The following is a 72089-nucleotide window of genomic DNA, read 5'->3' as shown; positions in this document are numbered from 1 at the left end:
ACTGAGTCCACAGCACCTGCGGGGGCAGGGGGCTCCCAGGTTGCCCGCTGAGGTCTGTAGAATGCCACAATGGGCCGCATCAGAGCGGTGGCACAGGATAAAAACCAGGCTAAGAAAGACCGCTGTATCCAGGCCAACCTGCAGGCTCTATTTTTAGAAAGCCTGTTTGTGCTATGAATAGAAATTGGCTTTTGTTGAAGAAGGGATGTTGAAATTGCTCTCTGGAAAGGGTTTGCATCCAGTTCCTCACCCGTGCTCTCTGTGGACCAGGGAAAATTTGGAAGTGCGAGACTTCCTGAGGTTCTGGTGTGGCCGGGAGTGTCTGGCACGAGTTCCCTGTCAGGGGCGCTCACGGTAAGGGGCTGCGGGCCCCAGATGGCCAGGTCTGGGTGGACTTTTTGTGAGGCTGAATTTTCTGCCCCTGCTTTTGGGAGTAGCATGGAAACCGGGTTTCTTTTGGAATTTTGGTATTTTTAGGTTTTTTTCAAGTGAAAATAGGACAACAGTTTTTGTGGAAAAAGCATTTTCCCTCCACGTTTTCCTTACTTATGATGTTCCCCCCACCCCACCAGCCACATGGGAAAACGGAAAGTTTAAACCAGATTGAGTGTTCTAACATCTGAAGGAAGTTTCCATTCTAGAAGCTACAAGTGATTTGTCGATCTATGAGGTTGTCCTAGAAAAATCTCATGTGTGTTATTCTCATCATGCCCCTAGTAGATACTTTTAACCCTTGTTTAAAAAGTCATGTGTGGGGGCACCTGGGTGGCTCAGTGGGTTAAAGCCTCTGCCTTCGGCTCAGGTCATGATCTCAGGGTCCTGGGATCGAGCCCCACATTGGGCTCTCTGCTCAGCGGGGAGCCTGCTTCCCTTCCTCTCTCTCTGCCTGCCTCTCTGCCTGCTTGTGTTCTCTGTTTGTCAAATAAATAAATAAAATCTTTTAAAAAATAAAAAAAAATAAAAAGTAATGAGTGTGTTATTCTCATCATGTCCCTAGTAGTTACTTCTAACCCTTGTTTAAATATTTCTCTTTTTTTTTTTTTTAAGATTTTATTTATTCATTTGACAGAGGAAGATCACAAGTAAGCAGAGAGGCAGGCAGAGAGAGAGGAAGGGAAGCAGGCTCCCCGCTGAGCAGAGAGCCCGACGCGGGACTTCATCCCAGGACCCTGAGATCATGACCTGAGCCGAAGGCAATGGCTCAACCCACTAAGCCACCCAGGATTAAAAAGTATTTTAAAAGTAGCAAAAATAGTAGACACATAACCATTCTCCAGACAAAATAAGTGTTAGTAATCCCCAGCCCAACGTCCTTTTTTCGATGGATGAATACTGGGGGTTCAGACTGCTCATTGTCTTACCCCAATATTGTCTTGGCTCCTGGGAGCCAGGGTCCTGCCTGGCAGTTCAGGGCTCCCCCTGTGGAAGGTAGGTGTGCAATTTTTAGTTTCATTCTTGGGCCAAATCTCTCCTCCCAGATGGTGAAAAATTTGAACTATGATATTAAAAAGCCTTTGTAATATAGAAGGTAGGATTTGCAATTATGACCTACCTTCTACTGGGTTTATAAAAATTTAGTTTGATTTGATTTCTTTTAAGTAAACTCTACAGCCAGGGTAGGACTCAAACTCATGACCCTGAAATCACGAGTTTGAGATCATGACCTTGAGATCATCCCTCACCATCAAAGCCAGCCGGGTGCTCCCTATGTTTTACTGGATTTAAATCCCACCCTGACTCTGGCTCTGTGTGTTACCTATTTTTTCCATGGGAAGAGGCTGTAAAGGCAAGGATGTGTATGTCCAGCTGAATGAATGCCTGAACCTAACAGGTGCCTCCCTTGTCCTGCCTCCCGGGGGGGAGGCATGCTCGGTGGTGACTGGGCTGCCAGCTCTCGGACAGAGAGAGAGACAGAGAGAACAGCGTTCTCATAGGAGACTCACCTGAGGTGTATTTGACAACTGGGGAGAACCATCTGGGTCACTGGTTTATAAAAGGGTGGATGGGGGCCCTGTTGGAATCCTATAAGAAGTATGAAAACCCACTCTGTTGGAGTCTGGTGCTCACCCAGAGTGAATTTCATGAGCACCTGAACCAGCAGACCCTGTCTTCACTGACCTGCTCTCAAACACATACCACTCACCTGCTTCCTCCTCCCAAGAAATCCCTCTGGACCATCCTGTTCAAAGCCTGCACATTTCTGTCCTAGACTGGTGATCATAGTTCAAACACACAGAGCTTACTGAATTCTCTCTCTTCTCAACTGATTTTTTACAGTACTTCTTGTATTTTCATATTCACGTCAACGTGGTATGTATCTCCCAGTTGGGGGATTGTCACTGATTCCAAACCCGTACTCATTTTTCATACAATCCTGACCTGTGTTAACCTTGCATTGACGTTATCTCTTAAACCAATCTTTAGAACTTCGGGAAAATTAATTGCGACTTGTTTGGCTCTATATAATCCATCCACAAAATCTGAAGCTTGGGGAATTTGCATATTCATTGATGTTCCAAGTCTCGGGGTTCTTGTCTAGAAATTAGCCATGGCAGAAATAACTACTTCGTAACGTTGTTGTGAGCACAGTGCCTGGGACAACAACACATGTTTGGTATGAGTGTCATGTGAGGTAATGGGTACATTTACATGGCATTGATTCTCAGTTGTTCTTCTACTGATAAGCTGTGTGAACATGGAGAGCCTTGCTAGGTTGCCCACTTTGTCTTCCCTGGAATAATATGGGGGAGAAGAATGAAGATGGTTTTCTGGAAGAAGTTCTTGCTCAGACGTCAGTGTGGATGACCCATCATATTTCTAAACAGATGGTGTAGTAGATTTCATCTCACCCTATAGATGGTGCATCAGTGAGAGTCCAAACAAGAAAATAAACCCACACAGGTTATATTTTTAATGGAAACAATTTAAGGCAGGGGATTGGATAAACACGTGTCAGGGACTAAAATGTAAGTAGTATTCCTGAAGTTAGAAGGAATAGCTTCCATAAGAAGCTACTACCCCAAGGTTGATCACAGACTTACGGAAGAGCTGAAACTACAGCACTTGCAGCAGAAAACCTAGGAGAAAATATTCACATAACAAGAGCATAAACCATAGAAAGCAAGACGATTCATAAATCTCAAAATTTTCAAAATATTTGCATTTCAGAAGACACTGTCACAAAAATGAAATATAAGTGACAGGATAAGTAAAAATATTTTCAGTAATATGCCTGACAAAACGTTGACACCCAGAATATGTAAGGACTTCTTACAACTGGTAGTGAGAAGACAGCCAACCCAACAATAAAGAGACAAAACATATGAAAATACATTTTGCCAAAGAGGATACCAGAATATCCTGAAAGCACATGAAAAAACACCCAATGTCATCAGTTACCAGTGAAATTCAAATCACAACTACAGAGTTAGCATAGTTGGAATGCTTTGGAATCACTAAATTAAAGAGATTAATAGGACCAGTAATTGACGGGATATGGTGCACCTGGAATTCTCATACACTGATATTGGAAATGTAAAATGGTACCATTTTGAAAAATTGCTGGGTAGTTTCTTAAAAGTTTAAGCATATACCTCATATACAACCCAACCCAACCAATTCACTCCTACCTATTTACCCAAGAGGAAGGAAAGCTTGTTCAAAGATTTTTATACAAACATTCACAAAAGATCACGATGGCCAGAAACTGAGAACAATGCAAATGTCATCCAGAAGTGAATGGATAAACAAATCAGTGGTATACCCATAGAGTCTGAGCAATAAAATGGAACAAACTACTGATTCATATAACAGCATAGATGAACGTCAAAATCATTACACTAGGTGAATGTAACCAGATGCTAAAAGATTCTGTGTGATTCCACCTATGGAAAATTCTATAAAAGGAAAACTAATTTGTAGCAATAAAAAGCAGAAGACCATTGGTTGCCTGGGCCTGGGTCAGAGGGAGGGATCCACTGCCAAGGGAATACAGTCTTCTGGATGTCATGGAAATGTCTAGAAACTGACTGTGGTGATGAACCATGAGAAACTATGGACTCCAGGAAACAAACTGAGGGTTTTAGAGCAGAGGCGGTTGGGGGGATGGGTGAGCCCGGTGATGCGTATTAAGGAGGGCACATAATGCATGGAGCACTGGGTGTTCTATGCAAACAATGAATCATGGAACCCTACATCAAAAACTAATGATATACTGTATGGTGAATAATTAACATTAAAAAAAAAAAAAGAAACTGTTACAGTAGTTTCATGGGAACATGCATCTACCTAGAGTCATCCAATTGTCCATTTTAAATTAATGTCTTAAAAAGAATACCTGAATTGCATCTTCTAAAAGATTGGGATCATTGGAATAACAGGAAAAGCTAAATTGAGAGGTCTGAAACTTAATGGGAGTTCATTTCTTTCTCCTGGAAGCCTTTTCCAAGGTGACCAAAGCTGACGTGATGTCTTCAGGGATCTGCACTCCCATCTTTCCACCATAAAGCTTCTACCCCAGTCACATCTTTGTTCAAGTTGCAGACTATAACTGCAGTCGATACCCATGTTCCACACCGGTGGCAGAAGGAGAAGAAGGCTAGAAGGGTTCTCTTTATGAAGAGCCTTCCCAGAAGTCCACACAATACTCTGTGTCTAACAAGCCTGACTTGAGTTGAATGGCAATGTCTACCTCCGACAGAGATGTATTCTTGATAACAATCTCAGAAAAACACAACATTCTTTTTCAAAGTAAGGGGAGATTAGCGACATGGACTAACATGGCAGCCATTGGCCATAGTTAAATTGTGTGGTGATGAGTTTGTGGACTCTCTCACAGATGGTGTTGGGAAAATGGGATGTCCACAGGTACGGGAATGAAAGGGGGCCTTACCTCTCACCAAATACAAGAATTAACTCTCCATCAGTGACCTAAATGTGAAACCCGAACCTACAGAATACCTAGCAGGAAAAGGAGGGTGAAAGCTTCCTGACATTGGATTTGGGGGAAGACAAAAATGTGCAGGCAACAAGAGGGGAAAAAAATAGATAAATCGAACTTTGACAAAATTAAAAACTTTTGCATATCAAAGGACACAATCAATAAAGTGAAAAAAAGAGTAAAGGACCCACCAGGGAGTGGGGAGGAAACATTTGCAAATCATACAGCTGGTACAGGATTACTATCCAGAATACATAAAGAACTTCTGTATTTCAAGAACAAAAAACAAACAACCTGAGTAAAAGATGGGTGAAGGGTTTGAACAGACATTTCTCCAAAGAAGATACACAAACGGCCAATAAAACGTGAGTAGAAATGCAATAACACTAATCCTTAGGGAAATACAAATTAAAACCACAATGAAATACCACTGCACACCCAATGATTATTATTAACATGGCTGTAATAAACAGACAACAAACAAACCAAAACAGAAAATGACAAGCGCTGGTGAGACATCGGTGCTCCTGACCACAGTGTGAGCGTCTATGCCTCGGAGCTCAGGTACAAGTCGTACCTGACTCCACCGCTCCGTCTCATAAGCCTCCCCGCTGCCCCACTGTCGTGGACGGGAGATAGCCATTCCTGCCCTGCTGTACCTCCATTCCTAACCCATAAACTCATGTATACGACCGGACGGTTGTTGCAAGTGACCAAGTTTGGAGTGTTTGTGGCACAACTATGGTGACCAGAGGACAGAGTCTCAAGTCTTCAAGCAAAGGATGCAGTTTGATTTTGTTGTACCGCGAATATCCTGTGACCTTTGGTCCCTTTTCATGTGGCACTTACTATATCTCAGAAAACTATTTTCTCAAATACATTTGGAACATTTTTTCCTCATCCTCCATGAAAGTGGTGATTCCCCAAAGTGCCAAGTAGGAATGTAAATTTTACATGTGGAGACACATGTTTGTATCCATGTGATACAGGCCAGCCTTAGGCTTTGGTTCCTCCAAACAACTCAGCTCGGTGGCAGCTGTCATCTGGAAGCCCGATACAACAATAGTCGAGAACGGCCCCGACGATTATTGGGTTTACCTTCTGATGTTTGAATTTTTTACTCCTACTTAAGGAATATGGTTTGCCCTGTAGTTAGGAGCTACGATTCACGGTCGCTTCGTTTCCTCAGTTGTGAAACTGGGCTCAGTATAGGCTCTAATTTCCAGAACTATAGGATATCAACATTCTAAAACTCTCGAATTAGGGGAGTCAGAGGAGCCGTGTTCCCAAGCACTTGACACAACGCCTGGTCCGTAAAGGTCACCGGATATGTTACCACTCGTGACTGGAATAGAAAAATCACTCAAACTGAAACAGTCTTAGGAGCATCTACCTGTCGGAATAGCGGCCGGGCAGGTCCCTTAAACAGAAATCTCCTGTGCAACCCAAAGCAGAATAGAGAATAGAAAGTGGATAAGCCAAGGTGAAGACTAGACCAGAAAGAGGCTGTGGCATAGATCAGAACCTCTTCTCGGGGTGTGCGGGGCACTGAATGTGGCGTCCGTGTTTCCAAAGTGTGAGCATCACGCCCGTGGGCACGCAGGGCACCTGCTGGGAGACTTCCATTCCCGGTGAACCCAGATGCTGTCGCATGCCTCGGCACTCACGGAGCTTCTAGAAATGCCCTTTTCTCTGCAGTGTAAACCAAGACGTCTTTGTTTTTCTTCTACCAAGAAAGACGCTGAATGAAAAGGAAGTTTATCATTTCCTTCAGGAGGTTATAAACTCCTGGAGATAAACCCGCTGTGTCAGCTAATTGCAGGAGACTCGGGCAGGCCTGGGAGACGGGGCTTGCGTGCCGCCTTCCTTGCGACACGGAGTGTGGGAAAAGCTCTACATTGTTTGGCAAGTCTTCGCTAAACTTCAGTGCAGAGTCTTTAAAGATGATGGCAATCACAGGCAAATAGTGTCACATTTGGGGCACATCTGTTTCTAATCATCTTTCCCCCGGCCCGTACCATGGAGGGTTCTGCACGGTCCGAGAAAGCCTTTACCGCCTTGGACGGCTCTGTCCCCCAATATGCCGGTGTCACACACCCAGACCAGGGCCCAGCCATGGATTTTGCTGCCCTTCTGGGTAAGGTCGTCAGAGTTCCTAAATAAAATATGGAAGGCCCGGTGAAATTTGAAATTCAGATCAAGGACAGATCATTTTTAGTATAAGTGTGTCTCATGCAGTGTTTGGGACATACTTGTACTAATTTAATTGTGGTGGTTCTTGTCTGAGATTCACATTCGTGTCCTGTGTTCAATCTGGGAACCCCGCTGCTCACAGGTGGGACAGTGCAAACACCCTGATCAGCAACCGCCACTTCACATGTGGGGTGTGTGTGGGGGGTGCGTGTGTGTGTGTGTGTGTACACTCTCACATCCATGGTGTTCTGGGGTGCACGGGGAGGTGTGAGGTGAAGCATCCCCAGGCAGGAGAAAGCCGTGTGGGTGCTGAGGTCCCTCAGAGAGGTCACTACCCCCTGGAGGACGCTGACCATGAAGACACATGACAGGGCCCAGGGAATCTGGGACTGGGGCAGGATGTTGAGGACAACGTCTGAGCTAAGGGGTCCTGGGTCCATTCTCTAAGCTCATAAGGACGTGTGCTGTTTGCCACGTGACCTTGGTATAAACATCCAGGTGTCCACGACAGTGTGGATGATGCGGGGAATCAGTTGAGTTTCCATTTCTCCCTCTGGGAGGAGTCTGGGCTCCACGTGGCCAGGGGATTGTCCTCCAGTGGCAGACCCTGTTTTACTACAGATTTTGCCAATCATCTGAGCCCCAGGCAGCCCGTAGCCGTGACCATGTATCATGAATCTCACGGTCTAGTCCTTGTCTTCGCACACAGGGAAGGGTAAGATGTTAAGTGTTCAGAGCTGTAAGGCGAGGTCGGGCTCTGGGTCCGGTTCTGCACGTCCCAGCTGGACACACTTGTTTTTCCCCTGCTTTACGGGGTTGTCGTGAGGAATAAGTCACGTAACGCTTAAATCTGGGACCAAGGCCTGATACACAGGTACACGAAGCAGCTTTTTTTTTATGAATGCGCTGTGTCACCCACCGGGCAGGACCCTGGCTGCTCTCCGGCCCAGCCAGAGCTGGAGAGGCCATTGCTGCCCCGTGTTCCCCTTCTAGCGGGTTCTCCATGTCCTCTACCCTTCTGTGGCCCTCCGAGGGCTCCTAGAGCACAGCAGCGGTCCGATGACACGGTTTCAGGTGGGGTCACAGCCCCAGCAGGTTGATTCTAGTCTGTAACCAGGGTGAGAAATATGTGCCTCAAAAACTGTTTTTGGAACAGAAGCTACTCCCTTCTCGGGAAGATGGTGGTGACCCACCCGCCCTTGCTCAGCACGTGCACAGACCTCCCCCCCACCCACACACACAAGCCGGCCTGTCTTCCACCTGCCACGGGGGCAGAGCCCCTGCATCGCTACCAGAAACCCAAGGTTCTCCATGGGACAAGGTCAAGTGTGGGGGCCGGCATGCTTCCAGCAGGACGTATCTGCAGAGGCAGCCGTGGGCTCCCACCTATGCTCTGGAATCGGCTCAGCCAGGACAGACACCACGATGGATCAGAGTTTCGTCAGTGGCCACGGACGCTTCTCCTGCCGGAGGGATAGACAAGCGGTCACTTGCAAACATTTGCCTAGCATGCTTTGTAGCCAACACAAGTCATATGTCTTAAGTGCTTCAGAAAGACCCATCTGAGCAGTTTCAACAGAAACCACGTTAACCAGACAAACACAAAACCAGAGTTTATTATAGTTTACAGAAAGACTCTTAGAAACAATTTCACTTATTACACGCGGTTATTTTTAGGCCAATCCCACCAACCCAGGATTCAGATGGTGCTTTGAAAGGCATTTATTTTCAGCCGTGATGTGTGCCGTGGCCTCTGGTGCTTGGAGGAGGGCTCGGAGAGAGGGTTTCGGGGGCGAGAGGCTCTCAGGAATGGCACCAGGACACTGTCCACTGTTGTTTGAGATGAGAGGCAGGAACACAGCTGAGGCACAGGGCCCCGCATTCCCGTGGAGAGCGGGTCCTTTCTGTCTCAGCTCAGGGTGACCTGGCTAGTCTCAGCCTCGGGAGGGAGACAGAGTTATCCGGGGAGGCCCAGCTTGGACAAGGGATGCAGACCCCCAGCAGGGCCAGTGACCCCCAGATGCAAAGAGAGGCCTGGAGCAGACCCTTCGGTGGGCGACACCCCTCCCTCCCCCAGAGAAGCTGGGAGTCAGGCCTTGGGACCGTGGCCGCCTCGGGGTCAGCTCCCTCCATTGTAGTTGGGTACGAGGCCCCGGTCTGTTCCCTTGGTCATTCCGCACGCGTGAAGATCCCTCCTGGACCTGCTAGAAAGCGGGCCTTCTTGTCAAAGGCCACTGTAGGAAGTGTTCCTTAGGATGAAGTCCCATAAAAAATGTGGTTTCCTCCAAGGGACTCTCTGCCATGTCTTCTGTCAGAGGGTGACCGGGGTGGCAGGGACAGCCCACGGCTCTCCCCAGCCCCCTGGTTAGGAAGGCCACGGCCAAGCTTCCTCTTCCTGCAGCTCTTCAAGGAAGGGTTTGCCCCTCTCCCTGCCCTTGAGTCAAAGCCTCAAGGTCACCAGGCAGTTTGTCCAAACTGTCCGAAATACCGCACATGGGCAGGATGAACCGTGGTTGCTGGTCCCCAGAGGTAACTAGGACAATGCGGCCGGCCTCTGGGTCTCTGCCTGGTGCCTGTCCCACCACTTCGTCAAGGGGCCACCCCGTGAGGACCACCACGGTGGTTGTTTGAACGCGTCCTCTTCCCGATAACCCACGTCACAACCTGCTCTGGGGGCCAGCAAGCACCGCACTTCTTTGTAGACGAAATACGGGGAGGAGCTGACCCAGTATCTGCCCCGTTTCTCGCTTCTTTCAGGAGACAAATGTGTGTGGTTTGCACCGGCGTGGGCGGAGGGGTCTGGGGACACGAGGACCCCGGGCTGATCGTGTGTGCGGGTCCGTGGTGCAGGGGCATGTGTGCAGGCATGTGGGAAGTGTACGGAGGGTCGCGGGGGGCAGGAAAGGTCCGCGTCTTGCTCGTTGGCCACTTTGGCTCATGCTTCCGTTCCGTGTGTGGCTCTAAGTGTGCAGCTCTGTGCCGCTGAGGGTCGGGTCAGGCGCATACTAATTGCTGAGTTGTTGGGACTTTGCTTTGAGAAAAGCCCCTTTCAGCTTTGGTTTCTGTAGCTCATCTCCCAGTCATTCACTGGGGTGCAAAGAACATGAATTTTGGAATGATTAGGGTGAGACCCCGCTCGGCCCTGGCTCAGCTGACCTCAGGGAGAGACTTCCCACCTTGATTTCGGTTTCTGAGTGTGGTTCCCGTAGCAAGGACATGACTGGCCCTGTGCCCTGCCCCGCACGTCCTCTGTCCATTTCTTCCTCCCGTCGAGGGGACAAGCAGGGCCACCTGCCTGATGGGGAGTTCTAAAACAAAGCGGCACGTGACATGGGGCCCCCTCTTTAGATGGAAGCTTCCAGAAAGAAATCTGTGCTCTCGCTCTGGCTCGTGCTGTGAGTGGCATGCAGGCTCCCCCTTCTCTCCAGGCTCAGCCATAGGGACAACCCCCATTCCAGGTCCAGTCCCCAGGGGACACTGGACTCTACCCCCCCGTGTCTGCTGGGGACCCCGAGGGGCCCTGCATGCCATGGTCTCCCAGGAGTGGATGGCTGGCCGTTCTAGTTTTTCATCCCCTGCCTGCAGACACGAGTGATTCTGTGCCTCGTTACCTTCCACAGCACAGACAGTCTTCTGTCCCGGAAGTGGGAGGGACATGGCTGAGCTGTCCCTGGACCCATCTGACTCTTGTACTGACCATCTGGACCCACAGGAGCGCCAGGTACACATTAGTGAGTAAATGGCTCCCGGCTGCTCTCGGCGATGCCCGGGCATGTGACACAAGCCTCGGAGCCAGCCGGCCCGGCTGGAATTCCTGGTGGTCTTAGCTGCTTTCCCCCTAGTAGCTCCTGCCCTCGCATATCTTCTCTGGGGCTTGTTTAATCCTTACTCCTGTATGTGGCAGATTTTCCAGTCACATTGTCTGCATGTTTACTGCTGAAATTTGTGCCTCTTTATATACTAGAGATATGAGGTGACCAATATGTTCTCTGTGTCTACAGCTTGTCTTGTTTTAAGAAAAGAAATCTTTCCACTTTAAGAACAGCTGTAGATTTGCAAAGAAGTCATGAAGACAGAGCACAAAGTTCCTATGCCCCGCCCATTTTCCTGCGTTGACATCCGTCAGAACCGCACGTTTGCAGCGATTAACACACTGATGCTGAAACGTTATTAGGAAGCAAAGTCTATACTCTATTCAAATTTCCTCAGGTTTTTATCAAATGCCTTTTTTCTGTTGCAGGATTCTGTCCCCAACCCTCAGGTTCCTCTTGGCTGTGAAAGTTCTGCCCTTCCTTGTTTTCAATAACCTTGGCAGTTTTGAGGGGCACGGCCCTGGTGTTTTGCAGAAGGCTTTTCTGTGGGGATTTGCCCTATTTTTATCATGGCAAACTGGGCTATGGGTCTTTGGAAGGAAAGCATGGAGGTCACGTGCTGTTTCTATGACATCATCTCAAAGGAAGTGCAACGCCATTGGGACTCTGAGCCCTGGGCGTCAGGTGGCCCTTCCTGGGTTAGGGCACACTCTTCCACAAAACCCTCACTGCAGACGCTATCTCGGGCTCAGGAGTCCTCAGGCCACCCGCCCTTCTGACCTGATGGCTGTGATCGAGGGTTCACACTAACTCAAGTCGCAGAATTTCCTGGAATGCTGCACAAACACAGACAAGTGTTGTGGTACTCACGGTAACAGTTTAGTTACAAAGGCATCAAATCAAGACCAGTGGGAAGAAGAGCCATCCATGGAGACCTCTTGGAGCGCTCACCTGGGAAGCTCCCATGTCGTGAGGACGTCCTGTCTGGGCGCACTGACAAGGCTGGCCGGCCGGGGAGCTCACCCGAGCCAGGGGTCCAGGGCTTCTGCAGATGTTTCATGACAAAGGTATGACTGATTGGATCATTAACCCTGAGATCGAACTCCCTCCTAATTCCTCCTCTCCCCGCAGGTCGGAGTGACATCCCACGGACTGAAGCTCTGCCCCTCCAGTCGCGCAGCTGGAGTTTGTAACTCGAGTATCACTCAACAAATCCAAGGGTCGGGACGCCTGGGGGCTCAGTGGGTTAAAGCCTCTGCCTTCAGCTCAGGTCATGATCTCAGGGTCCTGGGATCAAGCCCCACATCGGGCTCTCTGCTCAACGGGGAGCCTGCTTCCCTTCCTCTCTCTCTGACTGCTTCTCCGCCTACTTGTGATCTCTCTCTGTCTGCCAAATAAATAAATAAAATCTTCAAAATAAAAGAAAGAAAGAAAGAAAGAAAAGAAAGAAAGAAACTCAAGGGTTGCAAGGACCCATCCCAGGGTCCATGGGCAGAGACCAGGCAGGTCTCTGTGTGTCAGGTCTCCCCTCTTGGGAGTCACTTCCTGTTCCCCTTTCCCATGCGAGGGTCTTTGGAGGAAGTCGCCACGGCAGCCACACTTGGGCAGTGGCGGGGGTTGGGGGGGAGGGGACAATCCAGCAGCCTGTGGAGCATCACAGGGATTATCTGCAACTTTTCCACATGGGACATTCATCTCTTTTAAATTTATTTATTTATTCAATCATGTATTTATATGTATGAACTCGTGGATATTTATTTTATACTTTGCGTTATCATCCAAAGCCACTTGATTTATATTTTGTGGTCAAATTGTTTGGGTCTCGGCCGTCAGGAACTCCTTCCGTTGGCTCCTCTGTCTGCCTGACAGTCCCCTTATCACTGTGTGCGTGCGTGTGTGTGTGTGTGTGTGTGTGTGTGCGCGCGCCTGTGCGTGAACACTTCCTTTTCTAGGAACAGGAGATGCTCCAGGCACGTCTTGTCCTGAGGATCGGCCACTCCCCCAGGGAACCCTGGTGCCTCATTTTCTAGAGAGTGGGATTAGAAACCAAGCCCCAGGTGTCTGGAGGGCTCACTGCTCCTGGGCGTCTGTGACACTAGATGCTCTCAGCTGAAGGCTCAAGGAAGCATAGGTGTGTGTGCGAACTCATATGTCCACGTCTGCATCTAAACGTTCCTGTGTGTGGCCTCCTGTGTCTGCATTGGGCTAAACATGATTTCACGCTGACATTTCCCACTTTGATCCAGCAGCCCAGAAACCTTCCCAGCCTCCCCACCCCTTTGCTTATCTGTAGCCCCATCCCCAACAGTAAGAAACCGGCTCTCCCTGGCCACGGGAGTCCCTTCAATTAGCTGTTCGATGCCGTGTGTGTAGAGAAGTGGGTGTTACCAGAGTAGTTCCCCGGCGCCGGCGGGATGAACGTGCGTGAGACCGCACAGTGACAGTGGACAGCTTCTTGTGCCTTCAGCTCATGGCAACGTGACTTTGGCAGTGCTGTCCCCTCCCTGCTGTGCCCCTGCTGTGCCCTCCTGCCCCATCACAGTCCGCATTCATGCTAAAAGCCCTAACTGCCTTCGTGATTCCTAATTTGCTCGCAGTATGTTTCTCTCGGAATTTTGAAGTTGCGTGTGTTCTGACACGTGAACCGTGTCCTTTGTCCACAATCACAGCATCGCAAAGAACGGCATGACCTAAAACTGCTAGAATGGCCCGCGCCTCCCTCGTCCATGCCTCCCCGGCAAATCCTGGGATCTCGAGGAGCGGAGTGTGACGTGCAACCACGGTTCTCCTTGCCTTGAGAGCTTGTTCCGTTCTGTTGTTTTTTCCACCCCAAGGACAGTGCAGGGCAGACGGGACATGATATCTTCGCTACTTACCTCCAGAAGCATGGGTCGGTGGCATCTGGAGCTGGTGATCGTGGCTGGGCTTTGGCCAGTCTCTCTGTCCGCACGTGGGGCCAGCTGTGGAATTCCCAGGGAAGTGGCCGGACCCTCTGCTGCGTGTCTCCTGCGTGGAGGGCCGCTGACAACATCGGTTCTGTCCCCGGCTCTCCATCCTGCTCCTGTTCTCCCCAGGACCTCTCTCAGGCAGGCACGTTCCAGGCTCCCTCGGAGGCCACCACACCCGCTATGGCCTGCATGCGGGAGGCTTGGGTTTGCCTCCTGGGAGAGGTCGAGATGCAAACAGTCCTTTCCCCTCCTGACCCTCAGGTGGGGCCAAAAGATGCAGTTAGAGCTTAGCTGTCCGTGAGGGGGTTGCAAGCCCTCGGAGCACAAGGCAGGCCCTGTGATCTCACTACAGCCCCCTTCTGGGTGCCCTAAAGCCTGTGGACATAGGTTCGGATTTTGGGAAGACTCAGTGTACAGCTGCTCGTCCTCCGCCCGATCCCCCGACGGGAGGTTCCCCTGAAGGCAACTCCATGTACAGACTGTCTTGCTTCATTTGCTGGTCTCTGAGTGCTTCTCTGTTTGGGGGACACAGTGCTGTCCCCCACCTTCTAGCACCAAGCCTCCCGCCTGGCTGACTTGGAGCGCCACTCACAGCCGGCTTCTTCCATGCGTCTTTCCAGCAGCAGAATGTTGGCAGGAGAAGGTGCTCCCTGACCTTCAGGGAGCATCTGACACGCTGCTTGGTCGTTCCCTTCTGGGGAGGGCTGCATGGGGACAGGGAAGGTGGCATGTCGTGCCCAGGGGTGCCCAGGGGTGCCCAACATTCCTGACAGTCGGGAATCATCCGTGCATGCTGTACGGGAAGAGGCCAAGTCTGCACTCTCTCTCGCTGACTCTACAGGGAACATCTGCCTGCACTTTACCACGTCTGTGGAGAGAGCAAGATGGAGTCACTCACGTCAAGCCACGGCGCCAGCAGCCACTAGACACGGTCCCGCTCCGAACCCAGCCCACGACAGCCCCAGGACTGATGACCGGCAGAGCCCGAAGAGGTCGGCAGGGGCTGTGACTGATTCCATGGCGGGGGTGGTTGTAGCAAACCCTCAGGCTGTCCAGACTCTAACCACTTCAAGCAGGCAGCTGTCGCCAGAGGCCCTGCCGGTGGATCTCTGAGCAGCTCTGACCCTGCCCCGCACTAACGCAAGTGGCAGGTACAAGCACTGCCCCACAGGCCAGGGCCTCGCTCAGCCGCACCCGCAGACCCCCCTCGCTACTGCTCTGCAGCCGCTTTAGAAGCCAAGTTCATCACGGGTGAAATTCCAGCGAGTCTGCAATCCTGAGCCCGCATTACAGTGATGTTACCCCTGTCTGGGGGCCAAACGGAGCCTACGTTGTGGGGACCCACAACTCCCAGGCACACCTTCGTAACGTGCTTGAGACAACGTGAGATACAGGTGTGCTTTAGGACTGATGTGTGCTTTTATTTTCCTTTTGAACAGCATTTCATACACCAGTGACACTTTAAAATCCGATTACTACCATCACGCCTGCGTAAAGCGTGGGCAACCAGAGGGCGTGTGTGTGTCTTGTGTGGCGCGACTATGTCCCAGATAATTTGTACACCTTGGAATGCATCATAAAATTAGATCTGAGGCATTGGAATTCATGCCTCTTCTGACACTGTAGAGAAGTATCAGGACTCAGTCCACCTAGAGCAAAATTCTATGACTTCGTAGCGAAGTTGCACTCCACTAACGTAAGTCAGGGCACAAGGAACGGCACAGCTGGTCCGTCACGGCGCTGCTACCGCTTAACTGAGGGAAGAGGACGCCGATTGTTCTCAGACCGGTACAGACAGGGGGTGGCCCCAGACTCAGGGATTTACAATACCAAGTGCCCGAGGTGGGCGTCTCCAGGGCTGCTGGGTTGGGCGTCTGGTAAAAGTGACAAGGAAATCGGGATAGCGAGCGCCTGTGAGCTGGGAGGCAGAGTACTGCCCCTGGGAGACAGACCAAACCCGGGGGCTCTCTGCAGAGGGGGAGGGAGCTCTCTGGGGACAGAGGAGCCGTGGGCCACACCGGGCTGTGCTGTTTGAGGGCAGGAGGTGGAGATGCGGCCCAGGGAATTTTGCAGAGCAGGGAAGGCCTGGAAGCGGAAGGAAGGTGGCAGAAGAGCCAAACCACAGCGGGGAGCTGGGCGCTGCTCCCCAGACTCACTCCCGGAGAAATAAGACGGAGTCCAGTCTCCCTGGGGGCGGGGGCATGGACACAACGCAGCACAGTGGGACTCCTGTCCAGCAGAAGCCCCAGGATGAGCAGCAGGAGGATGTCCAGAAATTCACAACTGGAGAAAAACAAAACTAGGCCTGAACGCGGCCCTCGAGGGGTGTTACCCACACAGAGCAGGACTCTAGCATCATCACCCGGACTTTGCCTGGGACACAAACCCAGGGGAGAGCGGGTCCAGGAGGTCTCACAAGGAGGTGCGGGGACCAGCCACCAGCACATTTGCCTCCGGACTCACGCTTCGCCCCAGACTTTGATCTCCAACAAGAGGCTTATTCTCAGCCTGCTGTAGTCCCTCTGCTGCCTCCCTGGAGGGTTAGTGAGAGAATCTGATCATCTAATGCTCAGAGGTCCCTGCAGGGCTCTCATGGGCTTAGGAAACCAACAAGGACAAATATGGAGCAAAGTTACTCCACGCAAACCAAGATGTGCCCTGAAAATGTGACTTTGTTTACTCTAGAACACTTGGCATCACTTTGGGGGACTTTCTGGTCACCAGGAGAATAAAGTTAAAGTTAAATATCTGATCCACTTGACACAACCCAAGCTATGTTTTAGGGAGAACATGTCAATATAAGCACGTTGTCCTTCGGGGCAAGAGATGCTCCGTGTCCTGGAAGTGCCTGCACCTTCTCTCTGGGGAAGAAAACGGAACGGACGACTCTTCCAGGTGGCTGGGAACGTGTGACAAGGCAGGGAGAAGGGCTCTGCCATTCCTGGCACGTGGGCAGAGCCCTGTGTGCACCTGTGCCCTGTGCGGCCCACTGACTCTCGGGGACAAGGTCTCCAATGACCAAGCTTCACAACTGTGCTGTCCATCCCCAATGTCACCCCTGCTCCTGCCGGTTGCAGACCCTGAGGGTCCACGCAGCCTGACCTGCTGTCTGGTGGTGCATCTTCAGGCATTTCTGAGGTCACTTTTCTTAGCCACGGGGGCCCCAGGCACTGTGTCCACATTGTTTACCCACTTAGCAAATAGTCACTGAGGGCCTTCTGTGCGCCAGCCATGGTGAACGGGGCCAGGACACAGATGGAGAAGGCTCAGGTCCGGACCCGGCTGAGCGTCACCCTCTCTCTCTGCTGCTCCCAGCCACGTCTACAGGGAGCGTCCCCACACCACACCCGCAGCTCCCTCCCCTGCCCCACCTCCTCCTGGGCCGCTGGGCAAGCAGAGGACTGGGCTTGTCCATTTCTCCATTTGCTCTATTCTCTGTCCCAAGGTGTCATAGGCCCAAGGGACATGCCACCAACAATTCGGAGACTTAAAGAGACCCAAGCTTACTATGCCAAAATAAAAGAGGAGGGAAATGAATTTCAAAAAACATTCTCTAACAAAAGCAGTTGATATGCAAGGTTAAGGGCTTCTACATAGGCTCGCTTTGGCCTCTACGGTGCGAGACACCTGCCTGACGTTCCAGCCACGATGACAGACACTTGCCTACCTCACTACCTGCCATGAATTCCAAGACACAATTTCTTGACACTAATATGAAAAAAATGAAACTAGGCATCTGGGTGGCTCAGTCACCAGAGCGTCTGCCTTCGACTCAGCTCACGATCCTAGAGTCCTGGGATCGAGTCCCGTGTCGGGCTCCCTGCTCAACGGGAGTCTACCTCTTCTCTCTCTTTTAAAAAATAAATCTTTCTAAAAATGAAAAAAAAAAAAAAGAAACTAGAATTATATGAAATTAATCACAAGTTGTGAGACACAATGGAAACAATGATTAGAAATTGTTTTCCCAAAAATAAATAAATAATAAATTGTTTTCCAAGGAAGGAAAATGAAATAATCTTCTCAATTGACAAGGATTTGACAAAATTCAACTGCCACTTATGATTAAAAAAAAAAAAAGTCAGCAAAGTAGGAAAAGGAGAATGTTCTCAACCCAGTAAGGAACATGTCCAGGAGAACCACTGTTAACACCTTGCCTCATGGTGAAAAACTGGATGTTTTCTTCTTAACATCTGCGAGGAGGTGTTAATGTTTCTCCCTACCATTCCTACTCAGTGTCATACAGGAAGTCCTCGGTAGTGAAATAAGATAAGGAAAGGAAAGAAAATATAGACAGACAGGACACGATTGTTTATATAAACCATCCCAAGTAGTCAACAAAAATGCTCCTGGAACTAATAAACCATCATAGCTAGGCTGCAGGTCCCAAGATTAATGCAGGAGGCCGGGGGTGCTCCTGTGCACTGACAGTGAATAACCTGAATTAGGAATTAGAAACCGAACAGCATTTACATGAATGCCAAAGAAATGACCACTTGACTATGAATCTAAGAAAATATCTACCATACTACATGGAGAAAACCATGCATCTTGAAAGAAATCAAGAAAGATCTAAGAGCCATAATCTGGGTTCATGGTGGTGCAACACCATTAACACATCGGTCATTTCCCACTCGATTTATAGGCTCAAGACAGTTCCTGTTAAAATCTCAGCAAGCTATTCCATGGGTATCGACCTGCTCACTCCGAATGTATGCAGAGAGACAGAAGACCCTGAAGAGCCAACAAAGCCTGAAGGAGAAGAAGGAAGGTGGAGGGCTGAGGGCACCTGGCACCAGGACTTGTTGTAAAGCTGCAGTGATCCCAGCCACATGTGGTGGGGGAACAAACAGGTTAATGGAACAGAATAAATGATTCAGAAGGAGACCTGCCCTTGACAAGGGAGCAGCAGCAACACAGTGGACAACAGGCAGTCCTTCTAAAAATGGTGCTGAAAACAGCGGACTGTGTCTGCCAAAAATATAAAAATAGAACAAACTGAAATACATACTTCACAATTCTCACCAAAATTATCTCAAAATGGATCATAGACCTGAATATAAAATACAAAGTAAAAAAAAAAAATTCTGGAAGCAAACGTAGGAGCAAATATAAGACAATACCTTGGTGACTTGGGTTTGGTGATGCGGTTCTAGGTCAACCTGAAAAACATGATCCATCTAGAAAAGAAGAAGAAGGAGGAGGAGGAGAAATTTGTTAAAAGTAAAATAAAACTTCTGCTCGGTAAAGGAAGCGGGTAGGAGAATGGGGAAAAAAGTCAAAGATAAGAAGGAAATATTTGCAAGGTACTTACCTGGACCAGAACAAGAAAGGGGACGGCGGCAGCAGGTGAGGCAGGCTCTTCTCTGTGGGACAGGCAGGCAGGTTACAGGTGCATCAGGGTGGGAGACCAGGCAGGTCCAGCTGGTGATGGGTCAGAATTGCTGATCAACGTGAACTCACCTTTACCTTAATCTAGATACAGAGTTTTGCGTGTAAAAATCTGGGGAGATGTGAGTATTTGCGGAGGTTGGCATATTCATATCCAGGTTCTCATTCTCTCAGCTGGGAGGGTGTGAGAGCCACACCCCAGGGAGCACGGTGCTTGCTTCCAAATAAGGACTTGGGCCCCCGCAGAGATGGCGGGTGCTATCACCAGGCAAGGGAGTCTGCACGATGACCTTGGAGCGCCTTGTAGTGTAAGAAAATAAGAAACTAAGAAAGGGCTCCAAAAGGTAGAGCCATCTCCATGATGGCAGAGGACAGAGGAGCCAACTGGAAGCACTGTCCCCTGCCAAAGCCAGTGTGAACGAGGTTGGTTTGAGCAAGAAGACGCAGTAGTACTGGATTCTAATGAGATCCATGCATCCGCGCTGATGAAAACCCAATGATTGATAAATACACGGAGGAGAGAGCAGCCTTCCAAGCAGAAGGCATCCAAAAGGTTTATATAGATGCCCCCCTCCAGGAGAGACACCCTCCTCACTCCCCAGTGTGGGCTGTGCATCGGAGACTGTCTCCCCAGGAGGGCATTCTTGGCAGTGGGGAACCTGCCCCACATTTCCCCAGCTAGACCAAAGCGGTCATTGTCCATGGCTATTGTCATTTTCCATGTAAGTCACACTCATCGTCTATGCCTCTCCCATGTGGTGGAAAGGGCCCTTTTTCTCCACTGTCTTCCCTCAAGAAACGCATAATGCAGATAGCCCAGGGGAACCCCTCAGAGAACTCCCAACTAAAGAACAGTCTATGAGACCCCTGACCAGTCCTCCTTGAAACTAGGAAGATCATCAAAAACAAGGAAAATCGGAGAAGGTGGCATAGCCAAGGGCAGCCTGAGGAAGTGTGGTGTTCCGGGTGGAGTTCTGGTAAAAATGTTACTAGGTAAAAATGAAGGAAATGTGAATCCAGACTTCTGTTGACAATACTGTACCAATGTCAGTTCACAATTCTAGCAGGTGTAACACCCTTGTGTGAGTGTTAACACCACAGAATTCTGGACCGTCCATACTGTTTTTCTGTAAATCTTAAAACTGGTCTAATTTTTCAAAATAACATTTGTTTAAAAAATACAGTACATACTGGAAAAAAATGGCAAAGTATGTCATTTCCAGATAAATAAAAATGGAGAAAATGAGTTGCTAGAAAACCCAACTTGTATAAATACCGAAGGAGTTTCTTCAGGCTGAAAAAAAGGGGCTCAGAATTCAAATCCACGTTAATAAAGGTCACCAGAAAAGGGAATTCTAAATGATAGTTTAATTGCATATTTTACTCCTTTCTGCCTTAATTGATTTAACATGATTGCATAAAATATTATGCATATAATTATTATGTAATTGTATCACTTGACACCACGTATCTACAAATATAATGCCCTTGAAATATCAGCACACAGAAGGTGGCAGGAATGAAGCCTCATTAGAACAAAGAAATGAGGCCACATGGCTACTCCGTTTCACCAGAAGAGATGAAGGAGACCCCATACGCAGGTGGAAAGGTTGATGTAACAAACTCTTGAAATACATACTTCCCCTGAAAAGGACAAACATGCGTTTCACTTGTAGGATGAAGTTTCTCTATCACACTGGGTTAACAGAAGGAAGGAATACATTTGGCTAATTTAATGTGCAGACTGTAAATCCTACAGAACCCACTAAGAACATTGTTTTAAATGTATAATTCCATTTATATGATATTAGAGAAAAGACAAAAGTGATGTATTGTAAGAGGAGGCAGAGCTGAGGTTTCCTGGTTCCCAGGGCTGGGTGGTCAGCATTCGGCAGCACAGGGCGTGAAGAGTCTTTTTGGGGTGATGGGGAGATGCTCTGTGTCTCGACAACGGGGAGCTGGTAAGAGACTTGAACAGGGGGCATCCGTTTCTCACAGCTCTGGAGGCTGGAGGTCCCAGATCTAGGCACCAGCTGTGCAGTCCCTGGTGTTGACTCTTCTTGGCTTGAGATGGCTGCCTTCTCCCTGTGTCCTCATGGGAAGGAGAGAGGGAGGTCTTCTTCTCATCAGGACAGTAAACCCATCACAAGTCCACTCTCAGGGCCTCATGGAACCCCTAGCCCCTCCCAGGGGCCCCACCTCCTGGTGCCAACCCACTGGGGTCAAGGGTTCACATGAGAACTTTGAGAGGTCACAAACATTCAGTCCAAACATGAAGTTCACAAGCCTCATGACCAATATCCAAGTCACCTGAAGATGTAGATAATGCAGAGCACAGCAGACCAGGGGCAGCGAAGCAGCACAGGATCCTTCTGGGCCCAGGTCCTGCAGGGAAAGCACAGGGCTCCCTGAAGCTGGGGGAGCCGCTGGCTCAGATGTCGCTTTTGCTCCTTCCCCTCCCTTCTCCTCCTGTTCCCTTCCCTTCTCCCCTCCCCAGTGTCCCCTTCCTCCCCCTCCCTCTTTCATCTCCCTCTCATGTCAGGGGGTCCATGGTCATGCAAAGACTTCCAATTTCTCCCAATGTAGGAGATTTGGAAGAATTAGAAGGGGAGTGCTATGACCTGAGTTGTTTTGTTTTGTTTTGTTTCTGAAACATCACGCCAACTGCTTTGTGAAGGGTCGGCTGGCACATGGAAGACATAGTGGAAATGGAGCAATTAGTGATGGTGGGCAATTTGTCTGGATGCTCTTGGTGGAGGCCGTGCAGAAAGATCAGATCCTAGAGACGCACAGAGCAGTACCAAGCGGACTTGCTGGCACTGGTGGTGGGAGATGACATTGAGAGAAGTCAGAGTTCTGCTGGTTTTTTTCCTGGGCCAGAACAATAAGACAATAGTGACACTTTGCCAATGAGATAAAATGACTAGTAGAATAGCAATTTTAGACTTTGTGTGGACGCCCATTTCATCCCCATGGAGCTCTACTCCATGCCCAGCTCTGGACCACGCCACGTATATTGACACCCTTGGCATCTAAAGTCCCAGCCAGACTTCCCTCATCTGAGCATACTCTCCTGACCCCACTAGGGTTCTTTCCTGGACCTGCTTTGGAAATGCATGGTGCACCTGTATGGACACATCCATACCCTGCTTGGGTCTGATAGCCCAAACCAGACAGGACACTGTCCTCACTCTCCCAGACATGAAATGCCCCTTCCATGGGATCTAGCATCTCACACCTGACTCTGTCTCTGTGTGAACATTGTCCTCATCCTGCGGGGCTTGGCATCCCATGTCCACTCTGATTCATGGATGTCATCTTCATCCTGCTGGGGCTCTGAGATTCTGGGCCAAGGTGCTGACCACAAGTGTACACACTGTCCATATCCTGCTTAGGCTCCAACAACACCTGCCAGACAGGTCCTTTGCTGGGCTCCTTCTCTAGGACACAGTGCTAGGCTGCAGCACCCCCTCCCCATGGGATGGGGGGCCTTTGCACCTTTCTGATGCATAGGTCAGGCCACACTGTGCAAGAACACCTCTTTTAATGACCCCACTCTCCCTCACACCACTTGCGTTCTGACAACCCTCACTAGAAGTCCTCCTATATGGACAGTCTCCTAAATCTGTTCAAAGTGTAACAATTTCTCTTAAGTGTTCTAGCCATGCTTCCTGCCCAGATGCCAGGGTAACTTCTGCTTCTTGGAACCAGTAAGCTTGCCTGGTCCAGATGGTATTTAAATGTGTTGGACTAGATAGGATATCAAGGGAGGAGAGAGAAACAAAGAGGGGTGTTAGTTGCCAGTTGAAGAGCAAACTATACTTTTTATCAGTAGATCTGGAAAGTTTTTTGATATGAAAGGCTGATCAGATCCCTGATCAGATCAATTTCTTCCCTCTCTTGGTGCATTTCATGAATCCCCAGTGGCCTTCAAGAAGTGCCAGATACACCAGACCTTAATTTCCAGCTGTTATTTCTCATGTTGCCCCTTTCCTAGTTACACTATTTCCCCAAACTTGGTGGTCTCCATACTTTCACCCATGCTCTTTCCTGAGCATCCCCAAACCAGGAGATATTTTTTAGAGGAGGGAGGGGCAAAGGGAGAGAGAGAATCCTAAGCAGACTCCATGCTGAGCCTGATGCGGGGCTCGATCTCACAACCTTGAGATCATGACCTGAGCTAAAACCAAGAGTCAGACACTTAACCGAATGAGCCACCCAGGTGCCGGTCCTGCAAAGTACATTTTCATTGACAATCTGACTGTCTCCCTGTCTAGAGTTAAACATTGTCTCCTACAGTCTTTCACGGAGCATTGTGTATGGGTAAAGTGTTCCCTCGAGGTGCTCCGTTGTCTGTACTGTTGTCTCCTTGAGACATCTAACAGAATGCTGGGCTCCATGAGTGCTCCGTGAATGTTTGCCACATTGAATGGACAGAAGGAGGTTTCCCTCCACTGGAGAAAGAAGATGTGATTTCATAAAAAAACAAAGGCAATAGGAGTTAGCAAACGTGCCTGACTTGTGGTGGTAATCATGTACCGAGAACATATGGCATAGATTACATGTGTTTTGTACCATGAGAAAGGGGGAAGCTCAGTTAAACAACATCTACTAACAATTTATTCAGTACCAGACGTCATGCCAGGAATAAATCAGGCGTGATCCCCGCCGCCCTGGAACGTGGCAGGAGAGGTTCATCAATCACTTGCCTCCCTCTGTAAATGGTCCTGAGCACCGAGCCGTGAGGGGGCTGCGCAGATACTGCCTCTCCCTTAGTGGAATTTATGGTCTGAGGGTTTCAACACTCATTACTGGCAAGTGCTCCATGCTGGAGGGAAGATTTATGATGACCCTGATATGTTCTGAAGAGTTGTAGAACTTTTTGTTATTTTATTATTTCGAAGGTTCAGAGTAAACCAGACAGGACTTAGGATGGGTTTGAGAGTGAAAATGTAGAGGACCCCTGCCCCCCACCCTGGGGTTTGGCAAGTCAAGCCAACACAGCTGCCTCATGTGGTTGTGGAGGACGTGGGTCATCGGTGCTGTCGGCAGGTCCTGGTTCCAGATGAGCTGTGGTAACACCGAGTGTTCCCAGCATTAACCGTCTGTTTCATGGCAAGGGCTTCAGTGTGTGCTGTTGTGGACGTCACAGTGCTCCATGAAATCTTGTTTGAAACAACCAAAATAACAGTCCTAGCAAGGACATCTTGCCACATGATGGGGCGTGGCCATGAACCCCCCCCAGTGAGACAACCCTGGCTGACCATGAGGTCCCACAGGCAGAAGCCTCAGCAGCCCAGGTGTGCCAACACCTGCCTTGGGATTAAGTCAGACTCCTTCACATGTCAGAGAGGGTCCCATGGCCAGTGCCCCACCAGTTCCTGCGGCCTGGCCCCTGTGGCGACCGAAACCAGGGTCTAAGACTTGGCCATGTCTGATTATTTCAGTTCCCCAAGATCACTGTGCTAGTTCTACCGCAGAGCCTCTGGCCACACTTGTCCTGCAGCCACCCTGCCCCATCGTAACTGGGAGACTCATACTGGGCATAGTTTTGGAGCATAAGCTAAGTTTTGGGGTAATATCTCTCTAAAGCATTTTCTGCCAGTGCAGGGAAGAGCTGATTTGAACCTCTGACTGAACTGTACCGCTAACTTTGTGATACCTGATTGCCACCATTTGCTTCCACGTGCTCTCGGCTTGGGACCACATGCTGATGACACATCTTATGTATTTGTGGGATCTCAACCATGAGCATAACATCTGACAACCAGAAATCTCTGCTCCTTCCTGTTGGATGAATGGATAATAGGCCATAGCTTGGAGGACAGTCGTATGTTCATTGGACCGTATGCAGAATTCCGACGAGAGGCTGTGGACATCCAGCTCTCGACAGAGTTCCCGTCCTTCGAGGAAGCTCCCTGATCCTTCGGGGAAGAGAACCGGGCACACAGCCGCCCTTTCACACCTCGGAGAGAATTACCTCAATTGAGACAGACTTTCAGCTCCCTCAAACTGATGTCACTCGATCGCTTTTATTTCCAGAGTCAGCCTGACTCACCACATTACAAAGAACAGCCTCTGGGGGAATTTACTGGTCAGTGGATAACACCAGGGAAGAATGAGATACCCTGTGTTCAGAAGAGGATTACCAGCGACGTCGCCGAGGGCATAGCACCGAGGGAAAACTCGCAGTTACCCCATTTCTCGCTTTCCTGTGAGCAACGTAGGTTGGACAACGCCCATTTTTTGCTTACGGAAAATGCAAGCTCTCCCCTGGCCGGCAGGAGGCCGAGGCAGGCAGACAGTCAGCACACGGGAAACACGCTGTTCTCTTGGCCTCAAGTACTCTTCTTGTTTAAGTGAATCAAGCAACAAATAAAAATAAAAAATAAATAAACCCAAGGAACACAGAGGCATCCTAAGCAGAGACCAGCAGCCCAGTGGCTCCCGGGGGCAGAGACGGAACAGGGAAGTACCCACAGTGCAAATGAGCGCATCCCACGCATGACAGACTGCAGGCCTTTCAGAGGTGGCTGGGAGGGTTGCATGGTGTGACAGCCAGACATTTACAAGCTACTGTCACATGCAAAGTTGTCATAATGAATTACAAAACAGTGCCTACTATGGGATCCTTGGAGAAAGGGTCTCTGTGCAAGAGGAAACGTGCCCACGGGATGAATTTGACACCCTGTAGAGCCTTCCTGGTCTCGGACCAGACCTGTGCATGCACCGTGGACCCGAGCTGGCCAGCTGCCCCTGCCCATCTGTGAGCCGCCAGCCCTCTTCCCTGGGCAGCCTGGACTGCAGCAGGGGTGTAAGGAGGGGGGTGGGGCTCCCCGGAACGCCGCCGCCTTTTGTTTACATGACTGGAGGGCTTATCCCAGAACTGGAACCTTATGGTGTTTATAAATAGTTTTATTGATTTATTGGTTTTAGGCAAAATCAAAATGTCTGTTGCAAAGTGTTCGGAGGGCGTCGGCTGTGTCCCAGCTGGGCCTGAGCTCGCTCTCCCTGTATGCCATGTCTCCTCCACCTGCTTTGGTGTCCCCGCCCCGACCCCCACACGTCAGTTTGGACCCTCCTGTGTTGCCGTTCTCTGTCATGCGGGGTCCCAGGTCCAAAGCGGGACGTGCCCTCATCCCGCTCACAGTCTTGGTGGACATCCCAAATCATCTGAGGAAGAAATCACGACAGAGATAATAACACAATACGGAGACTTTTCTTTGCTATTGTTTTTTTTAAGACGAGTAAGGGTTTTCCCTTTTGCATGTCAACGTGTCACTTTGGTGAGCCAGTTCTACCCCCTGGCGTAATTACAGAACCTCACCCCTGTTCATTTATAGACCTCACGGTTGCAGCACCACTGGACACGCTGTGAAACACAAGCTCATGATTGAGTATCAGAGCATCTGCATCACATTTTGTGGAAACCAGTCTCCTTTCCCTTCCTTCTGTGTAAGCAGGGCTCCGTGGCTGGGAACATGTCCCTAGCTTCGAGTGCGTTCCCTTGCAGCATGCTGAGCCGTGGGACCCGCACACGTCTTACCAAATTCTGCATTCTGCCGTCCTTGATACTGGGACTACTGTACACTACCTTCCCTGTTAACCACCAGTTTCCTTAAAAATGACGGAACATTTTGTTTCTTGCAAAGTGAAATCCACAGACTGACAAGCGAAACGATGAGACCCACAGATCTGCACCCGGAAGGTGCCGATCAGCAGACCGACCTGGAGACGCGGGCCGGCCACCGTCTCGAGCTACGCAGTCCTGGCACCGCCTGAATCCCGAGGTCTTTCACCGGTATGTGGGTCTGCTTATTTTCAGACTCTGTTTTGCTTGTGCAGTGCAGAATGCATTCTTCTATGTCTGGTTCCTTTCAGCTAATTTTCTGCATCTGACTCTCCTCTGAGTTACCCCGGGTGGAAGGAACTTTGATTTTCACGACCGAGGGCTGTCCTGGTGTGTATGTGCACCTTCAAAACGCCTAAAGACATAGGGTTGATTCAGGACAGGGCTCTTGTAAATAACCTTCAGTTACTGTTTATTACGTGTTTTCTGACACAGGTGTGTGTGCCTTTTTCTTTGGCATGTCCCTACCAGAAGGGGAATTGCTGGGCTTTGGAAATCTTCATGTACATATCTTATTAGATTAAAACTCAACCGTTGTCCAAAGATGCTGCCTTCCTTTGTGTTCTACCCCATGTCTCCTGGTTTTCCTACTGAAAACTGAGTTTCTTTTCATGCTTCTTCACCGCTTACAGTGTGTAACTTCAGAATGTGAATGACAGAATCATGCATGTTAAAATTACAAATGCATTTGGAAACTATGTTGTATCTTATGTATCTAGAAACTGAAATTCAGGAAGGGAATTGAAGGGGTCTTCTGATTGGACAGGTTTTATCTTCCCAGTTAGATACCCTAATTCTCATGGTTCTTCACAATTCTAACATGAGAAATGGTAATTCAGCATTTTCCCTGTATGAGTTTGTTCTCTGCGATCTTGCAAAGTCTCCTGCTTTAGAGACTGGGTAAGATACAAGCATATGTGTCTCAGCACATCCCTCAGACAGCATCCTACTGTGGTCTTACCCTCCAGTCTTACACGTACAACACAGTTCAGTTGCTTCATGTAGGACTTCACTGCATTTTTCAACAGCATTACCCATGAATTCCTCAGCAACCTACTGTCTTTTCTTCAATGTGAAAATCCAAATGGTGGGAAAAGCAATCCCAACACTTTTTCTCAAATTTCTTTCTTCCCTGTATGTGTTTTTTTCTGTCTCTGTGTTGTTGTTATTGTTTTTGTTTTATTGACCATGGAAGAAATATTCAATTTCTTAAAAATGGTTTTAGGATTTATTCCGTGAAGAACAGTTGGGATGTGGTTTCGGGGCTGAGAACATCGAGAACTACAGGAAGATTTCATTCCACTTAAATACAAGCAAACCGTGTGTTTCATTTTCATGTTAGAAATAGATATTTTAGGAATATCTAATTTCAGAAACTATTGAGAAAGATGATTTTTATTGTTTTCTTTTCATGGCATGTTTACCGTGGCCTCTCATTGACTAGAACCCCACGTCTCTCTGACGTGAAGACAGCAATCACTAAGCCACAAATGGAGAATGATGATTCTGGGCCAAATGGTTCATGAAGCTCTCTCTTACCACACCATGTCCTGTGAGGAGAGGTGGGGGAACCAAGTGTCACCAAGTTATTCATGGGGCTTCAGCTCTGCCACACAAAGGGCTTAGAAGAACTCACCCTCAGCCTTACAGAAACAGAAGCTGGGCAGTCCACACAACAGTGATTTTGCTGAACTAGTCAGAGGATCTGGACCACACAGTGGATCCACCCCGAAATTAGGAAAGGGCTACACCCAATCTGCTTACCTGGATACCAGACCCACACACTAACACATAAACAGGAATTCTGACAAATTGCTAGCGTCTGAATGTGAACTCTTGTGATGGGGTCCCTACACTCTCATGAGTGTCCTTTCCTAGAGCCGCACCAGGTTCTCATGGTGAAGAACCAAGGAATAATATTCTCCTGTATCTGCCCAGGGGAGGTATAAAGTCACCATGATGAAATATGCCCAGAATGTTCTATAACAAAGGATTACTCTCCAGGGAAAAACACTTGACCAAAGACTATCTCCCATTCATACCTCTTGGCCCTTGCAGCCTCCCTGTCTCACTTGATGGGGGATGGTCACAGCCCAAAGATGGGGGCATTCTAAGACTGAGATTTATCATAAGGTCGCAGAATACTCCCTTGTCCCTCAGGACATGGGAAATGACCTGAGTTAAAGAAAGCACCACATCATGACAGAAGGATACATTCTTCAAGAGGATGCACAGTCCTTGATGCACAGTCCTTGATGCACAGTGTTGGAAATGTGGCACAAAAACTCAGTATAATAACATCTGGTGGATGTTTCCAGACTACTCTATCCAACAAGAGTAGAATGCACATTTGTCTCAAGCTCACACGGCACAGTCACCTGGATAGACCACATCTGAGTCATAAGACACACCTCAACACAGAGGAAATAAAGAAATAAAGCAAAGTATCCTCTCAATTGACAATGGAAGGAAAGTAGAAATCGGTAACAGAAAGATAACTGGAAAAGCTGAATATTCGGAAATTAAATGATGCACTTCTAATTACATAGGTCAACGAAGACGTTTCAAGACCCATACAATTTTTCCTTTTTTTCTTTACTTAAATTACAGTGAAAATACAACTTAACAGATTTGATGGGCTGCAGTGAAAGCAGTGCTTAAAGGAAAATTTATAGCTTTAAGTGGCGATACTAGAAACTAAGAAATATTTACAATCAATGATCTATGTTTCCACTTCAGGAAACGAGAAAAAAAATAACAATTTCTACCTCAAAGAAAGCAGAATAAGAGAAATAATAAAAGTGAGAGCAGATAGCAAAGAGATTGTAAATAAGAAACCAACTGAGAATATCAGAAAAATCTTAGTTCTTTGAAAGATCAGTGACATTCATAAAGCTCTAGGCATGCCATCCAAGAAAACATGACAGAAAGCACAAATTGATAATATCAGAGATGGAAGAGGGTTGTCACTGCTCCATAGGCATCAGAAGTGTAACAAAGAGATATTATGGGCAACTCTATGCTTATAGTTGACACCTTAGATGAAATGAGCTAATTCTTTGAAAGGGAAAAAGACCAAAATTTGGAAAAGGAAATATAGATAATTTGAATAGAACAATATCTACTAAAGAAATTGAATCCATTACTATGCTAAGCAAAATAAATCAATCAGAGAAAGACAATTATCATATGATCTCACTGATATGAGGAATTTGAGAAACAAGACAGAGGATCATAGGAGAAAGGAGGGAGAAATGAAACAAGACGAAACCAGAGAGAGAGATGAACCATAAGGGACTCTTAATCTCAGGAAGCGAAGTGAGGATTGCTAGAGAGAGGGGGATGGGAGGGCTGGGGTGGCCGGGGGATGGACATTGGAGAGGGTATGTGCTATGGTGAGTGCTGTGAGTTGTGTAAGACTGACAATTCACAGACCCATACCTCTGAAACAAATAATACATTATATGTTAATTTAAAAAAAAAAGAAAGAAAGAAAAAAAAGAAATTGAATCCATGACTAGTAACCTTAAGAAAAGCAGCAACCTAGACGTTTTCACTGGTAAATTCACTTAAGGAAGAAAAACCACTACTCTACAGTCTCTTCGAGGAAAGAGAAGCAGAAGAAATATTTCCAAACTCATACTGTGAGGTCATCACAATCTTACAAATCAATATCTTTTTTTGTGTGTGCCCAAATGTGAGTAAATTGAATGCAGAGAAGTATAAAAAGAATTATGCACCATGACCAAATGGCACAAATCTCAGATTTACAATGCTGATTCAATATTCAAAAACCAATTGTTGTAATCCACTTCATCAACAAGATAAAAAAGAAAAATTGTATGGTCACATTAATTGATGCATGAAAAGTATTTGACATAATCCAGTAACCACTTATAATATTTGTATAGCAACTCTCAACAAACTCAAAATAGTGGATTTGCTTAACTTGATAAAGCACATCTACAAAAATCCTGCAGCTAACACCATACTTTATCATGAGAAATAGGTCACTAAGCCCTTAAGATTGATAGAAAGATGAGGATGTCCCAGTGTTATACTTTCTTGCAATATCATCCTAGATGTATTAGATAAAGTAAAAAGAAAAGAAAAAGAAACAAAAACTCAGATTGAAAAGAAATATTCTTTTTTTCACAGATGACATGACTAGGCAGAAAATACAAATGAATTGACAAAATATTCTGGAGTTAATAAGTAAACATGGCATGTATGCAGAAAACAATATTAACATACAAAACACAATGGCTTTTCTAAATACTAGAATTGAATTACAAACAGAATACCATTTACAATAGAACTGAACAATGAAATACTTAACTGTGAGTCTAACAGAATATGTACAGAAATTATATGCAACAAAGCAAAACCTGATAAGAACAGTCATTGAAGACATAAATAAATGAGGGATGTTCTGTGTTCATGGTTGGAAGAGTAGATATTGTGAAGTTGCCAATTCCTCCACAGTAATCTATAGATCAATGTAATCTCACTGTTCTATAGATATTTGCAAAGTGATTTTAAACTTTGCATGAAAAGGCACAGACCCGGAATATCCAATATTATCCTAAAGAAAAAGAATGCACTTTTACACTCACATGATAGTATTTTAAGGCTTATTATAAGGCTGTACTAATTAAGACAATAATTGGTATAAGGCTATACTAATTAAGACAACATGGTGCTAGTGAAAGAAACAATACACAGATCAACAGAACAGAATAGAGAGCTCAGAAGCAGGTCCACACAAACACAGTGAACTGATATTTGAATGAAGGACAAAGGCAATTCAGGAGAAAGCATAGTCTTTTCAGTAAGTATTGCCAGAACAGCTGGAAATATATATATATAATATATATATACTTACTTTATATATCTATATAGAGATAGATAGATAGAGCAAATCTAGGCACACACCTTACAACTTTTGCAAAATTAGCTCAGAACTGATCACCAACTTAGAGGTCAAATGAAAGCCTGTACAAGTCCATGAAGAAGTCTGGGTGGTGTCGAGTCTGACAGTGACATTTAGACAAAGCATCGACAGAACAATCCATGAAAGTAAAAGTAACAAAGTTGAACTTTATTAAAATTAAAGACGTTGGTTCTGAAATAGACAGTGTCAAGAGAATAAAAGCAAAAGACAGAAGTAGAAGAAAACATTGTGATACATACACCATATGAACGGCTTGTGTCCAAAATACAGCTCACCTCTTAAAACTCAGCAATAAGGACACACACAAAAGAATATTTTTAAAAATGGAGGAAGGTCTGCACTGACTGCTCACCTGTGAAGATACACAGATGGGAAGCAAACTGGTAAAACTCTCAATGTCGTCTGTCGTTGGGAGTTGCATCATGAAGCAGCAATGAGACATCACTACCGAACTATTAGAACGGCTAAGATAAAAATAAACATACAACTCCCGCCCCCAAACAGACCCTACTGATTGCTGATGAGGGTGCAGAATAACAATAAACATCTATTCACAGCTCGGGGTGGGGGATGGATGCAAAATGGCACAGCTACTTGGAAGGCAGCTTGGTCATTCAATCAAATCTCAATGTAATTCTGCCCATCTGCTCCCCAATCACGCTCCCAGAGATTTACCCAAATGAGTTGAAAACCTCTGTCCACACAGAAAGCTAACAGCTTATAACTGCCTTTTTTCATAAAACCCCTGCATTGGAAGCCATTGAGATGTTCTTCAAGAACTGGCTGAGTCCTCAGAACATTGTACAACAGAGCACTGCTCAGCAGTAGAAAGAAATGAGCTATCAGACCACGAAGAGACTCAGATAAACCTCAGGTATGAATTAGTAAGTGAAAAAAGTCCGTGTGAAAAGGCCACATACCGTGTGACTCTGACATGACACTCTGGAAAAGACAAGTCTATAGGGACAGTGAGAAGACAACGGTTGGCAGGGCTTTGAGGAGCAGGTTTTGAATAGACAAAGCACAGGGGAATTTTAGGGCAGTGAAACTGCTCTACGTGGTACTGTAATGCTCAGTCTGTGACATCTCGAACCTGTCAAAGCCCAGAACTTCACAGCAGAGTGAACATTAAGACATACACATTAAAAGATACAGATAGAGATTGGGTGCCTGGGAGGCTCAGTGGGTTAAGCCTCTGCCTTTGGCTCAGGTCATGATCCCAAGGTCCTGGGATCGAGTCCTGCATCAGGCTCTCTGCTCAGTAGGGGGCCTGCTTCCCCCTCCCCCTTTGTCTGCCTTTCTGTCTACTTGTGATCTCTCTCTCTGTCAAATAAATAAATAAAGTCTTTTAAAAAAATAAAAGACAGACAAAAGAAGGACGGAAGGAAGAAAGGGAGGGAGGGAGAGAGGAAGGAAGGAGGAAAGAAAAGCTGGCAGTTAGGAGAGCCCATGAAAAAACATGACCTTGGCAAGAAAATTGAACTAGACACAAATGTATGAAAGGCGTGAAGCCAAGTCAGTGAGGCTGGTCTGTGAGTGGATGGGGCAGGGTGGGAAGATGCTGACCCAAGCAGCTTTGGAAATGAGTGAAATCCATCACCAACGGCCACATAAATGGTGTGCAGAGCGGTACCGCTAGTGGTAGGTATGTTAGCCTCTGGGGTGCGGGTGAGCAACGCTGAAAGCATGTGGCTGTGAGCAGTTGGGTGAGTGGAGAGCAGGTGGTAGGAGAGGCCAGGTTCTCGGTGCTAGTGTGGGGGTCTCCAGGCAAGCAGGCAGAGGGGCTGGAATGATCCATGTGGTCATAAATCCAAGTGAAAGACCTCAGCATGACCTTGTGTGTGGTCTACTCTAGGTAGGGCTCTCTCCATATGGAAGCATCTCTAGATAAGTGCGTGTACACATACTATACACACATTATCAGACATGAGGGTGAGAAGCAGTGACCTCCAGCAGCAGGAAGCACCAAGATCTCGATTTTATTTAAGGCAAGTTATAAAAATACAGTGAAACTAGCTTTTAGAAAAAGGTCCTTATTTCAAGCTTGAGTTCAAGCAACTTGGTTGGTCTGGGGTGACGTGTGTTCCCCAGGATGGTCTCCACTCTGCTGTGGGGTGGGCTCCGGGATCAATATCCTCCATTTCGATCCTGTCCTTTTACGTTGCCATTGTCTGACCTTGAAACATGTGTCCAGCCCCCGGAAAGGCTCACAGAGGCCATGGTTCAAAGTGTGGTGGGACGGTGGTGTGTGTGTGCTGGGGCATGGCATCTGTGTCCCACGCATCACTGGGCAGGTGCCATGCCCAGCCTCAGTCCAGCATGGGCTGGACTGTCATGATCAGAAAAACAGAGGACTCCCGCTCTGAAGGTCATGTAAGCATTTCATAAACTCACGTTTGCTAATAGCAAGTGCTGCAGTTGGAAAGTGCCTGTCCCCCTCCCCCTGCCTAATCTCCCAAGTTCGTATGTTGAAATCCTGATGCCCAACATGGCAGTGTGAGATGACTTGGTTGTGAATGACATTAGCCCCTTCATGGACGACCTCACAGAGCTGCCACACCCCTTCCACCGCATGAGGACACAGCCCAGAGGCGCCGTAGGCAGCCCTCCCCAGAGTCTGAGCATGCTGGCAGCTGGAGCTATGACACGCAGCCTCCAGAACGGTATGAAACCAGCGTTTGCTCCTGCAGCCGCCCAAACGGACGAAGACATTGAGTTCTAGACATTTACTACACTCGTTTGTGTAACAGCAAACATGGCCACTGGACCCAGTGACTAAAGCAGTCAGTAGTTGAGCCTCAGCAACACGGCTTGACCATGGGCGGACTCAAAATACATGAATGAAAGTGTCCTCAGAAAGCCCAAATCTTGCCGAGAAAGCAAAACATGAATGACATAGGGGCGCAAGAAGGTGAATGTTTAGGATATTTGAGCCACAAGGAGTTGGAGGCCCAAGTCAAGCTGGGTTCATAGGAATCAGCCTTGTTGTCTCTGGTGAGCCGGCATCCCCCTGCCGGAGGTGGAGTCCTTGGTCCCCTTGCTGTCCCTCTGCTCGGCTGCGGGCTGTGCCTCCCCTCTGCTGGCTTCGCTCGGAGGCTGGACTGAAACAATCGCAGCAGCATTTGAGCTCACGTCTGTGCGGCGCCACTTCCAGAAGAGAGGCCATCTCTCACCCCTCTCCTCGGAGCAGGAGACGTTCTCCCAGAGCTCTAGAGACTAGCCTCTCCGATTCATGGGTGGGTTTTTCAGCACGACCTTTCCCACACAAGTCCTGTCTCTGGGTGACATCCAAGGCGACTGTGCTGCGGCACTCCTCCTAGATCCCACCGAGCAGCCCGTGGCTGGTCAGCCCCATGGTCAGAGCACGGAGCAGACAGCGGGGCAGGGCTGGGGACACACTGGCCGTGAGGTGCCTTTAAATGACTGGTCGTCACGTCTGGTCAATAGCCTGTCATTCTCAAAGGACAACAGCAAAGGCTATGGCAAGAGAGACAGCCCTGCTGCTGTGTGTCACAGAGTCTCACGGAGAGACAGGGGGTGGGGAGAGCTTCCCCCAACAGAGAAAGGGACATCCGTGGGCCCTCGGGGAGGCGGCAGGTCTGGGCGAGCTGGGGTGTTACCAGAAGTGGGGAGCATTTATCTGTCTTCCTCTGGGGGGTCCTAAAGTGGAAGCCAGGACCGTTTCAGGAAGCCGTCAGCGACTAATCAAGTCCTGGTGGTTTGGGTTGACTGGCACCCGGGGAACAATTCCTGTCGAGATTCCTGCACTGTCGCTGCACACAGACGTCCTGCCAGTCGTCCGACGTAGAGATCATCGAGGTCATCCGTGGCTTCCTGGGCTGGTGAGCTTAGGGGCGGGCGGGACTGCAGCTGGTCAGCCTGGAGAAGGCCTGGGTCCCCGGCTGGGCGCTGCAGACCGTGGGTCAGAGGTCTGTTCTCATATATGGTCTCTCATGACCTGTGCGGCAGCATGTGGGGAAAGAGAGGGAGGAAGAGGAGAAGGAGAAAGGAAAGAGAGAGAGGGGAAGAGGTGGGGAGGAGGGGGGAGGGATGGAGGGGGAAAGGAGGGAGGGGAGGGGGAGGAAGGAGGAGGGAGGGAAAGGGAGGGGTGGGGGAGCAGGAGGAGGATGGGAGAAGGAGGGGAGGGGAAGGGAGGGAGGAGGAGGAGAATGGGAGGAAGGGGGAGGGGAGGAAGGGGGAGGGGAAGGGGAGGGGGAGGGGAAGGGGAGGAAGGGGGAGGGGAAGGGGAGGGAGGGGGAGGAAGGGGGAGGGGAAGGGGAGGAAGGGGGAGGGGAGGAAGGGGGAGGGGAAGGGGAGGAACGGGGAGGAAGGGGGAGGAAGGGGGAGGGGAAAGGGAGGAAGGGGGAGGGGAAGGGGAGGAAGGGGGAGGGAAGGAAGGGGGAGGGGAAGGAGAGGAAGGGGGAGAGGAGGAAGGGGGAGGGGAAGGAGAGGAAGGGGGAGAGGAGGAAGGGGGAGGGGAAGGAGAGGAAGGGGGAGGGGAGGAAGGGGAGGGGAAGGAGAGGAAGGGGGAGGAAGGGGCGGGGAAGGGGAGGAAGGGGGAGGGAAGGGGAGGAAGGGGGAGGGAAGATGGAGGCAGGATCCCAGTGAGGGGGAGAGAGGGAGGAAGAGATGGCAGGAGAGCCTCAGGGGGTCGGCAGGCCTTTCCCAAAGCCTTCTGGAGGGAGCGGGTGACCTGTATCCGGGATCATCAGCCCCGGATCCCAGAAGGAGCCCCTGGGCTTCCCGAGCACCCAGGCTATGAACCTGAACCCAATAAGGGTCCTGGCATTTTTTTCTTGTTAGATACATTTTTTTCCCTCGTCCACGTGAAATAACTCAACTCTAGCCTCTGTCTCCACCCCGGCAGCATTCTGAGCAGGACATGGTGCCTGTCCTGTCTATGTTCATGGGGGCCCCGCGCTGTCACACGTGGGGGCACTTGAACCCCCAAACAGAGCCGCCCTCAGGACACGCACGCGGGCTGCAGTGGGGCTCTGGGCGCGAGCTTCTCACGGGACTGTCTGTGTTGCCTCAGGCTTCTCCAGTTCATCCACATTTATTTTGTTGTTCCAAGTTTGGGGGGGGGAACTTCTGTAAATAATCAAGTCTCTTGCAAAATGTCTCGGTGTATTCAAGATTCAGTTGTTAAATGTTTCCTTCTTTGTGCTAAAAATATGATCAAAGACACTTCTACCATAAAGAAGTGTCTTTGACTGCGCTGATATTTCTATGTTTTCCGCCAAAGTATTTTGATCATGGCAACGAGTCGCACGTCATTCATTTGTGCATTTCCTCGCTAATGACCAACGCCCACCACTGAAGGATAGTTTTCTATTTAATATTATTTTAAAATAAAAGGGAAAAAAATCCTTCCCAGGGATTGGGGAAATCATTTCAAATCCGCATGTGAATTACAATCAGAGATAAATAAAAATGCTTTTTGTGCTCATATTTCGGGGAGAGTGATTCCTACTGGAGGCAGGACAAGACAGCACGTGGCTGCCACATTCCAGCTCTGGATACGCAAGAACAACAATTTCCAAACTTAATGTCACAGCGAGGTCATAGGCGTTGGTCCCCCCCCCCCCCCCGCAGAAGTGTGCGTTCACGACAGGCACAGATGGAACGGAGCATAAACACAGCGTCCTACCTTCCTCTCAGGTGTCCGGCTGCCCCCACATGCACGTGTTTGATGACTATTTGGGGAAACACAACCTTCTGTGTTCCTGTGTGTTTTAATCCATCATTTCCCTTATCCCGCGTCCGTCTGCTGAACGCTCCTTCTGAACGCTCCTTCTGAACCTGTTCCCGTCCCTGGCCTTGGGAACACATCGGTGGATAAAACAGGTCACCTGCTTTCCTAAGCGGAGGATTCCAAGCAGGAACAGGATTTGTAAATAAAACGTAATATGAAAATGCCTTCGGACTTGTCGCAGTCTTCATCGGGTGGAGATTAAGAATTAAGAGAAATGCATTAATCACACGCTTAGGACACACCTAGCATCGTGACGGGGTACACCCCTGTTCCGTTCTCAGTAGAAATGGCAGGTGTCACAACGTCGTCCTGACAGGCCGTAGAGTGTCGTTCGGGAACAGGTGTTCATCCAGACACCCCCAAAGGAGGAAGCGAGCTTGTCAGGGTCACTGGGAATGGACCAGTGTGAGAAAGTGTGGGAGCAGGTGGGGCACCACTGAGCGGGGGGAACCCAAGACTCGAGCTGAAGAAGTGTTGGCAAAAACACTGCAGAGGAAATCATAAGCTTTACTGGAGCGTTTATAGCGTAAGTCCACATGTGGCCACGGGGAGGGTCAAAGTCACAACCCTGTCCCTGCACCCTAGGTCGGTCTAGGATCCAAAACATGTCCAAGTGAGCGGTCAGAATTAGAGCAGCTGCATTTGGCATCGCACTCGGAACAGAGAGACTCCGAGAAGGAACCGGGAGTGGATGACAAAGGTGAACAGGGAAGACAGACTTAAGGGGACATAGGTCAAGACGCTTTCGAAGCTCTAGTCAGATTAATTTGGAGATGAATCCTCAAGCTCTCCCACCAAATTCTGCCACCAAAACTTTATTTATCAGGTGCTTAGCTCTCGAAAATCAATTCTCTAGAGGAAAAAAAAAATCTCATGTAATCGATGCTGACAGAGGCCAGCGCAATACCTTGCCATTTGGGGGAAGAGAAATGTTTCATGAGGGGTGAAAAGAAGCCACTTCCAACACTCCCAGATTGAGTGCTGTACCCAAGAGGCTCGGCCGCTGTGACCCCGGGAGCTTTCCCTCCCGCATGGTAAGGGCTTCCACTCCTGCGCGGAGTCTTGGGACAAGCGGGCCATGTTGGAAGGACCCGGGTCTGGGAATCGGGAGATCCAGCCCCACCTGGCCATGTGCCCGTGCCCTGAGCTTAAGTTCCTCTGTAAGACTCCAAGATCAAGCATGCAAGTTACACACATTTCAAGAGGTGGATCTCCAAGCGCACCTGCCCGTCTTCTTTCCAGCAGACAGTGACGCGCCTCCCCTGGGGAGGGGAGCCCGGCTCGGCCGTGGCTAGGTGCTGGCATGGGGGTTCTTTATGTTCTTTCTCTCTCTCTCCGGCCCCGCTGTGTTCTGGGGACTTAAGCATCGGGTAAAGAGCGGGTGCCCAACCCACAGTGCTCTCTTGGGTGCTCCGGGCTTCCAGCGGGCGGTCCTCAGACAGCTGCCCAACGTCTGGTCCCCACTGTCTGACTCGCCCGAGGATCACACACCAAAACAGAGCCAGGGTGAACCGCGCCCTTCCTTTCATCCCGGGATAAGGAGACCATGCCACCGAGGCTAACTGTCCTAAATGAAGTGCTTTTGAGCTGTTCAAGTTGTATTCCATAAAAACAGGGTCACGAAATGAGGGCATTCTGAGGGAAAGCCACACGAGCATGGACTCTGGTTAACCGTGGCTACGGCACGCACGGGGCGGCCACATGTCTGTTCTCCAGCTCCTCATGTGTGTGACACGGGCCATGTGCGTCCACACTCGTGGACTTTCATGACAAGGACCAGGGCGGAGGACACCACAGTGACTGGCAAACCACGCAGGGGCGCTCGTAGAGGGGGGAAAACATGCACGGGAGGCATGGAGTATGTGAGTATGTACATTCTTATTTCTTAATGCTCAAGTGCTTTTTTGGTAACTTTTCTTGTTGAAATTGTCCCTGATTTTGTATTTCTTTAAAGGATTTTTATTTATTTATTTGCGAGAGAGAGAGAGGGAGAAAGAGAGGAGAGCATGGGCAGAGGAAGGTGGAGGTGATGCGGGACTCGATGTCAGGACCCCAAGACTATGACCTGAGCTGAAGGCAGACGCTTCACCGACTGTGCCACCCAGGTGCCCCCTTACCTTGTATTTTAACAGAAATGCACCCAAATACAGAATGCAAGGCAATGGGAACATCTAGAGACATAACACACGATCCTCATTCTTGATATAACATAAAAAATAATAGTTACCATTTGGGGTATTTGCCAGGTGCTGGGCCGGGGCTCAGTGCCTGTCTGTGACGTCACACACACCCCCCCCGTGCACCCAGGTGGGTCCGTGTCTTCTCACCCCCGGTGAAGAGAAGGGAGGGTCTGGGCCGGCTGTGCAAACAGAAGCACAGGAGGGCAAGTCAGCCGTGAATTTGGGGGGAAGATCACGCGGTTTTTGGATCAGAAGGCCCCATGCTCATTGGGCAGGAGCTCACACGATTGCACGAGCCCCAGACTTGGCAGGGACTCCCGGACCTCGTCTGGGGACTTGACCTCGGGACCACAGTATGAGCTGCTCTCCCTCATGCTACGCCCTCATGCCCGTTTCAGTGCCCGGTTCTACCTCCTATTCTCTGCTCTCCAGCCTCTTCCCTCTCACCGGAAAAAAGCAGCACAGGTCAGAGATCTAGGGGGTCCTCCGAGAACGCCTTCTTTGCACCTTGCTGGGCAGAGCCCCCCGCCGCTCGTCCTCGGCCTCGGAGGCTGGAATCTGCCCTGGGGCTTCATCCCAGTTTTCCACGGGACCGTTGTCCACCCGCTCACTATCTCTCACATCCGAAGTTAATTCCAGATGTCCTTTCTTTTTCCCTGAGCTATGAAGTCATATTATGTTTTTCCATTAGCCTTTGATGATTACATCAAAAACAATAGATTTTCTGAAGACGAGAAATTCCACAGGAGGGTGGGTCAACCCCCCCAACACCCACCCCCGCCCTGCCTGGGCCTCACCAGGGTTTTGGGGCTGCAAATATTTGTGCTGGGAGGGAGGGAAGGTCCGTGTGGCCCCCGAGGGCGGCCTTGGACACTAGTCTCCTGGAGCCTCACCCTGGAAACCCAATCCTTTTATAAAAATATGTATTGTCGTGTTGTTAAAGGAAATAAAGACTTCTCAGGCCTGATGTCTTTCTTTTCAGTTGTTTGCCTCCCATAGCCCCTCATAGACCAGACGCTTCTGAGAATTCTGCTTTGCGGAGGATGGGGTGGCTTTGACAGACGTGTTTTACTGGAGTTATTTTGCACGACCTTGGGGCTGGGCACCAGCCCAGAATATGCTGAAGCCCTAACCCCCGGCAAGACTGTATTTGGGGTGGGGCCCTAGTGAGGTTGTGATATGAGGCCCCTCCACCAGGATCGGTGTCCACACGGGAAGCGTCACCAGTGAGCTTCTGCTTGCCCCCTCCCCAGCGTGGGGGGACAGGGTTGGGCAGGGAGCAGTCACCAGGAGCCAGACGGGTCAGCGCCTCGATCTGGGCTTCCCCAGCCTCCACGAGGCTCCTGTCACAGAAGCCGCGTCTCCCGTGCTGTGCCCCTGAGAGCCGAGCAGACTCACACCCCTGACCCGTCCACGGGCATCCCTCACTCCAGGGGAAAGGAGGCTCTCGGCGTTTTATCCTAGTCAAGGCTCTAACCTTGCCCCACAGTCTCATCCTTGCGCTGAGTCTCTGTGTAAAGACCAAATAGATCTACCTCCTTATTCACTTTATGTATCTGCTTCTTGTTTCGTTCCTTCTTTTCTGCAGGAGACGCTTGCTGAGGCCGACTTACTATCAGGCGCTGTGCCTCCTTGTGGCTTACGCCGCGTGAAGGAATAGGGTCTGTCATCTGCTAAGAGCTACGAAAGCCACATTCGGAGTCCTGCGTTTCATACACGTGTTTAATCAATCCTTCCCAATAACCGAGAAAGACACAAGTACCTTCCTGTTTCATTGGTGGTAAAACTGAGGTCCATTGTCTCAAAAGCAGCATTTACTGGAGCCAGAATGAGAACGTGATGTGAATGACTCACAGCTCTCCCACGGAGTAGACTAGCATCCAGACATAAAACGGGGGACAGAGACAAAAACGTCGGAAATAGGAAGGTTTCTGTAATTCCCTTTTATCTTTCCACGAGATCTGCCCTGACCAGCCCAGGAGAGCTGGAGAAGGAAGAAAGGAGCACTGCTGTCCCCCTTGGCCACCACGCTCCCTGCACAGGTCCTCCTGGGGGAGACGTGGGACCGTCCCATGGGGCCGGGGCCACCAAGCCCGGCTCTGCCGCGCACGCCCACCTCAGACCCCCTCTTCTCTCCATCACCCAGATTCTCTCCATCCGCTTGGACCTGGTCTTTGTTTCCCACTCCACCTGCCCGCCTGTCAGTTCAAGTTCTTCCCCTTAATCCCTTGCTCCTGCAGTGACCCGTCTCCTGGGGTCTTCCTAATCCACTTCTCATATGAACTGGGGAGAAGGAAACGCATCGTAGACATCGGGGGTGGCCCAGCATGGAAGGGCGGGCGGGTGCTGGAGGAGGGCGTCTGTCTGTGCCTGTGAACACCTCCACATTCACCTCGCACACACGCCTGGACCCCGACATCTGATCAGCCCTCCTGTCTCACCAACCGTCCTGTATTGCCTGTTGTGGTCACTCCAGGGCTCCCTGAGGACCCCGCTTTTCCTCTGCCATTGGACAGTTCTCATCCGTTGACGCAGTCTCTGATACCACCCTCAATGAGAGGAGAAGTGCATAGTCTCAGTGATGTCATACTTCGCATTAAAAGAACGTCCAATGCCAGGAATAGTCGTTTGAGGTAACGTTTTGTAAGACCTGTGCCTTCTCCTCACATGGTTCTTTCCATTCTTGGACTGCTTTGTCATAGTAAAACTTTCCACAGACCACACAATCTATGTTATAATCACACCCATTTCTCAGAGGAAGAAACTGGGGCATAAAGAAAATACAGTATTTTTTATTTGCCTTTTTTTTTTCTTTGTTCATTTGTTTTGTCTCTTCATTTCCATGTAAGAGTGAAATCGGGTGGCATTTGTCTTTCTCTGACTGACTTATTTTGCTCGGCATAATACCCTCCAGCCTCGTCCACATCGTTGCAAAAGGCAACAGTTCACTCTTTTTGATGACCGAGTAATATTCCATTGTATATATGAACCCCCTCCTCTTTATGCATCCGTCAGTCAGTGGACATGCTTCCATAACTGGGAATGGTCACCAGAGGGGAGCTGGGTGGGGGGTTGAGGAAACAGGGTCTTGGGAGCTCACCTGCTGTGATGGGCACTGAGTCACTCGGAGAATCGTTGAGTCGCTATATTGTACACCTGGAACTGATGTAACAGAGCAGCTCAGTGACCCTGCAATAGAAGTGTAATTGACAAGGTGACCGTAGGAAAAACACAATACAATAGAAACAGAAAGAACGGGAGTCACACAACAGAGCCAGGTTTTGAACCCACACCGTCTGAGTTCAGAATCTGACATCCAAACTACAAGGAAACCTGCTTATTTGGTCTTGTTCCGTGTCCCAGAAACTTCTTCGTTTGGAGGACACGTTTTTGGGAAGCCACAGTAGCATCTGCCCCCCTCGTCTACACAAAGATGTTTTCCTGTCGCTGGTGTGTGAGCCAGGGGGAGGCTCCTCTTTGTTGAGATGGGTTAGGAGCCCAGATCCCGCAGGTTTACCCTGAGTTAGAGACACGGCCGTGGGTGACAGGGCTGCTGTAACCCGCAGAGCTAGCCAGCCACACAGAAGTGCCGGCTTTTTCTTCCTTCAAACACTGTATGGATTTGAGGGAAAGAGGCAGTGATGTCATTCCGTTCAATCACTTTCAGTTTTGAGGGGATTGTACGTAAAAAGGGGAAAAAAACATTCGAAGTGTAGTACGTGTGCATTTCCTATGTGTGGTCATTAATCCTTCTGCCTCCCCTCTGCAGACGCCCCCACTCTGGAGCCGAATCTGTGAACTGTGGGTCACTCCTGGGTTCTTGGGGAGATGTGGGGAGGCCTCGGGGTCTACTCACCCCGCTCGCTTGTTCCCAGGCTCCCAGAGGCTGAGTCTATGCGCCGGAGGAAGGAGAACCAGAACAGCACGGTGCTCCCCGCTATCCCTGGCGTGGGCCTCCACCTACAAAACCAGGAAAGCATTAGGATGTTTCAGCACACTTTAACAAACCCCAAATCCTGAGTTACTCCATTCTGAATCTAGGAATAGCAATTCCTGGGACGTTGACGAGATGCTAAGGCACGTCTTTCTGTCTGTTTTTCTTGGTCCCAAATCCATGCGACTAAAAATGTTATCACTGTCGTGATTCTTCCTAAGAATACGGGATGGCCTGCCCTAGAACAAGTGAGTTTTCAGAGCTGGACGTCTTCCAAGAGAAGGAGGGATGCCTGGTCTGGGATGCGGTCCTGCACACCTGGCGCCCACCCGGCGTTCAGAGCAGTGGGACCGACCTTGTTCATGGCTCCAGGTGCCAAGCAGCCCTGCACACCTGCAAGGGAGCGGACGGGACCCAGGGCAGCGGACCCCACTGGAGCCTTGGCTGCCGATCGCTTGTTTTCTGCATGTGCTCCCCACATCCCAGCCTGCTCCCATCTCTCAGAATGGGGCTAATGCTCTCAGAATTGACCACAGACCTCCTTACACCTCCCGGCGCCGCGGGGCACCCCCCGCACATCCATCGTTTCGGTTCAGTGAGCTCTGTCTGGAGCGACCGAGTCCCACTGCAGGCACTGCCCCTCCCTCCCCACGTGGAGCTCCCTCCCCTGGGTGACCAGGGGCCCCCAAACCAGGACCCGCACTGACTTCAGCGTGCATCATTCTAAACTCAGCTGCATGTTAACCCTTGTGCTTCCACATATGTGAGGGAGACCTTCCCCTCCCAGGGACTGCGCAGGCCCTCAGGGAAGAGTTGGAAGTCGGCTCTTTGCCCAGTGACCAAGAAACACCGGTGACTTCCATGATGCTTCTGGTGCAGGATTTTCTAATCTGCAAAATACCACCATTCCACCTACAACCTACCGAGTGCAAGACAATGGGAAGCAGAACCAGAGATCCACGGAGATGCAGGGGTCGAACACTTCTCCCCATGTATGGTCATGCACCTCCAAGTAGCCAGGAGGTCCCGGAAGGCACAGCCCTGCCTGACACTGTTAGGGATCCCCGCAGCCAGTGTAAAGGTGAAGAGAGAAGCTGCCATCACGTACTCGGGCCGTGCTGCTGGACAAAGGAATGAGCAAGCCCTTTGACAGGAACGAAGGATCTGCTTCCGTTTTGTCCTGAGGGCTCTGCACACTGGCCCCTGATTCCTTCCAGAAGCCTGGGTGCTGGGCCAGGTCTCCACGGGTCGCCCTGTCTGACGGCAGGGGTTCAGCTGGTCTGCAGGCTCCCGGCCTTGGTAGACAGCCCGCCGGCTCAGGAAACCCGTCGGGGGGACAGGCGCCGCGGCTTCGGCCCTTCCTGCCCACCCACGCAGTGACCGACTTCGCCAGCAAGAGTCTCTCTTTGTTCCTACACCCTTCACACCCCTTCTTCGGGCCACTCTGATTATTGTCCTGAGAACGGACACGCTGGAGCTGAAGGAAGCAAACCCCCACCCCAAAAGGGCATCAGGAGCTGAAGAGCGGCCCTGGGGACCCACAGAGACCAGAGAGCTCACCAGGGGCTGCCCTGGACGGAAGTCCCGCTCAGGGGTCAGGGTCACTATTTCCAACAGGAGCCTTGTGCTCCCTCACCCAGGGCTGGCCTGAGTCCCGCCTTCACCCTGCAGACCTGCCTCCGTCCTCCTCCATTCCCCCTTCGGTGAAAACGAGGCTGGTAGCACTTTGTGGGGCCTCCCGATCCCCCCTCACCCCGGAGGTCACTGTCCTCTGTCCTGGGTGGCTTCCACAACATCCCAAGTGTGATCACACAGCTTTTTCCCGAAAAAGTCTCTGTGCTGCTCGATGGCAGAAATGTCCCTTGCTCCTCGTTATCCCCAGGCCCAGACTCGACCGGCCCCTGCACCAACTCAGACAGCACTGGCCACAGGCTCCCTCCACCTCCAAGCCAAGGTCATTTTTTGTCGTCAAAAGGGAAACCCACCTCAGCTGCGTCCTGAAGGCCCCTCAGAGGGGCAGGCGACGTCAGGACGTCCATCGAGACTTTGTGGTCTGGACTAAGATGGCCTCCCCCGTCCTCCCCAAAGGGGCTATGAGCCTCTTTGCCCACGTGTTGCAGGATGCAATGGCCCCGTCTGCATTCTTGGCCCCTGTCCCTCCTGCAGGAGTCTGTTTCATCTGGGTCCTCACCGTCTCCGTGGAGGGCAGTCCCTCCGTCCCTCTGCCACGTGCCCCACATTTCTGTGTATCGTCACCAGCCTCATCCCTGAAGGAGCACGGGATGGTCAGGTGTCTCCTTACACACGCAGAGGAAGCCCACTCGTTCAGGGGTCCCGGGTTCAAAGGAGACGATGTCTATTCTGGATCTCGAAGCGCGAACATCACAGGAAAAGGGTGGTGGGTGTGCATTTGATGTAGATCCCTTGATGTGTGTAGAGGCATGAGTGCGGCCCTTCCAGAGCCTGGAGTGTTTGAGAAGAGTCCCTGACTTTGTGGGACCCTGGAATGACATGCTGAGACCTCCGTGCTTCTGCTGGAAAAAAACAGAACTGTCATAAGAAGACTGAACGACAGCCCCTGGCACGTGTCCTCCCCCTTGCTGGGCCAAGTACCATGAACGGGCTCATTGTACGGCAGCGCCGGGCCACCAGCACGTCCCACCGGGTCACCGGCACATCCCGCCTCAGGCCCACGCATGTCTGATGGGTGAAGTCACGCTCGATCCCAGGCTCACTCCAGAATTTCTTGCCCCGTCCTCTGACAGTCGCAGGCTTCCTGATAAGAATCTCCCTCCCATTCTGGGTCCTTCTCCTTGGGTTGGGTATCAGGTCAGGTGCTGACACCACAGGATGAGAAGGGCAGGGTCCTTGGCCGTGAGGTCTAGAAAGTACTTCATGGTCATGGAAGTAGCTCATACGGGATGCACACCAGAGCTCCGTCAATTCCGTGTGGAGGCCGTGGCCTCAGGGGTCCTCGGGCCATGCACACAGCCAGGCCCCGAGGCCCAGGGCATGAGAAAATGTAGGTACAGGAAAGAAATCTTTCTGAGCAACTAGTGTCAAAGTACTTACGTTCAGAAATCTGGGCCTTCCCCTGTAGATCACTGTTGTTCAGTTGCCCTCGGTGTCCCAGGCTGAGTCCCGAGAAGAACTTAGCGGGGACAGGACATGACTCGAGATCAAAGAGGCCAGGAGAGAACCCCATGAGGGGGAGGAGGGTGTGTCTTGGGGCTGGGCAAAGAGAGACCTTGCAAGCCTTGCTCTGTGGAGGTCTCACTTTGGTCTACACGTCTGCGCGTCTGCATGCTCATGCATGTGCAGCGTGGAGGTCCCGGCGAAGAGACATCAGAGCCACTTGGGAAGAAAACAGAAACCCACAGGAAGGGTCTCCCACCACACAGAAAGAGCTGAGATGGTACTTGCATTTTTGGAAGATTGTTTTCCTGGCTCTGTAGACAGGGCAGAGATTTTGAAGATCACGTCATCGATTATTGCCTTGAAGACGGATGTAGGATCTAGAGGGAACCTTCTTGTGACCCAGATATAGAGGGGGTCCTCACTTAGCAGTTGATGGGGGGCAATGGACACAACCTTGTCGGCTTCCTTAGGCCACAAAGGTGCTACAGTGAACCACTGGACACTAACTTCGTGTGGTTAAAAACCTACAAGCGACACTGATTCTCATTTGGGATGGTCATAAAGAGCTGGTTTTAGAGCTCATTTTCCCACATGATGACTCTGTTGTGTTGGTCCTGCCCCGTCCACCCAGTGCACTGCCTTCTCTGAGACAGACACATTCATGGTCCAGGAGGGGAAACACAACCATCACTGCCTTCAGAGATGTCAGATTCCTTGTCGTGGTGACTTTGCAGTATGCAGCAGCCCTGATGCCACTCTTCAACTTTCAGTGTGCATGGGAGCTACAGCCACAGTCTGGACCAGAATAACCACGGCTCTCAGGGTCCAGAAGATTCGGGACACTCATTGGGGAGAGGTTCACTGAACGCCTTCAAGGCGCCCAGAGCTACTCTTGTGTGTACAGATACAGCAATAGAGAGGGAGAAAACACAATTTTGGAATGGAGAGACCTGTATTTGTTCGGATGGTGGTAAAGCTCTGGGGAAGAGAAGCGGGTTTTGGCAGCTGAGGGGGCTGGGTCTGGGGTAGGGTGGCTGGTCCATGTGGCGAGGTCAGAGCTGTTCGTCTCTCTAAGTGGACTTTGGAACAGACATCTGAGAGAGGGAGGTAAGCTTTCTGGGACTAAAGGGATTCAGGAGAAGAGACGTGATCAGAAGACCCTGAGCAGAGCCGTCTTTGGGGAGGTGGCACAGAGAGAGGTCTCTGGGGAGAGAAAGTGACAGGCGAGGCTCCGAAGAGAGGCGGGGCCTCTCTGCTCTAGTGCTGAGAACGCGCTTCTCCTTCTATGTCCGAAATCCCAGCTTCTGTATTCTCATTCGTGCATCAAATAAAATCAACGTGGTACATCCAAGCGCACCAGCTCTTTGTGGGTTTTCTAGGTCCCCAGGTCTGGGGCAGGCGTAACAATCAAAGCCATCTGTCATAAGCAACAAGGTCACACAGGCAGAGATTGTCCACGTGGATTCACGAGGGCAGACGCGACATTCCATCCTTAAAACCACAGTAATCCTGTGCAGTCCTGTTCACTTTTTCCGTGGAAACCGTACAAAACTGAGCACAAACAGCCTTCGTCCAAAGCAAAGGTCTTCGTGATAAACTCCGCTTCCGGAATCAAGGCAGATCAAGCGGTATTTACAAGAAGAAGATAAGGTGGGTGTGGGCGCTGGTCTAAGTGAACCCTTCCTGCAGCTGCTGACTTGCTCCCCTGATCTGCGGATTAACAGTGCTATGCAGAAGCTCTCAGGAGCCATTCCTTTAAAATGGCAGGTGCTTGGGGACAGTGGGATTCTAGAAAGCCATGGAGGTACCACTAAATCGCCTTGACTGCCTCAATCAGTAAAGAACAAAACAAAGCCAGGTGCAGGGCAGAGAATTCGCAGGTCCCCATGTCTCCAGGGGGAGGCATGTCTGGGATCCCCTGTGGTGGTGGTCAGAACCCGAGTGGGCTAGGGGTTCCCGCACTGGCCACCTGAGTAGACACATAGGCTTCCTGTCTCTTCCTGTCTCTTTGCTTGGAGGGAGAACCTTCTGGAACAGCCATTTCTAGCATGGCCTTTCTGAAGAGCCAGAATGGAGTTGAGAAGAGCTATGATGGCTCAGGTGGTCACCTGACTCCCAGGGACAATCACCGCTGGCAGCTTCTGAGCACGCAGCTTTCCTGAGAACCACAGGGGAGCTGAGCATTACCACACACACACACCTGTGCACACGCACACACATACCACCATGCACACTCCAGTGCACACGCACACATGCTCACACATACTCACGCACACCACAATGCACATCCCCGTACACACACATGCACACACATGAGCAAACATCTCATCCACTTGCACACATATACACACATCAGAATACAGACTCCTGCACACACACACACACACATATCACACACAGGCGCACACATATATGCACACATCACAACGCACACTCCTATAATACGTCCACACACACGTACAATTATGCACACACACCACAATGCACACTCTTGTATATACACATACACCTGCACTCACACACACTTGTGCACTCACATACACATATCGCATACACACATATGCACAGCCACATAAAACTCCATGCGCATGCACTCACCTATACGCACTTAGCACTCCGCACAACCTCAGACTCATATGTTACACTCAAACACACATACACACATCCCACATGTATGCACACACACAAGCACACACAGAATCATTGATTGTACTAGTTGCGTGTTGTGTGTGTGGTGTGTACTCGACAAGGAGCTCACATGCTGGGATGGTGCCCTCCCTGGGTCTGGAGGGAGGGAGGAGAGGGCAGGTCCCTACAGGAGCAGGTGGCAGCCATGTTGGGTGCGGCCCTGGCAGTCAGAAACCCCACAGAGACTCTGAGCCTGGTTTAACCTGGTCCCACGTCACTGCTGTGTTTATGAGCTGGGAAGTCAGACAGTTAATGCCACCACAGAACAGCCACCGAGCTGTGAGATCCCACAGCTGACCACACACTGATCACAAAATCGGTTCCCAATCCCTCCTGCTGCTGGGGACAGTCTGGGTGGCTTCACGGTTCGCCCTCTTCTCTGTGCTACTAGGCAACCCCCGCCTTTGACCTTGTGGCAGGAGTGGTGCCCGGCCACAGTGGTAAACAAGACAGATGTCTCCTGTGACCTCCTCGGTCAGGGTGACAGACGTTGTTTGTTTCTGACAGTGGGGTCTCGTCTTGTTTGGACGGTGGGCGAGGGGTTACTATTGTCTCAGAGAGGCTGTGGGCGAGAGTCAAGCCAGTCCACACAGGCAACGGTTGGCGAGGATTACATTTGTAATGTAACCTGGATTACATTTCCAAATTCAGACACACTCCATCATAAACTTGTCCTAGGGGGACCCAAGGGCATGGAGTCTCACTTCTCCCTGTGGGATTTTAATTTGAGGAGGTGCCTCACCGAGGGCACGGAGAGTGTGAGGGCATCCCAAGAAGATGCTCTAGGTACGGAGAAGCCCCCAGGTTGGTCAGCAGCCCGAGGGACCCAGGGAGAGCACAGACCAGAGTCTGCACTGGGTTTTCCTAGGAAAAGCAAAGCAGACAGAGTAAACAATTCGGGATCAGCTCATTTGAAAATTCCAGTGGGCTTTGAACAGGAGGGGCGGTCTCTAGTTGTCTGGTACTGGCCCCGGGGGGATTTAGGGCAGGGGGTCCTGACTTGGTGTGTGAGGCTCAGATCAGGAGGTGGGTGGGGGCTCGGCCTTGGATCGGCTGCCCCGCACAGCCAAGACGAGGCCCAGGCAAGCTGACAGCAGCAGCCAGGTGAATACTCGGGCCCTGATAAAACATGCCCAATAGTCGTTTAAAAAGAAAGAAAGAAAAAGAAAGAAAGAAAGAAAGAGAAAGAACAGAGAGGAATGAATCTGGAGAAAATGTGTCAGACTAGAGCTCCAGGTGACCGCTGGCCTCGGAGAGACGGTGCCAGAAGGCCCTGGGGAAGTGCAGGTCTGGGGTCTGAGCCTGGTGGAGATGCGGGCGGGGCGGGGCAGGGCGGGGGCCGGTTGGGGGGGGCGTCCCTGCACCCTTGCTCTGCCCTCGCCCTCCGTGGGTCCGCACTGGAACATGCTCTGGGAGAGCCTCTGTTTTAAGGATGACACTGCCCTGTAGGCTTCGTGATGCTCTGCTGTGACCATGGCTCGTCTGTGGAAGGCCTGGGAGGCCAGCCACTGTTAGGGTTTACTGTCCTCGTCTAGCACACACCACACCCAATGGACAGCACTTAAGGAACTCAGAAAAGAAGTAGCAAAGGGCAGAGTTCCCTAAGAATGTGCATTCCTGCTTGGACACACTGGGCACGTGTTGCCCTCACATTCATTTTGGTCCAACCTTCGGTACATGACGGATTGCTTCTGCTGACGAGGAGGTGTCCAGCAGGGGAACTGAGGGCCAGGCGCTCGCAGCCGGCAGGTGCGGGAGAGGGGCGCTTGCAGGTCCCAGCTCCAGCTCTGCCCTCCTAGTTCCTGGAGGAGCCCACACAACCTGCTGTATGGACGCATAGGGTGCACCCTCCTTCCTTCCTGTCCAAACATGCAATCGGTCCCTACAGACTGAGCTCAAGGGCTGTTTTTCATACCAAAAACTACCCTGAATGGCTCTCCACAGAGGTTCTGAGATTGTGGGTTTCAGCGATGCCACTGCCAACACAAGTCAGGTGTTAGAATGATCGGATGGAGGTGTTAAAACGGCTTTCAAAAATGCTTGACAACCTATCAGAGAGACTCTTGAAACAAATGCAAAAAAATGAATAAATTAAAATTGTAAACCATCAGCAAGGAAATAAAAATAGTTTAAAGGACTCTAATGGAATTATAGAACTTAAATAAGCAATAACGGAAGTAAAAGGCAAGCCTCCCTTCATGGGTCCATCACAGAGTAGAGACAAGAGCAGCAGGGTCAGCGAGCCTAGGGACGAATGTTAGGATGGAAGCAGACTGTGGTCTGAGCAGAACCTTAGGGACAGGAGGTCATAACCGATGAGCCCCAGCATCCGGGCCAGAAGGACAGAAAGTGGAGAGGGCCCAGGGGACGAATGCATAGAACAGAGGCTGGAAACCTCCCGAATTTTGCAAAAGAGACAAACTTCTAAAACCTGGGAAAGCAGAGCAAATCCCAGACTGACAGACTCTGAAGGAATGTGCACCAGTGCACTTCAGAATGAAAATGTGGGGGCACCTGGGTGGCTCAGTGGGTTAAAACCTCTGCCTTCAGCTCAGGTCATGATCCCAGAGTCCTGGGATCAAACCCCACATCGGGCTTTCTGCTCAGTGGGGTGCCTGCTTCCTCCTCTCTCTCTCTGCCTGCCTCTCTGCCTACTTGTGACTTCTCTCCGTCAAATAAATAAATAAAATCTTAAAAAATAAGATAAAATGGTAATAGGTTGAAAGCAGCCGAAGATGACCAGCATGTTACCTGCAGGGAACAGTGACTGGAAGGGCATCCGATCTCTCATCGAGACCATGGAGGGGAGGAGGAACGAGACATAATACCCTCCTCTAAGTGCTAGAGGGAAATAAGTGTCAGTTTGATTCATGTCTAGGGACCATTCTTCAGGAACGGAAGGGAAAGGGAGTCAATCTCAGGCGGAGGGAACTAAGCCATCAGCAGCCATGTCCTCCAACATGGCTGATGGGCATCCTTCCAAAAGAGGGGACATGGTCCTGGACGGCCCGGGAGAGAGAGTGCAGTGTGCAGTGTGTGCCAGTGTGAACACCCTCAGGCACTCATTCAACCCAAGCGATGGTTTCAGTGCCACATGATACCCACGACAAGGATATTTTAAATGGGGAAGGTAAAGGGACCTAAATAAAGGTGAGTTGTCTACAATCTCCTTGAAGTGGTAAAATTGTGATATTGGGGGAATATTATAAGATATGTGCATATCTTACAAACCCCGGGGCAATGACGGTGACCACTCTGTGGAGAGATACTCTCAAAATCATTACAAATAAGTCAATATGGACTCCTACAAGCATTAAGTGACTCACTGGAGGTGAAAGTAAGACAGAGTGAAGAAGGATAAGGAGAGAAAAGAGACAAAAAATTGTGGGACTTCCGCACTATCATATCAAAACTTCACTGAAAACATAAATGGTCTAAATATACCAACTAAAGGGCAGGGTATATTCAATGAGAGCAGAAAACCACCAAATAAAAGATCTCACCTGCAGGCTCCTTAAATTCTCTCACTTCTAACTCAGCAACAGAGGTCGTTGGAAAGTGACACAAGAAAGGATATAGACCATACAAACATTAATCTGGAAAAAGCAGGGGTGACTCCGTGTAGACCTGACACATAAGAAAGTGACTGAGGCCAAGCAGACATCACATTGTGTTGTAAGAATGTAAGGCACCAGGGAGACACAGTGGTCGGAATGTGTATACACCAACCACCAGAGCCTCCCACCCAGGGAGCACAGCTGGCAGACGTAGCAGCAGAAAGAGATGAGTCTACAGCTGGGGCATCTTTAACAAAGCCACCAGCAAGAAGGTAGGGGAGTTGAACAGGTCATCAGGATGTAAGTGACCTACAGAACACTCCACGCAACAACATCAGGGCAGATATCCCCCTCCACTCCAGGGGTTACCACGGCAGACCATATCTGGAGTCATTAAATAAATCTCAATATACTTAAAATAACTGAAATCCTGCATTATGTGTGTTTTTTTAAAGATTTTATTTATTTATTTGTCAGAGAGAGAGGAGCAAGAGTGAGCACAGGCAGACAGAGTAGCAGGCAGAGGCAGAGGGAGAAGCAGGCTCCCCGCCGAGCAAGGAGGGACTTGATCCCAGGATGCTGGGATCAATACCTGAGCCAAAGGCAGCTGCTTAACCAACTGAGCCACCCAGACGTCCCTGCATTATGTGTTTTCTGACCAAACTAGAAATCAATAGCAAACAAGAAGACCTCTGAACATATGGAAATTAAACCATGCTCTTTTAAATAATCCATGGGTCACAGAAATATGAAAAATAATTAAAAATACATAGAATTGAGGGGCACCTGGGTGGCTCAGTCAGTTAAGCATCCAACTCTTGATTCTGGCTCATGTCGTGATCTCAGGGTCATGAGACTCAGCCTTGAGTTGGGCTCTGTGATCAGTGGGGAGTCTGCTTGGGATTCTCTCTCTCCCCCTTTCTCTGTCCCTCCCATTCATTCTTTCTCTCTTTCATAAGCATATAAATAAATAGTTGAATACAAATAAAGCCACACACATCAAAATTTGTGGAATGAAGGGCATTATTGAAAGATAAATTTATAGCATTAAATGCTTACCTAAGAAATGAGCAAAGTCTCAAATAATCAAAGTTCTTACCAAGAAGAGAAGAACAAAATAAACCAAAAGTAAGCAGGAGGAAGGAAATCATAAAAATAAGAGCAGAGATTAATAAATTTTTAAAATAGAAATATGATAGAGAATAATCAGTGAAGGAAAGAGCTTGTTCTTTAATAATATCAACAAAAGAGACAAATCTCTAACACAGCTGATAAAGCAGAAAGAGAAAAGCCATGGATTGCTGAAATTAGGAATGAAAGAAGGCTTTCATGAGAGACCTTGTAGACATACTTGAGGAACACTGTGATGGGCTCCATACTTCAAGTATAATTAAAGACAAGCTCTCGAGACTCACACAAGGAGGAAGAGATAAATGGAAAATGCCTACATCTATTAAAATTAAATAGACAATTAATACATGTTTAAGAAACACTAGCATCATGTCATTTCATTTGTGAATCCTCCCAAAGATTTGAGGAAGCAATGATATGAATTCTGCACAGTTGCTTCCAGAAAGTAAAAGTAGACAAAACACTGTCTCATTCTATGAGGACAGAGGACAGCTTTATCTTAATCCCAACCCAAGATAAAGACATTACAAAAATATAAAATAGCAGACCAACGTTTCTCATAAACATAGATTAATAAAATCAAAACATTAGCAAATCAAATGCAACAATGTACAAAAAGAGTTACACACCACGACCAAATGGGATTTATTCCAAGCCTGTAAGTCTGGTTCAACATTAGGAAGAGTTACTGTAATCCTACAGGTCAATGAAAGAAACAAAAATCACATGATCCTATCTGTCATGTGAAAAGAGTATTTGACAAAATCTAAAATCCATTCATAGTGAAAACTGTCAGCAGGGAAGTCTTGGTTGTTGGCAGGGGTACCTCAACTTGATAAAGAGTGCTTTCCAAAATGCTACAGCGAACATCACACTTAATACCAAAGATCCAAGCCTTCTCCCTAAGACTGGAAACAAAATGACAACGCCTACTCTCATCACCCTTCCTCAGTTTCATACTGGATATCCTCATCACTGCAATAAGGTGAAAAAAATGGATCTTTATTTGCAGATGGCATGATTGTCTAAGTAGAAAAATCACAAACACTCTAGAAAAATCCTTGAAGAACTAATGGGTGAATTCGGCAAGGTTGCAGGATACCAGATAAACATAAGAAAACCCATGGCATTTCTATACACTAGCAATGAACATATGGTGCTGAGATTTTAAAAATGTAATCACATTTATCATCACACAAAAAAGAGAGGAATACTTAGAAGCAAACCACAAAGTAGTAAGAAAAGAAATCGAAGGACATCCGAGTAAATACTTGTTGACTAGAAGACTCAACATAGTGAAGATGTAAATTCCACCCCAAAATGACCTACGGACAATGGTATTCCTATAAAGTCCAGTAAGGGCTTTTGTAGACAGAGATAAGTGACCTATTTTATATTGAGAGCCCCAGGCAAGCCTGCAGGGGAGACATAAGTGGGAGATTCGCTGCGCTCAGTATTAAGCCCGACTCTCCACTTGAGATAGTGTGGTGTTGGGGAGCGACGGTGGGGAGCAGGGCACAAAGGAGAAGGGTTTTTGGGTAGAGAGATCAGAGGAGTTACAGGATAGGTGTGGCAAATCCTGGTGTGACCAAGTGTGGAGTATAGGAGGTGGTAAGATGAAGGGGTCCTGTTAGAGTAGCTCCAAAGATCAGAGCGGAAGAATAAAAGTGTATCCTTGGGAGAAACTAGCAAAGGTGTAACATACAGGACCTCTCTGCATTACGTCTTAAAACTGCCGGTGAGTCTAAATCTTTGCTATAAAAATTTTAATTAAACGATTACCACTCGATCCTAAGGTGCAGGCACTAACTAGAATCTGAAGCTGAAACGACCTAGCATGACATTCTGCCTTTATCAGATGACTCGGACCTTCCTCCTCGCTCTGCCGCTTGTCGCTCAGTTTCCCAAGTCCCCAGCTCAGAGGTGGGCATCACAGACTTGCAGGTCTGAAGGTGCACAGCTTCTCTCCACCTCTGCTTCTACCTGCAGGTTCATTCCTCCCTGGCGAGTCTGCAAGTCCTCCAAAGTCCCACCCCAGAGAGTGTCTCCTCTGTATACCCTCATTTTGAATGCCTGGAAGGAATTCAGTGCTCTCTGTCAGCTAATGGGAACTATTTGGTGAGTGGTTCTTAATGCATTTGATGCTGTTCTTGTCCTGTAGATAGCACTGAAGTCCAGTCCAAGAAACACCCTGTCTGATGGACAGGCACTCAGCTCAGCTGGTAATTTAGATGTGGAGAATAAGTAACACAAGAAGATATGCTCCAAAGACCAAGAGAGCCACACAAGCTTCTTGCCATCAGTATACAGGCTTGGGGAAGTCTGATGAGAATATTCCAGACCCTAATGCAATGGGGTCCAATTACTTATCCGTGTGACTTCCTCTCTGTCTTTCCTAAGGAGTCCCTCAAAAACATGGCTCTTCACTTCTTCATCTTGGTACCAGCAATGCTTACAATCTTTCCTGGAACCTGGTAGAATTCCTGGAGGACTGAAGCGTATTTGTTGAGGCAATGTGAAACCATTGGTAACTGGACATTTCAGAACAGCTACATGATGGTCAATGTCAATGTCTGGTGCCATTGCCATCGGGTGTCCAGGCAAGTTTTAGATTCTGGTTCTCGTCTCCGCCTGACTCCCAGGATCCTCAAGATCGGCCCCTCCAGTGTTGATACCTCCACTGTGGGGGACTTCTTACTCCTACACTCCTCCCATAAAATCCTATGAGACCTTCTAGTAGGTTCTGGGTTTTCTGCCTGGGGCGACACAACTCCATCCCAGCTTTCTTTAGTATAACAGCCTTTAAACTATGTTAAGAGAACTATTTGGATCTTCTTCCTGACCAGGCTGTGCTGTGTGCCCATCATCATTGTTTATAGGGGCAAAAAAAGAAAACAAACTAAAATAAAAATAAAACATCGAGGCTTTATTTTTTGATGTAGGTCCAAATTACAAAATACATTGGAACTGATTATTATTATGAATCCATTTCCAGGGAATTCCTGCTAAGTGGCAGGATTGTCACTGAGCAATGACATTTTTGGTGGCTAAGTAATTGAACTTTCTTGCACAGAGCCAAAACAGTTTTATGTTATCGTACTTTCCCCTTCTATGGTGTGACGCTAGGTCCCAGAGCTGAACCGGGGCAGTGTCCCTTGTTCCTGTGCTGCTTGTGTTGGGGAAAACCTCCAAAGATAATAGGACACATTCTCTCATTTTACAAATGAGGACGATAAATTCCAGCATGCTGAGTGTCTCGAGGAAACTGTAGGAAGGCTCTGCTGGTCATGTATGATACTGAATCACATGCTCATTTATCTTCTCCACAAAAACGAGTTCATTCTGAGTCTGCATACATAATTGAAAACAATTAAGTGGCATGGGAAATGGTCCTCGAAATGCTATTTTCTCAATTGTCTTGGGTATGTTGAGGTAGGGAATTTTCAGGTTTATGCTATGAGAGCTCAGGATGGAAAAGCCGTGTGGAAAGCTATGTAAGCTTTCTGACTGGGGCAATTTTTCAAGGTTCCTGGGCTGCCCGCGATCTCACTGTTGCCTTTCGTGAAAAACACCGCTGAGTCACTCAAGTCAGAGGGACTCCCGTTATCTGTTCTGAACGCAGTAAAGCACTTAGGGCCATGCGGTTACTTGCCTTTTTGTTGGTCTGCTTTATTTTTAGCTTGTTTACTTTGGTCAGAATTAGAGAGTCTGTACTTACCTTAAAAACTCAAACAAGCGTTCATCTTCATGATATAATTTGTACCTAATCAAAATATACTAGGCTGAAATTCATACTGACTAATAAAACAAAAACAATGGAAACTTGTTTGGAAATGTTACTATGGAAACAGAGAAAAATGAATTTTTCCCAAATCCCTAGTTTGCTGAATTCACCCTTTCTCCGGGGCCAGATGGCCCCTCTCCCCGTTGGGACGTCCTGCAGTCAGCGCACTATTTCCCAGGGTCCCAGCCCAGTCAGGTGTTTCTATTCTCCCAAGGTCCTGTGCCCTCCACTCTGAAGGCCGGGGGCCGAATCGGAGCTCAGTGACCCAGCTGCTCCTGGCCGTCGCAGCAGTCTCTAGTTACCTCCGAGTGAGGACATGACCTCAGTCTGACCATGCTCCGTGGGCTTTCACTAACTCAAAGTTGTTCATGATGAAATGCAGGAAGAGCACGGACTTCACTTAAAAATGAAATGGAGTTAAAGTAACCATTTTAATCTTGAGGTCAGACATCACAGTGGCCACATTTCTGAGCTGCGCTCTCTGCAGAGGGGCCATTTCCACAGTGCTGGTCTGTCTCCCTGTCTGCTCAGGCTCACTCACCACCAACTACCAGTGGAGAGGGCTCTCCCAGCCCTGCCCTTCCCTCATTCTCAAGGATTCCTAATTCTCCTCTCTGACTTATTTCACTTACATCACACTCTCTAGCTTCATCCATGATGTTGCAAACAGCAAGAGCTCATTCTTTGTGGTTCCGTATTATTCCACATATACACCACATCTTTATCCGTTCATCTGTTAATGGACATCTGGGCTCTTTCCATACCAACCATAGTAGCTATGGTCGGTAACGTGGCTGAAAAGGCAGGGGTGCATATGTCTTTTCAAATTAAGTATTTTTGTATTGGGGGGTAAATACCCAGCAGTGCAATTCCCAGATTGTAGAGTAATTCTATTTTAAACTTTTTGAGGACCCGTCATACTGTTTCCCCGGTGGCTGCACCAGCTTGCATTCCCACCAACGGTGCACGAGCGGTCCCCTTTCTCCACGTCGTCGCCAACACCTGTTGTGTCCTGTCTTGTTGACTTTAGCCATTCTGACGGGTGTGAGGTGGTATCTCATTGTGAGTTTGATTTGCATCTCCCTGATGATGAGTGACATTGAGCATCTTTTCGTGTGTCTGTTGGCCATCTGGATGTCTTCTTTGGGAGAATATCTGTTCATGCCTTCTGCCTATTTTTAAGTTGGATTATTTGGTTTGGGGCTGTTGACTTGTATAAATTCTTTATAGATTCTGGATTCTAACCCTGTATCAGATATGTCATTTGCAAATATCTTCTCCTTTCAGTAGGCTGCCTTTTAGTTTTGTTGACTGTTTCCTTCTCTGTGCAGAAGTTTTTTATTTTGATGTAGTCCCAATAGTTTATTTTGGCTTTTGTTTTCCTTGCCTCAGGAGACATATCTAGAAAAATATTGCTATGGCTGATGTCAGAAAAATTATTGCTGTGTTCTCTTCTAGGATTTTTATGGTTTCAGGCTTCACTTTAGATCTTCAATCCATTTTTTAGTTTATTTCACCCATATGTGTTATTTAAGAAACAAACAACAACAACAAAAATCAAACAGGGAGAGAGAGAGACAAACCAAGAAACAGACTCTTCATTATAGACAACACAGTGCTGGTCACCAGAGGGGAGATGGCTGGGAGATGGGGAAACAGGTAGTAGGGATGAAGGAGGGCACCTGTCGTGATGAGCACTGTGTGTTGTAAGGAAGTGTGATTCCATTTATACAGGATGCCCAGAAGAAGCCGATCTACAGAAGCAGAAATAGACAAGCAGTTGCCTGGGGCTGTGAGGAGTGGGGCGGGGGGAAGGGGAGTGACAGCTAGTAGGTACAGTGTATCTTTTTGGAGTGACGAAAGTGTTCTCAAGTTGATCATGGCCACAGCTGCCCAGCTCCAGATATACCAGTGTTGTACCAACGTGTCCCCGCTGAATTGTACGTGGTGTGGCTGATGTGTACCAGACGTGAGCCACATCTCAGAAAGCTGTTGTAAAAACAGGAAGGTTCCAAATTTTGGAATGCAGTCATGGTTGCTAGAAACAGAGGCTTCGTGGCCGGCATTCATCTCTGATGCTCAGAACCCTATGAGAACTGTAGGGAGAAATGGCTCGTGTGTGGTCATCCAGAAAACGGAATGGTAGCACTTCATGTGTCTGTGTGTCTGTTTGTTTCCGCATCAAAACAGACTCTGGGAGCCTGAGTCTTGCCGACAGAGGAAAGAAGAGGAGCCTCTGTGGCAGGTGGAAGGTCCTGGACCAGGACTGAGCACCAGAGACCAGCTCCGTCTCTTACCTGACAGTGCGACCCTAAGCGAGGGTGAAAACCTGCTCGGGGCTCTGACTGGATGCTGAGAAGACTATGCCTGCTCCCGCTGCCAGCATCGTGGGCGGTGTACCTACGAAGCTCTGAGAATCCACGTGCCACTTCCCACCCCCTGGGCGGGCTGTCAGTACTTTCCAAGATGGGCTGACATGGCGTCAATATTTTGTTGCAGATGTTCTGGTTTTCACGACGCCTAGTGAGCCCGGATGCGCTGCGGTTAAAGGGCTGAACACTATCATGTGACTCACATGCTTCATCCTTCATTCAAGTTCACTGTTAAAAAAAAAAAATGCTGGCTTCCGGTCCACTTCCGTTTCCATAGCCGACATTCCTTCCACGAACGATGGTAGAGAAGAGAACAGCTGAGAACCCCGGCTCCCCCCCGCCGGTGGCAAAAGACATGTACAAGACAACCAGCTGTTCGTTTACTGTCATGGTGTTTGTGAGAGAGCTCCCCACCACACGCTTTTCCGATGGGCTCTCCTAGAGGGAAATTCGGACAAATTGTTCTCTGGTTCTGAAAGTACAGGGGTGACAGTTCTCTTGGCTCAAGGCTCAGCTAAAAGATAGGGGAAAAGTGGCTTCCCTGGACCCTGAGGGCACCCATGGCACAGACAGTGACATGCATCTGAGTCAGCCCTGAACTCTGTTACATGGGCTTCATGACGGAAGGTGGGAGCAGGACTCAGAGGGACAGAAGCTCTGGGGTCCTGTGCTCCAAAGGCCCCACACCCATTTCCTAGCCTCAAGAGGAAGTTTCAGCAAAGGGCAAACACTTCTTGCACGTAACAGATTTGCGAATGCACAATTGACAGTAACGGAAAACATCTCTGTCCTTGATCTGAAATTGCTTAGTATTAGTCATAGAAATCCCCGCAACACATTGGTTTCATCTTGCATTTCTCAAAAAGTGGAAACCGTAGTCTCCCGAAATTTGGAAGGTCCATTCAGATTTTATCTATTTAGATACACAAGTATTTATAAACCCTTCTTTACCCTTTGAGAGGCAGTTTATTTTATTTAATTTTATTTTAACTTGTCTTTACTGTATTTCTAATAATTAACCCAGAAAGAAAGCAACGTACTCTTGTTTACAAGTAGCCTCAAGCTTTTCTTCTGAGGTTAATTAACTCTTCCATTTCTAAATGTGAGGACATTATGCTGGTTTCCTCCAGCTTTCCCTAAGCTCGCTGCCACTGGGGTCCAGGGTGCTTAGAGTCAAAGGTCTACGCAGTAGAGAAGGGGCTCCTCCCAGACAGCAGGGGCTTAGCTGGCCCTGTCTGCTCACCCTGGCCGGAAGCCTGGCTCTGGGTCCCACGCAGGCCCCATGCAAATACATCCATTGGGGTCCCGGAGCCTGCATGAGGCCCCAGGCAGTGCCCACAGTCGGCATGGGACGGCACGCACCGGCTGGAGTGGATGCGGACTCACTCACACCTGTGGACGGGACGCAGAATCACTTCATTGATGAATCCCCCTTGCTCTCCAGAAACTTACAAAAATCTTACTTAATATACACAGTTAAATACCAGTGCCTTTCTTTAGCTCATTTACTGACTCTCATGCCAGATTCGAGTTTGGCTTAGGCAGGGCCCAGGCCTTGTCCGTGGCCTTCGGGCTCATGTGGCCATGGTTTGGGGTTGTTTTCCCGTGTTTCATGAGCAGAACGTGGGTTCTGCTCTCAAACCTAGTGGGGCCCCTATGTGCTCCCATGCCCTTGTCGACCTGATGGAGGGGCCTGTTCTCAGCAAACATGGCTTTCCTGCCCCTGGTCCGTCACTCACTGCCCAGTGCCGGCCTGTCATTACTGTGATTGTCGTTGCGGTGGTGTTTTGTGCTCTAACGATGACTCGAAGCCCGCGCGTGTTTCTCCATGGTCTTCCGACAGCCTGATTTATCCCGATCCTCCCCTAGTTCACACTGGCTTGCCGGGATTCGCAAAGACAAGAGGGGCATTTGCTCCCCGCTTCCCTCCTCCTCCCCGTTCTGTCTCCCAACCTCATTCCGCTTTGCCATCTGAAGTGTCTGGTGCCACTGTGACCTCACGTATTAGTCTCAGGTGACAGACACACACTCCCTGTTGTGAAAGAAACCAGGAGTCGTGTCACTTCCTCTCTCTCAGTCACGCTCCCAAGCTTGAATTAGACGACGCGTTTCTCCACGGGTACGTCTGCTGGCGCTTCCCTTCTGTCCGTCGGCCGCAATTCCCACATGTGTCTGAGTCCTGGAGCTGCAGCTGAGTAAGCCGCAGGCTCGCTTTCCCATCTTTGTTGTGGTTTCTGCCTTCTAGCTCGGGTGCCGGAAGTTAATCCTCTTGCGTTTCCTTTTTTTTTTTTTTTTTTTTTTTTCCAGGAAGGGCTCAGGAGTTTGGGGATGCCTGAGTTCTCTCCTGCTTGCAGATGTGCAGAATGCTCGGGGAGTCTCTATTGCCCATCCCCCAAATCTGAAGGTATCCAGGGAAGGCCGTGGCCACTCTTGCTATCCCCGTAGATGACGTCACCTTTCCAGATGGTCATGTAAGTTTTTCGTGTCTGAGTAGGGATTCTGGAACATCCATCCTTGTTGGTTCATGAAGGTCAGTCAGATCATGTCAGTGGCCATACAGCATCCTGGAATCACACTTTTTACTGAGAAATCATGGGAAGCCCTGGGAAGGTTTGGAGCTGAGTGGGACTTCACCCAGCAGCAGCTTCTGACCCACGTTCAGACTCTCTCTAGTCTTGATTCACATCCAGCTCAAACCCAAGGGTTCTGATCTGCACTCGGGACAGTAGGAGCTCATCGTGCAGGTCTTATAGACATTCTCAGTAGCACAAAGGACGGTGGCAGTGGTCTCCATATGACTCGCTTGCCTTGAACTTTGTATCTTGAAACTATTATAGGTGATAAGAAATTGTGAAAAAATGTACAAGGAGGTCCTGTGGTTGTTCCCTTCAGCCACTCTCTCTCTGTGGAATCATCATGCGTAACTTGAGTGCAATGTCAAGAATGCACCCCCACGATTGTCCACGTGGCAGGACGTGGCTCTGCTGGGAGTGGGATCCTGAGTGTGGGCGCACCACAAGGGCCCCTTTGCCATTCCTGCTGAGGGACATCAGGCTGCCTCTGCTCTCAGCTGTGGTGAATCTGGCTGCTGTGGACACTGAGTGTGGTCCTTTGGGTGAGCCTGAGGTCAGGTGTCTCTGGAATGAAGGCTCAAGACTGCAGTCATGGGGCTGCATGGTGACCGCACGTGCAGTTCTATAAGAAACCGCCAAATTTTCCCAGACATTCGTGCATTCTTGGTCTTCAAGGAATTGGTCCTTGTTTTGGGACGTTTTGGGAAGTGTAGATGGTGGGTCTGTGGCTGTGCAAGGTCCATGAGGTTCCCTGAGCCCTTCTGCTTTCAGGGATGCCCATCTTTTCTCCTTCTCTTGTTTGCAATCTTGCTACAGATGTAGAAATTTTATTGAATTTTGTTTCTTTGGGAGGGAAGAATGAGACTTTTCTTTCACAGATTCTCTCTACAGTTTCCCAGTTTTCAATGCTGTCCGTCTCTGGTCTTCCTTGTTTCCTCCTTCTGCTCAGTGAGTGTGTCTGCTCCTCTCTTTCTCGTTGCTTAACATAAAAACTTTGCTTATTAGCCGAGAGCGTTTGCTGATTTCCTCATCTGCCTTTCAGTACCGCTTTAACTGTGTGTCACATATGTTTTCTTTTTTTTTTAATATTTATTTTAGAGAGAGAGTGAGCACAAGCGGGGGAGCGGCAGGGCAGAGGGAGAGGGAGAAGCAAACTACCCGGTGTTTGAGTGTGGAACCCAATGCAGGACTTGATCCTAGGACCCCGGGATCATGACCTGCGCTAAAACAAGAGTAGGACACTCAACTGACTGCACCACCCAGGCTCCCCACACATGTTCTCTGTATCCTATTTCAATTTTTTTAAATTCCCTTTGATATTACCCCCCACCCCCCATGATCTGTAGGTTACTCAGACGCGTGTTGTTTAGTTTAAAGGGTTTGGGAGATTTTCTTGGCATCTTCTCGTTGATTCTAGTTTGGATCCCCTGTGGTCAGAGAAGGGACCTGTGTTATGCCAATGATTTTAAGTGTGATGAGGTTTATTGTATGTCTGCAGCTATGGGCTTTCGCCAGGGATGTTCTCAAGGTTCCTGGGTGGGGAAGAAGAGCCCATCCTGTGGCTGCTGGGTGTCCCTCAGATGCCGTCAGTCACTGGCTGGTCCCGCATCTGTGCTCATGCATTTGTCCGCTTCATTCGTCAAGGATGGTTCTACCTCCCCAGGTCAGATGAGACTCCTCTGTCTCCTCAGCCTGCACAGGACCTTTGCTGCTTTACATGGTTTCTTGCGATATTTCCCCCCTTTCAACTTCCAGAATGTTAATTATGAGGTACCTTTGCATGTTTTTCTTTTGATTTTTTTCCCCATTTAGGGTCTGTTCAGATAGTTGGATATGTAGGTTCATGTCTTTTGTCAAACTGGGAAGTTGTCAGACATTATTCTGTCTTTGTGGGACCACCCCCCCAAAGTGCACATGTTCTGTCTTTGGTTATTGTCCCAAGTTCCCTGAGTTTCTGTTCACTTATTTTCAGACTCTTTTCTCCCTGGGTTCAGAGTGGGTGAGTTCTGTTGGTCCGTCCTCAAGGAATCAGCTCTGTCCTCTCTCATCTCTGCTCTCCTACTGAGCCTACCCAGAAAATCTTATTTTATTTTTCATCATTGTACTTTTCAGTTCTACAATTTTATTATGTTCTTTTTATGAGTTCTACTTTTCTGCTGAGATATCCTATTTTTACACATTTTTCTATGATAATTCATAATTCTCAGGTGATTCTGGCCTCTCATTTGTCTTGGCATCAACTGAGTGCTTTTTCTCATTCAAGATGTGATTTCCTTGGTTCTTGGGCTGATGGGTAACTTCCTGCTGTGTCCTCATTGTTTGGTCTACAATGTTAGGGAGCTCCAGGTTCTATAGAACTTTTCACCTTGGCAGGAAATCCCCCTTCTTAGATTTAGGGGAGCGGAGTACTTTGTCTGCATTCATGGGATCTGGTTCCATTGGAAATTTGCTTTTCAGGGTTTCTGTGTCACTTTGGTCTGATCCATTCCTCTGGAAGCCCAGAGGCTCCTACTCCTCCCTTCTGGCATCACCTGTGGAGCCACAGAGGATTTCCACAGGCTGAGATTCTGATGTCTTTCAGCTGGGGCAGGCTGGGAGTTGTCTTTGAGTGAGATTGGGGGTGTAAGGTCTTTGGAAAGAGGCTTCTCAGGATGTCTGCTTGTTGTGACTGTGGGCCTTTTCCTGGGTCCACCTGTGTGACTGGGTTTTCTGGTCAGGGAGAGGGACCCCAGGTCTGTGGAGACAAAGAGGTCTCCAGGATGGAGTACTTGCTTTAGGCAGATCCCACTGGGAGCCCAGAAGGGAAAAGTCAGGCCCAGTGGGGAAGGGGAGTACCTTCTCTGCTCACTTATTCCTAATGGGACTCCCAATCCACCCCTCACCACAGTGTCAGTCTGTCCTTGTATGGCATGAGGGGTGTGGATTCCATCCATAAGGAACAAGGTTCCAGGGCAGTCCTTTGTTGTGGTGTTGAGGGACAGAAAATGCCAAGTTATTCTTGGTCTTCTTGGTCTGGGTAAAAGGACACAGACTGTCTACTGCTGAGCTTGTCCCCCAGTTCTGGGGCCCCACACCAGCTGTCCTCTTTCTTAAGACCTTGCCGAGTTCCCCTTTGGCTATAATGGTGCCATCTGTAGGGTTTCTAGTCCTGTGGAATGGGACATGTAGGGGAAACAGGTCTACGCTGTCCTGTCTGGACTATCATCCCCTCATCCCACAAGTTTTGATGGGTTTTATTCATTTACACTCAGTTCTACATATAAATTTCCTTTGAGACTTCTTTTTGACCCATGGGTCAGCAAGAAGTGTGTAATTTATTTTCCAAGTTGTTTAGAATATTTTGCTGTTGCCTTTCTGCTGTTGACTTCCAGAGTTTGATTCCACTGTGGTGAGAAAGCACACCCTGTGTGGTCTCAGTTCTTTTAAATTTATTTTTTATTTATTTTTGTAATTTATTTTTTATTGTTGTTGTCGTCTTTCATGATCAGGATTTGGTCTGTATTGGTCAATTTGCCACGTGGGCTTGAAAAGAGTGTATATCCTGCTGTTCTCTGCGCATCCATCCAATTCTGTGGGCTCGTGGTGGTAATTGGTTCTCTACCTTGGCTAATTTTCTCTGTTTGTTGTATCAATGGCCAAGGGTAGGGTGTTAAAATCCCCAAACATCATTCTGATTTTGTTTCTTTCTATTTTTAGCTGCATCCACTTTTGCTTCACAGATCTTGATGGTCTTGAACAGAGGTCTTTCATGGCAGGATGGAAAGAGTCCGTCACAACAAGTGTGATGAAAGATCCTTCTAGAACATGGTCAGCGGAAGAGGGAGGGGATTCTGAGAGTTCAGAGCAAAGGTCCTATACATTTACTGCCTCATTCTTGTCCATGAATATAAAAATGCCATTTGATGAAAATCATTACCAGAATCCATACCACGTATTAGTAATCAAATTTAACTCTACACAAATTAAACACTGGCTTAGGAGTAAATGGGGAAAATGGAAGAAGACACATGGAACTCTATTTTAAGATTTATATTTAATTGTTGAATTTTAATACAAATTCATCAGAGGCTAATGAATCAGATTAGTTTTAATTTTCCTCTCCAGCACAGTAAGTCTGTCGGATGGCTCAGCTGGAGGGTTGAAGTTTGGTAGTAGTGTAAGCTCCTTCTGGGGCTTTTCTGATGGATCTCCTCACCCACCTGATGGTCTAACACAGACACTCATGGAATCATTTCCACTTTGCAGCCTGGGAGAAGGAGGAACGCCGGCCAAGAGTGGGAAAGAAGTGTTCTAAGCATGTTATGCACATGGAACAAAAGAAAAGTGAATTCCTGCCAAAAAATAATGACATACAAATTTAGTTGGACTCGAATGGTTTAAGTGCAAAATGCAAAACTCTGAAACACATTTTTTAAAACTCTGAAACACTTAGAAAGATACGTGGGAGGAAATCTTTATGGATCATAAATCAGGGAAGGATTTATAAAATAATACCCCCCAAAATTGCTAAGAATAAAATAAAAGATTGATTCAACTATATTCAAATTAAGAACATTTGTTCATCAAAAAACACTGAGAGGCAAGTAAAAAGAAAAAAAAACACCAAAATTTCACATACAAAATATATTAAAAGACAAAAACAGAAACAAGAACTCCTAATTAGCAAGAAAGGAAGAAAAACACAAATAACCTTGTTTTTTAAAATTTGCAAAATATAGGAATAAGGATTTTCCATACGGAATATAAATGGGACAGAAACACATGAAAAGAAATGCAGGTTTTTAAAAATAGTTCAATAATAGCAGGTGTTGGGGTGCCCAAGGATCTAAGGCATTTCTGTGCCCCCAGATGACAACAGCATCATCACATCCACCCAGGGGCTTTTGACTTGGTGATTCTGTCCTTAAATCTGGCTGGTGGAGGAATAAAGTTCGTGTCTACCGATGTCTTGTAAACAAACTCCAGGTAGTCGTTCCCAATTTTATTTTTTTTTAAGTTGCCCATTTTAAGTTTTAAAATGACCCAGAAATCCTGAGAATAGCCCAACACCATCCACATGTGTTTCAGCTGGATTCGACTGTCCTCCACATCTGGCCACCTGTGTCTCATCTAACTCATTTTCTTCCTTTTTATTCTTATTTATTTATGTATTTGCTGGACTTTCAAGTCCATGCCAGGTGTCATGCAATTAAAAGCATAATTTCTTCAGGAATGAAGTAATGGAAATAACTCTATTGGCCATCCAAGGAAACTGCTGAATTAAACTGAGGGCTTCCACCCAACAAAATATTACACACCATGAAAATGAAGGGACTGTAGCCGTCCTTGGCTACAGCGCTAACACGGCTTATAATTAGAATATGAACCACGAAAAAGAAAGTTGGGGTGTATAACATATAGAGTGATACCATTTTCTGAAAACCTATTACAACTGGGAGAGAAGACGGCAAGACACAGTGGTCATTGCTTCTGCAGGGGATTCGGGGGACGAGGCTGAGATGCTCTTAATTCTGAAGGTGGTGGCCAGCTTTATAGACATTGAGGACACTGCTATAAAATTTACTTCCAAGTGGCTGCTACTAGGGGAGGATATGAGCCCAATTGTGATATGGACAAATATTGGTTCCATTAGGATACGAGTGTAGGAAAGTAACACAAAAAAGGCCATGTACATAAATGATGATAAACTATAAGTTTTGCATTAAAAATATTTTAATACTCCCCAAATTATCCATATAAAACCATAATGGAATTCTGATGGAATATGTAATTATGTAACATGATGGTAGCATTCATCTGGGAGCAGAAAATATTAAGTCCCTGAAAATATTCTAAAAATCAACAGTGATGGGGCACCCGGGAGGCTCAGTCTGTTAAGTGTTTGCCTTAACAGAATGATCATGACTCAAGTCATGATCCGGGGTCCTGGGATAGAGCCCCATTGAGCAGTGAGCCTGCTTCTGCCTCTTCCTCTGTCCCTTCCCCCCTGCTTTTGTCCTCTCTTCCAAATTGAGAAAAAAAAAATCTTTAATAAAATTATCAATGGTGAGCTTACCATTTTAGATGATAAGATGTATTATAAAATTATAACTAAAAGACTGGTACAGACATAGCGCAGCAGAGAGGCAGATAAATGGGAAAAGGAAGTGATTTTGAGGAAACAGACTAGTTTTTGTTTAACAATGTTAAATATAAATGGGGAATATAAGATTATATTAAGATTAAGGCGCTATTACAAACATAGAAGAAAAGGATAGAAAACTGGTAAGCTAATTGTGGTACTCACAACTGAAACAGTGTATTTGCTTCTGATTAAAATTTAATGGGAAAACATTCAAACGGAAACATTTTTTAAGAACAGAGTCATTTTTAGGGCAGAAGAAGACCTGCCTGAGAAAACCTACACTTGTGAGAATAGGGAGAAATAAGAAACAGTATCATTTTACAAAGCAATTAGAAGACATACAATCTACAAGTATTGATACTCTTAGAGAAACCACAGCTTCACACTTGTGATTGGAAACTGTTCAAGTCAATTCAACAGCATTATAAATGGCCAAATCATCGAGGAAGAAATAAGTCACAGTAACAACACGAAACAACCACAAAAGAAAAGAGAAAAAAAAAAGAAAGAAAGAAACAAAAAAGAAAAAAAAAATCAAACCCCCAGTAATAAAAGAAGCACAAGGTAAATAAAATAGTGGACACTGGGTGTCCCCCCTGACGTGTTACACGTGCGTGTGTTTCTAGTGGGTCCGCTCTGCCTTCCCCAGAGCAGAGATGCACAGTTCCCTTCGCTGGGCTAACTGTCATGCTGTGATTAGCAGCTCAGAACATCTTTCGTGTTTTGGTTTTGAGTAAAAGCATCATTTTAGGAAAGAAAAAAAAAATCCCAAGTGTGAGAGGTTAGATACCAAAAGAGTAATGGATCAGGTGATGTCAAAAACCCAGAAATAGCAAAATTAACACCCCCAAATCGGTAACTAGTATTTCATTAGAGTTCAGTGTGTGTGGAAGAAGAGCCAAATGGGGGGAGCTTCCAGATTGAACCGACAGGAAGCTCGCGGCACAGGGGGCGCTGGGGAGCACAGGGTGGGGGTGTGGGGTGAGGGCACAGGGTGGGGGCACGGGCGGCCTGCCGGGTGACGATGAGCAGGTTCACCCTGGAAGGTGTCTGGCCGTGACGCTGGGCATCTCCAGACAGCAGGCAGATTGGCTAATAGTGGTTGTCTTACACCATTTGCAGGAATATGATGTGAATTCCTTTCACAATCGCCGAGACGTTAACTAGACATCAGCTAAGTCAGGTTTCCTCCATGTTGGTAAGACACTACGTTTAGTTTTGCTGGTGTGGTTCTAGGGTTCTGCTCTGGGAACCCTTAAGTCCAGCCTCCATGTCATGTGTGGCACCTGTGGCACCTTCAGGGGTGGCGTGGTGAGGGTGGCGCCTCGGTATTTCCCAGATTTTCCCCAATATGTTCACTCTGTCTGTGTAAGTGAGCACATGCACCGAGACCCATCTGGGCTTGAACCCTCCCGCTGGGCTCTGCTCACGTCCCGTTCGCTGAGAAGCACAGAGCAGGGACCTCACCTGCAGGATACAGCCTGCTAGGGGCACCTGGCACTCGGCACACCTCCCCCAGGACGGCAGCGGACAGGACCAGCGAGACCCGGTGGTCCTGGGAAAAAGGAGGAATCCAGGAAAGTGCAACGTCTCCATCTCCCAGAAAACAGTGGATCCTCCGGCGGGGGTCAGCCCGACATGACCGCATCCCATTCCTCCGCGTGTTGAGTCTCGGATGACAGAGCGAGTCTGGGCTCAGCCACGTGAACTCCCGTGACAGGGCCACCGAGGCAGGCATGCTCACCCGTGCTCCGTCTCTACACCGGCCTGCCATGCCTTGGAACACGGGACGGATTTTGAGGCAGCCTCTTCATCTCCTGGAGAGTCACAGTCACCCAGATGAGTTACTGACTCGTTCAGTTCATGTCTGTGGAGCCCCCCGGGCACATGACCAGTGCCCAGCAGTCTCCGTGTTCCCCCCCACCCCACGCACACGGCACTGCCCCCGGGTTCAGCATTTGCCCGCGCCTAAACCCACCCTCCTCGCCCTCCACCCCAGAGCCCCGCACGCACGCTCACGGCTCTGGGCATCTGAGCTCTCATGGAGACGATCCCTACGTCATGGCCCCTCTTTGCTCATCGCCTGGAGGCCCTTGCCCTCCAAGCCGTGGGAATTGGAGCCTGAGGTGAGCTTCCCCGATGGGGATCTCAGTCCCACTCCAGGTGAAGGACAGGAGCTCCAACAACCAGTGAGACCCCTGCGGGACTGAGTTCATCTGTTTCCGGAACCCATCCAGTCCCGTGTTGATGGCTACTCTCATCCTTCCCACCAGCTCTTCCTGGTGAGTCTGCAATTATCCCCGAAGAAAGCCCCCCAGAAATTGTGCTCAGATATGATGGGACCATCCGGGCCACACACCACCTGGACGGTGCCATCTGGGTTTGAAACCCACCCATCCGCCACCCCCATCAGTATGATCTTCCAAAGCTCAGGGCATGGATAATCTTCTGCGGTAGGTGGCTGGCACGGTTTCATACGTCTAGAAGGCACTTGATCTTTCTTTCCTGGCTTTGAATGTGTGCATTTCCAGATGGCAGAGAAGGGTTATTTAATCCCAGGTCTTAGGGGAAACTGCCTGCCATCTGAGAAGACAAGGGGGTGGATATTGTGTTGACCCCTCCAAAAAAACAAAGCGCCAGATACTTTAAGACTTATGCATAAAAAATCTTTTTTAAATATAAGAACAAAGAAAAACTTGGCTGACTCTTTGTTTGTTTTCAGTGTTCGCTTGAGTGAGTGGGGGCAGGGGGATTCCGGGTCACACGGTTTCGCTGGAAACATGAATTCAGTCTGTTTGGAGGGTAATTCAGCCATCCGGACTGGAATCTTTAATATCAGTGCTGTCTGATCCAAATCGAAAACTTTAACCTCCGGATACATGTACGTGAGTGTACGTGGACATGGGCTCCAGATCCTTTTTTCATAACAATAAAAACTGAGGACAATCCACGCCAGAGGACCGAGGGCCTGTTACCTCTCATGAGGCAC

At 48.7% G+C, this 72089-nt stretch overlaps 1 long non-coding RNA gene across 2 annotated transcripts; it reads left to right on the top strand.

The window, feature by feature from the left end:
• The first annotated feature begins 53290 nt into the window (after positions 1-53290).
• LOC116569179 lies at positions 53291-66970 on the top strand. 2 transcript variants are annotated; one of them, XR_004276899.1, is made up of 3 exons: positions 53291-53388; positions 56237-56365; positions 66673-66970. It is a non-coding gene; the product is annotated as an uncharacterized LOC116569179 (long non-coding RNA). The 2 variants fall into 2 exon arrangements; XR_004276898.1 differs by having other exon boundaries at positions 53291-53416.
• The last annotated feature ends 5119 nt before the right edge of the window (positions 66971-72089 follow it).

The sequence above is a fragment of the Mustela erminea genome, chromosome 11 (genome assembly GCF_009829155.1).
Source record: "Mustela erminea isolate mMusErm1 chromosome 11, mMusErm1.Pri, whole genome shotgun sequence".
Classification (NCBI taxonomy): domain Eukaryota; kingdom Metazoa; phylum Chordata; class Mammalia; order Carnivora; family Mustelidae; genus Mustela; species Mustela erminea.
Note: the sequence above shows the minus strand (reverse complement) of the source record. Positions and strands in the feature narration are given on the sequence as shown.